Source organism: Chrysemys picta, chromosome 13 (assembly GCF_011386835.1).
Source record: "Chrysemys picta bellii isolate R12L10 chromosome 13, ASM1138683v2, whole genome shotgun sequence".
NCBI lineage: Eukaryota > Metazoa > Chordata > Testudines > Emydidae > Chrysemys > Chrysemys picta.
Window position 1 is genome coordinate 21,396,719 of NC_088803.1, and position 72,089 is coordinate 21,468,807.

General features: G+C 45.2%; 2 protein-coding genes and 2 pseudogenes across 2 annotated transcripts; all 4 read left to right on the forward strand.

The window, feature by feature from the left end:
- The first annotated feature begins 17,020 nt into the window (after positions 1-17,020).
- LOC101945175 (olfactory receptor 5AP2-like) lies at positions 17,021-17,933 on the forward strand (annotated as a pseudogene).
- Positions 17,934-22,345: 4,412 nt separating this feature from the next.
- On the forward strand, positions 22,346-26,234 carry LOC101945447 (olfactory receptor 6B1-like). The gene is made up of 2 exons (XM_065565227.1): positions 22,346-22,453; positions 25,275-26,234. The coding sequence occupies exons 1-2, from the start codon at positions 22,346-22,348 to the stop codon at positions 26,232-26,234; spliced, it is 1,068 nt and encodes a 355-aa protein (XP_065421299.1).
- Positions 26,235-45,194: 18,960 nt separating this feature from the next.
- Positions 45,195-46,148, forward strand: LOC135975084 (olfactory receptor 10A7-like). The gene has a single exon (XM_065565128.1). It carries the CDS (start codon positions 45,198-45,200, stop codon positions 46,146-46,148), a length of 951 nt encoding a protein of 316 aa, XP_065421200.1. The 5' UTR covers positions 45,195-45,197.
- Positions 46,149-53,786: 7,638 nt separating this feature from the next.
- LOC135975176 (olfactory receptor 11A1-like) lies at positions 53,787-56,214 on the forward strand (annotated as a pseudogene).
- Positions 56,215-72,089: the final 15,875 nt, after the last annotated feature.

Below are 72,089 nucleotides of genomic sequence, written 5' to 3' on the forward strand. Positions count from 1 at the left end.
AGGCCCTCTGCCCCAAGAACCCCAACCGATTACAGTTCATTACACCACAATCACACCAAAGATCCCCAGACCCAGATGCCTCTCAAATAACCTCGGAGTGAAGGGAAACCTTGAGAGTGGGCGGAAAGAAAGTTATTGCGTGGAGGGACACTGGGGTACAAGTGTTAACTATCCACCAATCCCTAGTGGACCCCAAACTCATCAACCCAGAGGCTCCGGTAACAATTCAACCCTTCATGTAACACTCTTTAACCTTGCCTACAGCCAAGTTGCCTGTCATGTACAAGGGCTGGTCAGGAATGTGGACTTTTGCAGTCTATGACAATTATCCCATCCCCATGCTACTGGGGGAAGACTTGGCCAACCGTGTGAAGCTAGCCAAGAGGGTGGGAATGGTCACCCGCAGCCAGGCTAAGCAAGCTTTCACACCCATCCCTGTTCCTGAGCCGTCCACAAGGGCCCCGTCTGTGTTACCAGAGACCCAGACAGAGGTGGTGGAACCGGATCCCCTGCCAACGACTGCAACAGCCGTGGTGGATCCAATCCCAGAGACCCAGCCAAAGCCAGTCCCAGAACCAGAACTGGCAACAAACCCAGCACCAGAACCATTGCCAGCACTGAGTCAAGCGCTTGCAAACCCGTCTGCAACTCCAACACCAGAGGGCACCAGCCTGAACTGGCAGAAGCAGCAGATAACCCTACCCAAGAGGCTCAGCCAGAGCCTGAAATACCACATAGTGCACCAGCGGAGACCGGTTCACAGTCAACGGAAACAGCCCCAGCACCTGCATCACTTCCAGAGGGACCAAGACCAAGTCCACAATCCAAGGAGGAACTGATGTCTCCAGCATCAAGGGAACAGTTCCAGGCCGAGCAGGAAACAGATGACAGCCTTCAGAAAGCTTGGGCGGCACGGAGCACACCACCTCCTCTCAGCTCTTCTAACCGATCCTGGTTTGTTGTAGAACAAGGACTTTTATACAAGGAGACTCTTTCTGGTGGGCACCAGGAAGACTGGCATCTTCAAAGACAGTTGATAGTTCTAACTAGGTACCGGGTAAAGCTCTTGAGCTTAGCCCATGATCATCCTGTGACGTTGTGCAGTCTATCTGGTTTTATAAAAACTTGATAATAAGTCAATATAATGTAACTGGGATAGTTTTAGAGAAAATACGGTAATAAGTGAATGTAAGTAACTGGGATATGCTTCATGCAAAAGGTCTCTTGTAAGGTATCATTACAAAGCTTATAATCTACTGAGTATGATCATCTGATTTGTATAAATGTACCACTCTTGTATCTAAAACTAGAAATATAAAATGTAACTCTGAGGGCCTATTGTAATTGTGTAAAGTGTGGACCATTAATGATGGTTTGGAATCTTGATGACTCCCATTGTCTGCAGATGGCTGTAGTTACCTGTGAGTCTTCCTGTATGTGTGTGTGCTGGCAAGTGAGTAATGAAGTCTTGCAGGGACATGTGATCATGTCACCTGAACTGGAATCCATCTTTAACCTGGTGCTTTTCCAGTGAGGGGGGGTGGAAAACCAGAGAGACAAAGAGTTCCCGCCTTATGCAAAAGATATATAAAGGGGGGAAGAGAACAGAGAGAGGGAGAGAAGCCATCATGAAGAATCCCCTAGCTACCACCTGAGCTGCAACAAGAGCTGTACCAGGGGAAAGAATTGTGCCCAGGCCTGGAAGGTGTCCAGTCTGAGAAAAACTTACTGAAACTTCTCTGAGGGTGAGATTATCTGTATTTAGTTTGATTAGACATAGATTTGCGCATTTTATTTTATTTTGCTTGGTGACTTACTTTGTTCTGTCTCTTACTACTTTGAACCACTTAAATCCTACTGTCTGTATTTAATAACATCACTTTTTATTTAGTATTTACTCAGAGTATGTATTAATACCTGGGGGAGCAAACAACTGTGCATATCTCTCTATCAGTGTTATAGAGGGCGAACAATTTCTGAGTTTGCCCTGCATAAGCTTTATGCAGGGTAAAACGGATTTATCTGGGTTTAGACCCCATTGGGAGTTGGGCATCTGAGTGCTAAAGACAAGCACGCTACTGTGAGCTGTTTTCGGGTAAACTTGCAGCTTTGGGACAAGTGATTCAGACCCTGGGTCTGTGTCTGGGGCCAGACGGGAGTGTCTGGCTCAGCAAGACAGGGTGCTGGAGTCCCGAGCTGGCAGGTAAAACAGAAGCAGGGGTAGTCTTTGCACATCGGGTGGCAGCTCCCAAGGGGGTTTCTGTGATTCAACCCGTCACACATCCCAGTGGCCATTTTGCGGTGAACAGAACCAAAGACCTGTTGGGGAAGTCTTTCCACTGGGAGGGAATGGGCAAGGACGTTGCTAATTATGTCCGGTCTTGTGAGGTGTGCCAATGAGTGGGAAAGCCCCAAGACCAGGTCAAAGCCCCGCTCCAGCCACTTGCCATAATTGAGGTCCCATTTCAGCGAGTAGCTGTCGATATTCTGGGTCCTTTCCCAAAGAAGACACCCAGAGGAAAGCTGTACATACTGACTTTCATGCATTTTGCTACCCGATGGCGGGAAGCAGTAGCTCTAAGCAACACCAGGGCTAAAAGTGTGTACCAGGTATTAGCATACATTTTTGCCAGGGTAGGTTGGCCCTCTGACATCCTTACAGATTTGGGAACTAATTTCCTGGCAGGGACCATGAAAACCCTGTTGGAAGCTCATGGGGCGAATCACTTGGTTGCCACTCCTTACCGCCACCAAACCAATGGCCTTGTGGAGAGGTTTAATGGAACTTTGGGGGCCATGATACGTAAATTCGTAAATGAACACTCCAATGATTGGGACCTAGTGTTGCAGCAGTTGCTTTTTGCCTACAGGGCTGTACCACATCCCAGTTTAGGGTTTTCACCATTTGAACTTGTGTATGGCTGTGAGGTTAAGGGGCCATTACAGTTGGTGAAGCAGCAATGGGAGGGGTTTACGCCTTCTCCAGGAACTAACATTCTAGACTTTGTAAGCAACCTACAAAGCACCCACCGACACTCTTTAGCCCTTGCTAAAGAAAACCTAAAGGATGCTCAGGAAGAGCAAAAGGCCTGGTATGATAAACATTCCAGAGAACGGTCCTTCAAAGTAGGAGACCAAGTCATGGTCTTAAAGGCGCTCCAGGCCCATAAAATGGAAGCGTCGTGGGAAGGACCATTCACGGTCCAGGAGCGCCTAGGAGCTGTTAACTATCTCGTAGCATCCCCCACCTCCAACATAAAGCCTAAGGTATACCATGTTAATTCTGTTAAGCACTTTTATTCCAGAGAATTAAACGTTTCCCAGTTTACAGCCCAGGGAACAGATGATGCTGAGTGGCCTGAAGGTGTCTACTATGAAGGAAAAAGTGACGGTGGCGTGCAAGAGGTGAACCTCTCCGCGACCCTTGGACGTCTGCAGCGGCAGCAGATCAAGGAGCTGTGCACTAGCTTTGTGCCAATGTTCTCAGCCACCCCAGGATGGACCGAACGGGCATACCACTCCATTGACACAGGTAATGCTCACCCAATTAGAACCCCACCCTACCGGCAGTCACCTCATGCCCAAACTGCTATAAAATGGGAGATCCAGGACATGCTACAGATGGGTATAATCCACCCCTCTAAGAGTGCATGGGCATCTCCAGTGGTTATAGTTCCCAAACCAGATGAGGAAATACGCTTTTGCGTGGACTTCTGTAAGCTAAATGCTGTAACTCATCCTGACAACTATCCAATGCCACGCACAGATGAGCTATTGGAGAAATTGGAACATGCCCAGTTCATCTCTACCTTAGACTTAACCAAGGGGTACTGGCAAGTACCACTAGATGAACCCGCCAAGGAAAGTTAGCCTTCCTCACCCAGGCAGGGGTGTATGAATTTAATGTGCTCCCTTTTGGGCTGTGAAATGCACCTACCATCTTACAAAGACTTGTAGATGGTCTCCTAGCAGGATTGGGAGAATCTGCAGTTGCCTACCTCGATGATGTGGCCATTATTTCTGATTCATGGGCAGAACACCTGGAGCACCTGGAAAAAGTCTTCGAGCGCATCAGCCAGGCAGGACTAACTGTTAAGGCTAAAAAGTTTCAAATAGGCCTAAACAGAATGACTTACCTTGGACAGCAGGTGGGTCAATGAACTATAAACCCCTTACAGGCCAAAGTGAATGCTATCGAAAAGTGGCCTGTCCCAAAGTCAAAGAAACAGGTTAATCCTTCTTAGGGTTGGCCGGATATTATAGGCGATTTGTACCACACTACAGCCAAATCACCGCCCAGCTGACAGACCTAACCAAAAAGAAACAGCCAAATGCAGTTCAGTGGACTGATGAGTGTCAGAAGGCCTTTAACCAGCTTAAAGCAACACTCATGTCTGACCCTGTGCAAAGGGCCCCAGACTTTGACAAACCGTTCCTAGTAACCACAGATGGGTCTGAGGGTGGGGTGGGAGCAGTTTTAATGCAGGAAGGACCGGATCAAGAATTCCATTCTGTCGTGTTTCTCAGCAAGAAACTGTCTGAGAGGGAAAGCCACTGGTCAATCAGCGAAAAGGAATGCTACGCCATTGTGTACGCGCTGGAAAAGCTACGCACATACGTTTGGGGGTGACGTTTCCCACTACAAACCGACCATGCTGCGCTACAGTGGCTTCATATGTTGTATGTAAGTACCTCTAAGACGGGTCTGTCAGCAGCTGGGGTCTCTGCTGTCACCACCTCATGCAGCATTTCAAGGACCGCCAAGGGGAATAACAAAAAGCTTCTTCGGTTTAGCTCTCCAAGATTTTGATTTTGAAATACAACACATTTCAGGAGCTTCTAACAGTGTGGCCTATGCACTCTCCTGTGAAAGTTTCCCAGAATCAACTGGTTAAAAATTGTTCTTGGAATGTGGGACATATTGTTAGTTTTTATATAATCAGTAGTATGTCTAAAGGTGCATGTGTCTTATTAACTCTGTTTTCTTCTAGAGCTCCAGGAAGAAATCACAGCCAGTGTGGAACCGGCTGTCCAACAATATCTGTGATTTGGGGGGCATTTCATAACTAAAAGGGAAGGGTAACAGCCCTCCTTTGTTCCATACTATAATCCCTCCTGGCCAGACACACCAAAATCCTTTTACCTGTAAAGGGTTAAGAAGCTCAGGTAACCTGGCTGACACCTGACCCAAAGGACTAATAAGGGGACAAGATACTTTCAAATCTTGGTGGGGCGGGGGGGTGGAAGGCTTTTGTTTGTGCTCTTTGTTTTGGGGGTTGTTCACTCTTGGGACTAAGAGGGACCAGACATCAATCCATGCTCTCCAAATCTTTCTGAACAAGTCTCTCATATTTCAAACTTGTAAGTAACAGCCAGGCAAGGCGTGTTAGTTTTATCTTTTTTTTCTCAACTTGAAAATGTACCTTTTGCTAGGGTGTTTACCTCTGTTTGCTGTAACTTTGAACCTAATGCTAGAGATGGTTCCTCTGGGCTCTTTAAGTTTGATTACCCTGTAAAGTTATTTTCCACCTTGATTTTACAGAGATGATTTTTACCTTTCTTTCTTTAATTAAAAGCCTTCTTTTTAAGAACCTGATTGATTCTTCCTTGTTTTAACATCCAAGGGGATTGATCTGGACTCACCAGGAATTGGTCGGGGGAAAGGAAGGGGGGGGATGATTAATTCCTCCTTGTTTTAATATCCAAGGGGTTTTGGATCAGTGTTCACCAGGGAATTGGTGGAGGAATCTCTCAAGGCTACCCAGAGAAGGGAGTTAGCACATTGGGATGGTGGCAGCAAAAGCAGATCTAGGCTGGTAGAGAAGCTTAGAGGTTTTCATGCAGGTCCCTACATCTGTACCCTAAAGTTCAGAGTGGGGAAGGAACCTTGACAGGTATGTTTCTTTTTTGCGGCTTCCTCTAAAATATCAAATCTTGGCCTGTTTGGCCTATGGATCTCCAATCTATAAGGATACTGTTCTGCTTTGACATGTGGGAGTGGGAGGAACGGAAGGTGTTTAAACAGTGTTTTTGATTCTGTTTCTTCCCATTTGTCTGAATTATCCATGACATTCATACTGCATCTCATCAAGTGGGAGGGATAGCTCAGTGGTTTGAGCATTGGCCTGCTAAACCCAGGGTTGTGAGTTCAATCCTTGAGGGGGCCACTTGGGAATCTGGGGCAAAATCAGTACTTGGTCCTGCTAGTGAAGGCAGGGGGCTGGACTCGATGACCTTTCGAGGTCCCTTCCAGTTCTAGGAGATAGGATATCTCTAAAAAAAAAAAAGTCCCAATCATTACAGGAGTGGCTCTGCTTGCACTGACCAGAGAATGTTTGGATTCTGATATCAGCCCAGTTCTGCAACCTGACAGAAATCAGATGTTGTCCCCAGTGTACATAGAATTCATCTTTGCAGCCAAACTAGTCTAACATTGTCAAGGCTGCTTCCCCACTTTGAACTTTAGGGTACAAATGTGGGGGCCTGCATGAAAACTTCTAAGCATAACTACCAGCTTAGATCTGGTCCGCTGCCACCATCCCAAAGCTAATTCCCTTCCCTGGGTAGCCTTGAGAGACATTCACCAATTCCCTGGTGAATACAGATCCAAACCCCTTGGATCTTAAAACAAGGAAAAATCAATCCGGTTCTTAAAAAGAAGGCTTTTAATTAAAGAAAAAGGTAAAAATCATCTCTGTGAAATCAGGATGGAAAATAACTTTACAGGGTAATCAAACTTAAAGAGCTCAGAGGACCCCCCTCTAGTCTTAGGTTCAAAGTACAGCAAACAAAGATAAACACTCTAGTAAAAGGTACATTTACCAGTTAAGAAAACAAAGATAAAAACTAACACGCCTTGCCTGGCTGTTTACTTACAAGTTTGAAATATGAGAGACTTGTTTAGAAAGATGTGGAGAACCTGGATTGATGTCTGGTCCCTCTCAGTCCCAAGAGCGAACAACCCCCCAAACAAAGAGCACAAACAAAAACCTTCCCCTCCCCCCAAGATTTGAAAGTATCTTGTCCCCTTATTGGTCCTTTGGGTCAAGTGTCAGCCAGGTTACCCAAGCTTCTTAACCCTTTACAGGAGCTTCTTAACCCTTTACAAGTAAAAGGATTTTGGAGTCTCTGTCCAGGAGGGGTTTTATAGTACTGTACGCAGGAGAGCTGTTACCCTTCCCTTTATAGTTATGACAAACATGCATTTTGTTAATTGGAACTGGAGCAGCACGACAAAGAAAACAAATTCCTCGTTTTCCAGCTTTGTGGGTGAGAGAATTATAAATGAAGATTATAATGCTGGACACTGATGGCCTTAAACCAGCTGCCTCAGGAATCTGCCAAGAACTTTGCTGAAAATATGTTCCTCATCTTAGCAACAGAGCTCAGACTTATCACACATCTTTCTAGCTTTATTTGAATGAAGCTCCTTCTGATCTGACAGCTCAGCCATTGTCAGTTTCATCCAGAACAATTTACAAACTTGGAGCTTAATCCTGTAAACCCTTAATCATTTGATCAATCTCATTGAGGACAATGGGACTATTTGCATGTCTATGAACCACTTTTCTGATAAGAGTCTGTTCTGTTCCTATAAAAGAAGTTGAATCTCCCGTTGAAATTCAATGTTTGGGTACAATACCATAATACAGTTTAGGATACTGTTCTACTTAAGATTTGTCTTTTAATAAATCATACATATGCTGAAATGGTTCCTCACCCAACTCTCATGTTCCATATAAACGGAATGAAATACTACATATTTGAGGGGAAAGTCATCAGTTAAGCATGTTGATATTTGTATATACAAACACCCATTTCATCAGTGTATTGGAAAATATAGCTGAACTTAATTTTCTATGAAATTTGAAGAAAGTTTAACAGCCCCAATTGTTTTCTGTGTTCATCAGTGTGTACCAGAAAAAATTACATGCCTTCTAAGAGAAAAGAATCAGTCCACACTTATAGAAAAAAAATTCCTTTCACGTAGTGTTCAGAAGAGTGCTACAAGACACATTCATAACCTCATGAGCAGACGGTGTAGAGGATACCCTCCCACATTATGACCAGCAAAATAGCATGACATACAGGAGGGCAATCAAAATCAGCCTGGCAGAATGTGCATGAGAACTGTCTCTGGACAGATAAGCAATTAATCAAATCACATACTCTGATCTCTTGGGGCCAAATCCTGTTCCCATTGAAATCAAAAGGAGTTTTGCTATTGAGTTCATTGGGAACAGGCTTTGACATTTGGAGAGGAAAGAACAAAACCACTCAAGCAAGGGCCATGTTGCTTATACCACAGGTATCAAAGGTTGCTGATTCACATGAGAAAGTCAGCAGACATCTGATCTTTGTCCATTGCAAGGGAGAAATCAGCAATCAATGAGGCTAGAACAGTCTCTGTAGCATATCCAACTCATAAGTCCATCTGCAAAGGATCAAGGAAATATGAATGTAAGCAGGGGAATGGTCCCGCTATTGTGGGGGACTTTCCTGGCTTCTGCACTACCCCGGTGTAATGGGCTAGCGGAAGGATCTGAGTTCTCACTCCCACTTCCTTTACCCAGAGGCCTCCCTGCCCTTGAGGATTCCCCTTCCACTCTCCTGTCTGGCAGAGTCCTCGTAACCCCAACAAGATTTGGCCCAGGATTCCTGGGGGGCTTGACCCCCACCTAGGACAGAGGCTAGGGTGTCCCCACTCCAGGGTGCTCTCTCTGCACTGGACACTTTCCTGACCCACTGATCACTACATACAATTTAAAGCAAATACAAGTTATTTAATCAACAATTAATTTAAAAAAGAATAAGGAAAAATGGGAAAGGCTAAATGAAAACACATCACCCGCTCTGAGGCAGGGAACATCACAAACAGTGTCTCTAGAATGTCAGGGCAGTTTACAGTCTGTTCCTTGTAGTCCCAGACCTCCTTCCCAGGCCCTGGCTGTGCTACAGGGATGCTGAGGATTGGACACTTGCTCCGGTGGTGACCACACACCTCTGGGCTCTGGGTGATGGGACCCTTCTTCCCAGCATCAGCCCCCCCGTTGCGTGGGGGTGTGTTTCTACACTGGGGCCTTTGCCCAGGGTCCCTCCCTTGGCTGGCCCCAGTTGCTCACCACACCCAGCTCCAGACTGCTCCAGCTCCACCCCAGCTTCACTGTTCTAGCTCTGGCTCCACTCTGCTTCAGCACTGATGCTGCTGCTCTGCCTCCAGCCCCTGGGCTGCTTCTCTGGCCCCTTTGGCTCTGTGGCTGCAGCTTTGCTCCCAGCACAGGATCTGCTCTCCCTGGGCTGCGTCTCTGGCTCTGTGGCTGCAGCCCTGCTCCCAGCACAGGGTCTGCTCTGTGGGCTGCCTCCGTGACTCTGCTCCCAGCTCTGACCTGCTTCCTGGGCTGCTTTTCTGGCCCCTCTGGCTGGCATGGCTCTGTTCCCTAGTTCAGCTCGAGCCCCTGCTCTCTCTTTAACTGGGCCCCACTCTGTCTGCCCCAGGCAATTCCAGCTCACACAGAGGATGGGACCCATCTTGGCCTCCTGACTCCCTGATTAGCCTGCCTGCCCTGTCAATCAGGCTGACCTGGAGCATTGGCCTCTCCCCATTCTTTTAGTACTGGGAGCTATCCAATCAAAACACCCCCACTGAATGTTAGTAAAGGGACAACAGTCCCCATACATGAAGGCTTCAGATTTCCTTAAAGTCCTCGGTCCCTTGGTTAGAATGCTCCCATTAGTATATGTTCAAAGTCCAGAGGCCTGAGCAAGAAAGAGGCTGGAGCAGGAAAGAGGCAAAATTGAGATGTTTCTAGCCCAGGGCCTTTTAGCTTCTGCCAAGTGCCAAGTAAAGGGAAATCTGTTCTCACTGTGAAAGATGGTGTTTGGAGTCACATAGACAAGTTACATGTCCATCACCCCCACCCATATTCTAGTTTGAACATTCAGAAGAAATCCATTAAGTGTAGACAGGTCTTTTCCAGGGTCCACTGTGAGCTAAGGTTCCTTAATGGGCCATTCAACTTAACTCGTCCCTTCATGTGTTTGCTAAACACCTTGTGGGCATTACCACAGGAGCAAACATGTAGTAATTATCCCATCTCCTAGAACTGGAAGGGACCTTGAAAGGTCATTGAGTCCAGCCCCCTGCCTTCACTAGCAGGACCAAGTACTGATTTTGCCCCAGATCCCCAAGTGGTCCCCTCAAGAATTGAACTCACAACCCTGGCTTTAGCAGGCCAATGCTCAAACCACTGAGCTATCCCTCCCCACCCAAGCATAGCTATTATTCATAACTTCAGATACCAAGATGATCCATGCATAGAAATAGCATAATCATAAGTACCAGCTATTTTGCGTACATGACTATTCCCAAAAGAGATTCTGAAAAATCACACCACGTATTGGAGACCCTTTGTGCCAGCACCATTTCCCACTGGAGTTTTGTTCTGTTATGTAACAACAGAGATGGAGCCAGTGACATGACTCTGTTTAGCCTAAAAGGGCAAGGTTAATTTTTTAGCTGTGCAGATGTGACTGCACCTTTAGTCAGTGAGGGCATACTGGCACACATTCAGGTTAATGGGCTTTAGTGTTTCTTTGCAGTTAACAGTTTAATGTTCACAAAACCTGGTATGTTCTGAAGTGGTTTAAAGCATAAAACAGGTCTTTAGGTTTGCAAATCTGTGAACCTTTGCCTCTTTGAGATTTTATTATTTATTTATTTATTTATTTTATTTTGCTGGTCATAATGTGGGAGGGTATCCTCTACACCCTCTGCTCATGAGGTTATGAATGTGTCTTTTAGCACTCTTCTGAACACCAGTTGAAAGGAATTATTTTTCAGTTAAGTGTGGACTGATTCTTTTCTCTTAGAAGGCATGTAATTTTTTCAGGTACACACTGATGAACACAGAAAACAATTGGGGCTGTTAAACTTTCTTCAAATTTCATAGAAAATTAAGTTCAGCTATATTTTCCAGTACAGTAACTCCTCACTTAAAGTCGTCTGCTTAACGTTGTTTCTTTGTTATGTTGCTGATCAATTAGGGAACATACTCGTTTAAAGTTGTGTAATGTTCCACTCTTACGTTGTTTGGCTGCCTGCTTTCTCCACAGCTGGCAGCCTCCCTATGCCCCCCCCACAGTGCCTCCTGCTCGCCGGCAGATCCCGCGGATCAGCACCTTCCCCATCCTCCCCCCGCCTCTTCCCGCGTCAATCAGCTGGTTTGCAGTGTTTTCTAGGCAGGAGGGAGGGGGGAGGAGTGAGGACTTGGCGTGCAGGCTCTCCCTCCCTCCCCTACCTCCCGAACGCCGCAAGCCAGCTGATGCCCCAGGCAGGGGGGGGAGGGGAAGGAGCCTGTGCCAAGTCCTCGCTCCTCCCCCCTCCCTCCTAAATGCTGCAAGCCAGCTGATTGTCCCGGGCAGGAGGGAGGGGGAGGAGCGAGGACTTGGCGCGCCTCCCCCCTCCCTTCCCTGCCTCCTGCCGGCAGCAGTCAGCTGGCTTGGGGTGTTTTGGAGGTAGGGGGAGGGGGGAGGAGCAAGGACTCAGCACGCAGGCTCCCCCTCTCTGTCCTGCCTCCCGAATGAGCATGGCAAGCCAGCTGATTGCCCCGGGCAGGAGGGAGGGGGGAGGAGCAAGGACTCGGTGCGCAGGCTACCCCTCACTCCCATGCCTCCAGAATGTGGCAATCAGCTGGTTTGTGGCATTTAGAAGGAAGGAGCCAGGACGCAGCGTGAAGTAAAAGGGGAGGAGGTGGGGGGGAGAAGAGGTGAGTCAAGGGTTGGGCTTGGGGGAAGGGGTGGAGTGGGCAGGCTGAGGGTTGAGCCCCCGGTCCCTGGTGCTTGCAGAGTAGGGGAAGCTGTCCTGGAGTCTAACCCCCCATATTTACATTAATTCATATGGGGAAAGTGGATTCGCTTAACATCGTTTCACTTAAAGTCACATTTTTCAGGAACATAACTTCAATGTTGAGCGAGGAGTTACTGTACAGTGATGAAATGGGTGTTTGTATATACAAATATCAACATGCTTAACTGCTCACTTTCCACACCAAATATGTAGTATTTCAGTCTGTTTATATGGAATATGGGAGTTGGGTGAGGAGCCATTTCAGCATGTGTATGACTTTTAAAAAATAAATTTTAAGTAGAACAGTATCCTAAACTGTATTATGGTATTGTACCCAAACATTGCATTTCAATGGGAGATTCAACTTCCTTTATAGGAACAGAACAGACTCCTGAAACTCTTATCACAAAAGTGGTCCATACACATTCAAATACCCCCATTGTCTTCAATGGGATCGATCAAATGATTAAGGGTTTACAGGATTAGGTTCCAAGTTTGTAAATTGTTCTGGATGAAACTGACAATGCCTGAGCTGTTAGATCAGAAGGAGCATTATTTGAATAAAGGTGGGCAGATGAGTGATAAGTCTTAGGCCCATTGCTAAGATGAGGAACATATTTTCAGCAAACTTCTTGGCAGATTCCTGAGGCAGCTGGTTTAAGGCCGCCAGTGTCTGGCATTATAATCTTCACTTATAGTTCTCTCACCCACAAAGCTGGAAAATGAGGAATTTGTTTTCTTTGTTGTGCTGCTCCAGTTCCAGTAAAAAAAAAAATGCATGTTAGAGTAGTTTGGCTGCAAAGATGAATTCTATGTACAGGCTGCAGAACTGGGCTGAAATCAGAATCCAAACATCCTCTGCTCAGTGCAAGCAGAGGCATTCATCTAATGATCTGGACTTGATGTGATGCAGTATGAATGTCATGGATAATTCAGACAAATGGGGAGAAAAAAAATAAAAAACACTGTTAAAACACCTTCTGTTCCCCCCCCCCCCTTGCGGACTCCTGACCAACTTAACAGCACAATATATATGCAAACAAATTTAAACAATGCCTTTGTTTATGTTTGTTAGCATATGTATTGTGCTGTTAAAGCCATATAAAGAATTAATGCCCTCCCTAGCAGCGTTCTAGCCCCAAGTCTTTCCGGTACCCCATAATCGCTATATATCTCTTGCCGGTACTGCGTACTGAAGGGTACCGCCCTACTTGCACTACTCGTTAAAATAGATATAACATGGGCTTAGGTAGGGCCTGAAGCGAAGCCTGGTTTCGTCCCAGATCGTGTTTTCCTGAGCTTAATTGGGCTTTGTGTCCTGCTCTTACACAGTGTCTCTCAACCTTTCCAGACTACTGTACCCCTTTCAGGAGTCTAATTTGTCTTGCATGCTCCCCAAGTTTCACCTCACTTAAAATTATTTGCTCACAAAATCAGACATAAAAATACAAAAATCTCACAGCACACTACTACTGAAAAATTGATGACTTTCTCATTTTTACATATAATTATGAAATAAATCAATTGGAATATAAATATTGTACTTACATTTCAGTGTATAGTCTATAGAGCAGTATACACAAGTCATTGTCTGTATGAAATTTTAGTTTGTACAAACTTTCCTAGTGCTTTTTCTGTAGGCTGTTGTAAAATTAGGCAAATCTCTGGAAGACCTCTGTGTATCCCTAGGTTACACGTACCCCTATTTGAGAACCACTGCTCCTACAGAGTCATAGAGTCATTGTGGAAAAGTGGAGATGAGGAGACCTTTTAAAACCTGGGACCCCAGTCTTTTTAGGGCCTATATTAGCTTCTACAGGGGGTACCACTGGTCTGGTGGAAGACTTGAACTTGTGGCTGCTTAAACCTCAGAGAATGGCAGTCAATTGTGCTCAGTAAGAGGGTGAAGGTGAAATGGACTCAGCTGGAATGCTGAGCATTCATTCATTGTAGGATGAAATACTTCTAGACACACACATATACACGCACACACACGCACACACATATATGATAACTACGTGAGTAGCAGAGGGTAGGGGTGGGGAAGGGGTAGCTATACTTTATAATGGGCACTAGGGGCAGCAGAGGGCGAGGAGAGGAGGGGGAGTCCATACTCTATAATGGGCACTAGCAGCAGCAGAATGTGGGGGTGGGATGGGGCGGCTATACTGTATAATGGGCACTAAAGGCCCATTTAGTAAAGGGTGGGGGTGGGGAAGTGGCAGCTATACTTTATAATGGCCACTAGTAGGCAGCAGAGGGTGGGGAAGTGGTCACTATACTGTATAAAGGGCACTACATCCATGGGCAGAAGCCGTTCAGCGGTGGCTGGCCTCCCCCACAGCAAGGCACTCCTCCTCCTCCTTCTCTGCCTTCTCACAGACCCGGCTGGGGCTCTCGGCTCTGGCAGCCTTCCCTGCACTTTGTGCCTGCAGGGATGGGTATCATTGGCCCCGCGGCCATGCAGGGAATACTTAGCAGCTTTGCTGTCTCAGCCCCACTCGCTCCCTCCCAGGACAGCTGGGTGCAGAAGGTTCCATGCACGGCCAATGGGCTAGTGACACCATCCCTGCAGGCACAAGGTGCGGGGAAGGCAGCACTAACGTCGACTGTTGCTGATATAGTTTTTTGTTAGTTTCAGAGTGTCACCTGATATCGATGTTTACCAACGTCTATCAATGGAAATCGAATCCTGCCGAGCTGAGCTATAAGTTTCAAAGAAGGCTAAAGGCATTAGCTGTCCAAATCCCATTGGAATCAAAGGGCCCCATCCTTGAAGTCAATTGAAATGTTATCTCAGACAGGCTCAGACAGAACAGAAATATTCCTGGGGTGTAAAAATAACCTTGTGCATAACTCTGTGCAGGATCAGGGCCTTAACCAGCAGTTAATAAGGATTAGTAAATCGGTCTAATAAAAGATATGACCTCACCCCCCTTGTCTCTCTGAGGATCAGCAACGACAAGTGAGACAGTTAGGGCAGTCTAGACAGCCACCAACAGGGAAAGAATTAATATTATTTTAATCAAAGATAAAGAAGAAAATGTAGAGCTGGTAAAAACTTTGGATTGGCATTTTTGATGGAAAATGTGTCAATCAAGATCAAAATGTTCCCTGGGAACATATTAATTTATAGAACATGTTGTTCAGGAAGTTATTGTATAAAGCAGTGGTTCCCAAACTTTTCGGCATCATTCACCCTTTTTAATTTTCGAGAAACCCTCATGCCCCCTGTTGCGGATTGTGGGGGAGTTAGGGCCCTGCACCCCTCTTCCCGAGATTCACTGCGACTCTCAACCAGCCAGTAAAGCAGAAGGTTTATTTAAGGACAGGAACACAGTCTCAAGCAGAGCGTGTAGGTACGACCAGACCCCCTCAATTAGGTCCCTCTGGGAGGTTCAGGGAGCTTAGACCCCAGCTTGGGGTTCCCTGCGTTACACCACCCAGCCCCAACCGAAAAACTAAACTCAAAACTCCTCCCGCTGCTCCTCTCCTTTGTTCAGTCTCCCGGGCAGAAGGTGTTAATTCTCCCCACCCCCGTTCCTGGCTCAGGTTACAGCTCAGGTAGCTTCCTTCAAGGGAAGTCCCACATCTCCACTGCAACCCCCCTGCAACATTCCCAGGTCAAATCTGCCCTGCTCCCTGCTTCGTCACACCCCCCACCTCTCCTTTACCATCATCCAATCCCCCATGATCCTAGTCCCCTGACTGCCCCCTCCTGGGACCACGTACCCCTAACCATCCCCCCAAGGACCCCACCCCCTATCCAATCCCCCCTGCTCCTTGGCCCCTGACCGCCCCCTCCTGGGACCCCACCTCCATCCAACCCCCCCCCCGCTCCCTGTCTCCTGACTGCTCTCCCAGAACCTCTGCCCCATCTAACCGCTCCTTGTCCCCTGACTGCCCCACAGGACCTCCTGCCCCTTATCCAACCTGCCCTCCCCCCGCTCCCCACCCCCTTACCAGGCCGCTCAGAGCAGCAGGACTGCCTTATTGGAAAGCCTGGGAGGTGGGCAGCTGCAAGCTTCGCTGCCCGCATGGCGGCATGGCTGCGGGGGAGAGGGGACAGAAAGGGAGGGGCCAGACGCTAGCCTCCCCGGCCAGGAGCTCAAGGGCAGGGCAGCCTCGCGTCCCCCTTGGAATTTCTTCACACCCCCTCCAGGGGGGCGTGCCCCCCAGTTTGGGAACCAATTGTATAGAACTTTGTGAAACAATATAAAATGAAATGAAATAATATAAAAATAATGTAATAGAAATAAATGTAAATAGCTATAAAATACAATGTAATATAAAATAAAAAATATCCTAGAAATACAATTAAAATAGATAAATATTTTTTTAAAAAGTGAAAATTGGAATAAACACCAACATTTAAAATCACAGAATTGAAGATTAAATGGATTTTCGGGTTCTATATCCCTCTCACAATATGAAAATAGCACATTTCTTACAAATTTCAAACTTCATACAGAATTTCTTTCTTGCAACAGAGAATCAATTTCTAGCTAACATGGTGGTTTCCAGATGGAGATGTTTTGCTTGTTCCTTTTTAATGAAGATCGTATTTCTAAAAGTATATTGTCCTACTGCAGGAAAGTGAAATCTTTGCCCAGGGAAGGAGAGGTATTTGTCTGATGATTAAAAACTTTCAAATGGCTGAGTTAGACGGCCCATTTTCAATGCAATTCACTTGGAGTTGGCTGTCCCCACACTGTGAATCCCTCCCATAGTTCCTCGGTTTGTTTCTTTGTTGACGCTTCCTCTAAAATATCAAATCTTGGCCTGTTTGGCCTAAGGATCTCCAATCTACAAACAACACTGTTCTGCTTTCATACACCAGGTAATGAAACATGTGATTATTTGAAGCAACACTTTTTTGTACTGTTGTACCTATGCCCCATCACGTTAGTGTTAGAGTGCTTGGTGCCATCTGTCAAGTTACTACACATGTTTCCAGAGAGATTAATGTTTTGTTGAACATGCAGCCTGCTCAGATATGAAATCTGCCTCAGGAATCATGAGATGGCATATCCCCTCCCCTGGCCTCCATTCTCCACTCACCCATCATTCCAGTAGCCAGCAGAAGGGGACAATGAAAACAGTGCTGATGTTTTATTGAGTTAATGCTGTTTTTCATTTATGTTTAAGTTAATTTATTTCATGTATACAAACCCCATGGCAAATCCAGAACAGGTAAATCAAATGTCTAACACAGAATTCGTCCTCCTGGGATTCGGGGATCTCCCAGAACTTCAGATCCTTCTATTCCTGCTGTTCCTAGTGAACTACATTGCGACCATGGTCGGGAACATCCTCATCATGGTGCTAGTTGTGGCTGATCAGCGTCTGCACACTCCCATGTACTTCTTCCTGGGGAACTTGTCCTGCTTGGAGACCTGCTACACCTCCCCCATTCTGCCCAGGCTGCTGGCCAGTCTCCTGACTGGGGACAGGACTATTTCATTCAATGGATGTGTCACACAATATTATTTCTTTGGTTCTCTGCTTGCTACAGAATGCCTTCTCTTGTCAGTGATGTCTTATGATCGGTATTTAGCCATATGCAATCCACTGCACTATCCAGCCCGTATGAGTGTCAGGTCTTGCCTACAGCTTGCAGGTGGCTCTTGGATAGGTGGCTTCCTACTTAGTAGCATAACAACGCTGTCGATATCACAGTTAGCGTTCTGTGGCCCCAATGCTATTGACCATTTTTTTGGTGATCTCATCCCCCTTGTAAAACTCTCCTGCAATGACCCTCACCTGATGGAAATGTTGGCTTTCACACTAAGCTTGCTTTTCTCAGTGGTCCCATTCCTACTTACCTTGATGTCCTACATCTGTATCATTGCCACCATCCTGAAAATCCTGTCCACCACCGGGAGGCAAAACGCCTTTTCCACCTGCTCCACCCACCTCATCGTGTTGAGCATTTATTATGGAACTCTGCTGATTGTCTATATGTTCCCAACCACCGACATCCTGAGCGACTTTAAGAAAGTTTTTTCTGTCGTCTACACAGTCCTGACTCCCCTGGTCAATCCCCTCATCTACAGCCTGAGAAACAAAGAGGTCCAGGAGGCCCTAATGAAAGCTTGCAGGAAATTCATGTTTCGACCATTCTAACAGATCAATTTCCTTGTGTTAAGCTAGATATAACATGAGCTGGGGTAGGGCCCGAAGCGAAGTCCCAGGTCGTGTTTCCCTGCTCTTACAGAGTCACAGCTGTGGGCATAAGTGGAGATGGACCTCCTAAAACCTGTAACCCCATTGTTATTAGGACCTGTATCAGAGTCAACATGTGGGTACCCATCAGCTGGTGGGAGACTGGAACTTGTGGCTGCTCAAATTTCAGAGAATGAGGGGAGATTGTGCTGAGTGAGAGGGTTCAGGCGAAGTGGACTCAGCTGGAACACTGGGCATCTATTCCATGTAGGGTGAGACACTTCTAGATATACACACACCCCTGAAAAATCAGAAGCCTGCATTCTAAAAATACAGGGTTGCAATGTCAGCATGGAACTCCAATGTTAGAAAATTGAATAATTAACTTTCTTTTCATACACTGTATTTTATCCCCAGGATCCCTTCAAAGGAGCAGAAAACCCAAAGGAAACCCTCTGACCTGGGCCCCGGAACACAGGACGTTAGCACAGAACTCATTATTTGCCTGTTTTCAGCCATGATTTTGGGTCAGTTGTTTCCAGATACTTGGGATCCCAGTGGGATTTTCAAAAGTATCTGGGCACCTGACCTGCTGGATGGGGCCCTGAAGGAGAGTCAGGCAGGGGATTGCCCACCTTCTCCAGGCTTGTGCGTCGTTCTGGGGCTTCGGCGTCCAGATACCCAGTGTGGGCCTGCAGAGGACATGTTCGGTGGCATCTCTGGCCCTTTTGATGCAAACACTTATGTGCCTACAGGGTTTGCCATCAACCAAGCTTGGTTTTGTGAATCCCGGGGGTCCAGAATCTGGGATTCAGATTTCCAAAGTGGAGGCTTTATGTATACAATCCAAGCTCCAGGTCCCTATCCTCATGTTATAGCTGGGGAAACTAAGGCAGGAAGATGTAAATTTACCTCCCCAGAATCATTCAGCAGTCTAGTGGCAGGGACAGTCATAGAAACCAACTATCCAGAGTCCAAGTCCAGTGGTCTGTCTGCTCCACCATATCCAGTTGTAATTAACAATGGGACCTAAGGGTATTAAGTGTGCAACTCCCATTCACTGTCTATAGGATTTGGATACTTAACATCAGCCTCTTATGGGAAAATCCAGCCTGTACATCTACAGCCAAACCATTGTCCTGAGAATTCCTTCTACTCCCAGGGGATGTTTTCCACCAGTTCCTTCTCTTGTTTTACCTTTTTCTAGCAGACCCTAATAACTGTGGGCCTTGCACCAAAAGCATCGTGCAATAAAATAAATAAACTGAGTCCTCTTTCTGTCATCTCTGTTGTCAGACCTCCCCTTATCTGTCACCTTCGTGTCTGATGTGTGGAATAAATGTGCAATGCTTGTCTACACATAGAAGTTGGACCACTTTACTTATATCTGTCTATCCCTGCCTGTGACAGGGCCGTATGCCCTTGGGCTGGAGAGCCAGGGGCCAAGCCAGCCCTGGTTAGAGAAGGGTCCCCAGCTGACGGGAATCAGGCCATTTCCAATAAAGGGCTGAAGGAGGCCAGAGAAAGATGCAAACTCAGGAGGCTGGAGTGAGACTTCAGGGAGTGAGAGAGGCTCCTGCAGGGTTTAATATTCCTTAAAGTGATGAAGAGTCAGTCAATTTGGAATTAAAAATTTAAGCTGCAGTCTGAGAAGATTCAGCTCTCTCCTGGTATTCTAGCCAATGTGCAGATTACACATGTTTCCCTTGAAGAGTTAAGCAATGGGATTTCATCCCTATCGGCATGGACTGTGCGTGAGCCGCTCCTTGGGGGAGGCTAGCCCCATGCCCCGCCCCCTCTCCTGAGGCCCTGCCTGCCTCTGCCTGAGGCCCTGCCCCCCTCCGCCTCTTACACAACCACTTCCGGACCACCCCCACCTTGCTGGAGTCCTGAGCCCCTCTCTCCCCTTCGCAGGTGCTGGCCCCGCAGCCCCAGCCCTGGGCTGACCTGCCCCAGAGCCACAGCCTCCCCTCCTCGCACGAGCACCAGGCATTGTAACCCCAGCACCCACAGCCCTGTAAGGCCAGGCAGTGTGGCCCCAGTGCCCAGGGGCCCCCAGAGTTGGGCAGCTCCAGGTGTCTCAAGTCCCGGCCACAGGCTCTAGCCCCAGCCCTAGCCCCCTTCCTGGAAGAGGAGCAGCCTGCCAAGGCTGGGGCCAAGAGGAAAGCAGCAACCAGGAGGGGGTCTCGGTGCGGAGCATGGGCGGGGCCATGCTTGGCTGTTTGGGCAGGCTTAGCCTCCCCCAGCCTATGATACATGCCACCCAGGCCTGACAGCAATGTTTTTTTTTGCCAGAGATCAATTAAAAAAACAAAGAAGGAAACAAACCCTTTTTTCCAAAATACAATTATGAGAGGCACAAATGTTCAACATTTGGACATTATGAGCAACAAAGTTTGACACAAAATTTTTCACACTGGGATAAATAGGAATGAGAACTTTCTGCATAGATAGGAGATTACTGGGAATTATAACAGTCTCCTGGTTGGTTTTGCATTCAGAAATAAGTGGCTATTTGTATCCTACTGTAAATGTTGGAAGAAACCTTTCCTTCAGGGCAAGAAGTGACAGTAGGTCAAAAACTTCATGCTGAAAAAGGACAGTGTTGGAATCAAGTTGTAGAATATATTGCAATGCACACACCTGAAATGATTTATTTACTGGCCCATGAATCAGATAGAATCATAGAATCATAGAATATCAGGGTTGGAAGGGACCTCAGGAGGTCATCTAGTGCAACCCCCTGCTCAAAGCAGGACCAATTCCCAAGTAAATCATCCCAGCCAGGGCTTTGTCAAGCCGGGCCTTAAAAACCTCCAAGGAAGGAGACTCCACCACCTCCCTAGGTAACGCATTCCAGTGCTTCACCACCCTCCTAGTGAAATAGTGTTTCCTAATATCCAACCTAGACCTCCCCCACTGCAACTTGAGACCATTGTTCCTTGTTCTGTCATCTGCCACCGTTGAGAACAGCCGAGTTCCATCCTCTTTGGAACCCCCCTTCAGGTAGTTGTAGGCTGCTATCAAATCCCCCCTCATTCTTCTCTTCTGCAGACTAAACAATCCCAGTTCCCTCAGCCTCTCCTCATAAGTCATGTGCTCCAGTCCCCTAATCATTTTTGTTGCCCTCTGCTGGACTCTTTCCAATTTTTCCACATCCTTTTTGTAGTGTGGGGCCCAAAACTGGACACAGTACTCCAGATAGTGTGAATGGAGAACACTGTCCTTTACGGGATGGAATCAGTGCTATTCTTTGGTGCACAATATCTCTAATAGACCAACTAGACACTTACAATTCTGGAACAAGATTACATTTTTGTATAATTGCTGTAGTACTGAAGAAGCATGAGACACTGAAACTTTTCTGGGATGTGGGAAAAAATTCTTTGTATGTTATAATCTCAGGTCTCTTACTTCCATGTTATCTTGGTATGGGCCTTTCCAAGAACCCTAAGGGAGTTAGTTGACAAATTCTCAAAGCAATCTCATGGGAGTTGGGTCTTTATTGCGTACATTACCCCTCTTTGAAGATCCCAACCTAAATGTGTAAAGCACCCTGTTGCACCTGCATTTTATCTGAGCAACAGGCTGCACTTCCTCGTTTCAGAAATGACTGACCAGGAAGCATTGAGCTAAGGGTAACATTTTCAAAAACACTTAAGCAAATTTCAAAAGTGATACAGGAGGCTAAATTCCATTGTCTTTCAATGATATTTTGGTTGCTAAGCCTTAGCAACTGAGAAAGTTTCAAAAATGGGACTTAGGCTTCTAAATCACTTAGACTCTTCTAAAAATGTTACCTGAACTAATTCAGTGAGCTCATTGGATGAGGATTGAGTATATGTGTGCTTGCTACGGAGGGCAACATTGGAGAAAATGTAAGATTAGCTAACTCTGCTGACATTTTCAAACCTTTCTAAAGGAATTCGACAGGAACTCAGAGTCTAAATCACTAAGGCAGCTGTAAAATCTAGAATTAGTATGTTATTTCTCGACAATCACCTTAGCATTCATGCAATAAAGAGAGAGATTTGTTTCAGGATTAGAAGTTTCTTCCCTCTGCAGGACTCTCCCTTTGAGAGTAGAAGTTTGACACTGGTTTAGTTTTAGAAAATGTCAGTAAATACCAACTTCCCCTTGCCTGTTGCATTCCCCACAGCACACATGCCTCCGGAGACCGCCTCTTCCCGCAGAAGGATATATAATGAATCAGAAAAGATGTTCTCCATTTGACAGAGAGTATGAGGCACAGGAACACAATACCATATTTGGAACGGAGCCTCAGTAGCTTTTCTAAGTTGTCATTCCAGTTACTGGGCACCTGGAAGTAGGTGAATGCAGTGGGGAGAGAAAGTGGACTATATAACCTGGATCCTGGCCCTTGAAATGCTGCATGAGGAGGTGACAACAGAGACTCCAGCTGCTCACAGATCCGGCTTAGAGGTAAATCAACCTTTTCCTCTCTGATCCTTGAATCTTGAGGAGTCTGAAGCAGTGTAGGTCTGTTCAGTAACTAATCCCATGGGAATCTAAGTGGAACTGGGCACTGATCTCTCTCAAACTCCCAACCCAAAGCAAAATGACTCAATTTAGGAATAGGAAAGACCTGTCAAATCATGTCTATCCTAGTTCTTTAACTGGCCGCCATCACCCTGATATCGGGGCACCTCACTGCCTTGAATATATCTATCCTCCCACCACCCCTATGTGATGCAATTACCCCTGCTTTACAGATGGGACCTGGCACACCTGGGGTAGATTTTTGGAAGTTTTGGGGCACCTCAAGACTCAGACCTCCAAGTGGGATTGGAAATCGATGGGTGTTAGGTACAGCCCCTCGTGAGGCACCCGTGTGTGTTGTTAGGTACCTACCAGCCTTTGGAAATCTGCCCTGAAAGTCACACAAAGACCTGGTGATAAAGCAGGGAAATTAACCAACAACTGCCGACTCCTCAAACATGGGAGCCAGCACTTCAAACACGGGAGCAGGCTTCATTCCTCTCTAACCTCCTCTCCTGACCCCTACAGGGTTGTGCCCTCACTGGCAGCTTCTCCCTCACAGGGCACTGAGTGAACTGCCGTGGGTAAAGCAGAGCTGCTTTTTGCTGCTGTGCTTGGATCAGACGCTGGCTATAAGTGGACTCGGCACAAATTGGTTTTGTTTCTGCGCTTAGAGGGTTAACATTGGCATTATTTTATCTTTAAGATTCCCCCCCCCCCCCCAGTTTTTAACTATTAAATTTTCCAGTAGCTCAGCAGGGGTTAAGATGCTTGTCAGGGCGAGGGCAGCACTGCCAGTGAGGTGTGGGGGGTTCTCGACCGGCTGAGGGATCCAAGACACCAGGGAGCAAGGGGCAGGAAAGGTGGCTGCTCTGGCCCAGTGGAGCAGAGATCCATGGCCAGGGCTGGGAGCAGGAAGAGGATGGTGGGGAGCCTCCGGCCATGGGAGTGTTCACCTCATTGTTGAACTGCCCCGTCGATAGGCAGTAACCAATCGGCAGCGGGATGGCCTCCCCCACAGCCAGGGACTCACCCACCTCCTCACAGCCCGGGCCTGCCAGGACTGCAGACTTCCCTGCACCTTGTGCCTTCAGGGATGGGGGTCGCCAGCATGCAGCCGTGCAGGGATCCCTGTCCCAGCTATGCTTATTCACTCCCAGGATAGCTGGGTGCAGAGGGCTCCCAGCCAGGCTGTGAGGCCGGTGACACCATCCCTGCAGGTGCAAGGTGCAGGGAGAGACCACACTAATTCCCACTGTTACTGATAGTTTATATTGATTGGTTTGGTTGTATCAGCTGATATAGACCTTTACCAACGTCTGTCGATGGAAATCTAATCCAACCGAGCTGTATGTTTAAAGAAAGCTCAAGGTGTTCGCTGTTCAAACCACATTGGAATCAAAGAGGCCCCATCCTTGAAGTCAGTAGAACTTTTATCTGAGGTGTAAGTGGAGAAGTCTCGGACAGAACAGAATTATTCCCGGGGTTTAAAATTAACATTGTGCATAACTCTGTGCAGTATCAGGGCTTTACTGAGCAGGTAATACAGCTTAGTAAATCCATCCAGGGAAAGATATGACCTCACTCACCCTCTCTCTTTAAGGATCAGTGATGGGTAGAGAGAGAGTAGTGGCAGACTAGAGAGAGAGGATTAGTGTTACCTTTAACCAAAGATAAAGAAGAAAACGTAGAGCTGGTAAAAATTTCTGATTGGCATTTTTGATGAAAATATGTTTTGTTGATAGAGATCAAAATATTCCAGGGGAAAAAATCAATTTCTACGCAATTTCGTTTACGAAAAGGGTTATTGTATAGAGCTTTATGAAATAAAATAACATAAACTGAATAGAAATAAATGCAAATAACTATAAAACACAATGAAATATAAAATAAAAATATACTAGTAATAAAATTAAAAATTGGAAAATACATTTTAAAAGTAAAATGGGAATGAAATCCAACATTTGAAATCATGGAATTGCTGAAGAAATGGAAATTCAGGTTCTACACAACTCTCATAATATGAAAATTGCACATTTTTTACAAATTTCAAATTTTATCCAGATTTTTTTCTGGGAAGAGAGGATCAATTTCCAGCTAACATGGTGGTTTCTAGCAGGAGTTTTTTTGGTTTTGGTTTTTAATGAATATCACTTCTCTATGTGTAGAGTATATGACTGCAGGAAAATGAAGTATTGTCCTAGGGAAGTAGAGGCATTTGTCTGATGATAAAAACTTTCAAATGGCTCTAATACAGCTAGGTGGCCCATCTCCACTGCAATTCACTTGGAGTTGTCTGCCCACACACTGCAAATCCCAGTCTTAGTTGTTTTTTTGTTTGTTTCTCTGTTGTGGCTTCCTCTAAAATATCAAATCCTGGCTCATTTTGCCTATGGATCTCCAATCTATAAAGAACATTGCCCTGCTCTGATACACCAAGTAGAGAAACATGTGACTATTTGAAGCAACACACTTTTGTACTGTTTTACCTAAGCCCCATCACCTTAATATTTGAGTGCTTGGTGCCATCTGTCAAGTTACTACACATGTTTCCAGAGAGATTAATGTTTTGTTGAACCTGAAGTCTGCTTAGATATGAAATCTGCCCCAGGGATCATAAGATGTCATTTCCCCTCCCCTGGCCTCCATTCTCCATTCACCCATCCTTCCAATAACCAGCAGAGGGGGGCAATGAAAACGGTGCTGACATTTTATTGAGTGAGTTTTCTTCATTTATATGGCAGAGTTCATTTCTTTGCCATAGACAAACCCCATAGGAAAACCAGAGCAGGGAAACCAAACGTCCATCACAGAATTCATCCTCCTGGGATTCGGGGACCTCCCTGAACTGCAGATCCCTCTCATTCTGCTGCTCCTAGTGATCTACATCGCAACTGTGGCTGGGAACGTCCTCATCATTGTGCTAGTTGTGGCTGATCGGCACCTTCACAGCCCCATGTACTTCTTCCTGGGGAACTTGTCCTGCTTAGAGACCTGCTACACCTCCTCCATCCTGCCCAGGATGCTGGCCAGTCCCCTCACTGGGGACAGGACTATTTCATTTAGTGGCTGCCTCACACAATATTATTTCTTTGGTTCTCTGGTTGCTACAGAATGCCTTCTCCTGTCGGTGATGTCTTACGATCGGTATTTAGCGATTTGCAATCCACTGCACTATCCAGCCCGTATGAGTAGCAGGGCCTGCCTCCAGCTTGCAGGTGGCTCTTGGATAGGTGGCTTCCTATGTAGTAGCATATCAACATTGTCGATATCTCAGTTAACATTCTGTGGCCCCAACGTTATTGATCATTTCTTTTGCGATTTTATCCCCCTTCTAAAACTCTCCTGCAATGACCCTCACCTGATGGAAATAGTGACTTTCACACTCACCTTGCTTTTCTCACTGGTCCCATTCATGCTAACCTTGATGTCCTACATCTGCATTATCGCCACCATCCTGAGAATCCCGTCCACCACTGGGAGGCAAAAGGCATTTTCCACCTGCTCCTCCCACCTCATTGTGGTGAGCATTTATTATTCAACTCTGCTGATTGTCTATATGTTCCCAACCACTGACATCCTGAGCGACTTCAAGAAAGTTCTGTCTGTCATCTACACAGTCCTGACTCCCCTGGTCAATCCCCTCATCTACAGTCTGAGAAACAAAGAGGTACATGAGGCCTTAAGGAAAGCTTGCAGGAAATTCATGTTTGGACCATGCTAACCGATCAATTTCCTTGGGTTAAAATAGATATAACATGGGCTGCGGTATAGACTGAAACAAAGCCTTCTGTAGTCCCAGGTTGTGTTTCCCTGAGCTTCATTGGGTTTCATGTCCTGTAGTTACAGATTCAAAGCTGTAGGAGAAAGTGGAGAATTTGTTAGTCTCTAAGGTGCCACAAGTACTCCTGTTCTTTTTGCGGATACAGACTAACACGGCTGCTACTCTGAAACCTTTCATCTGTGAATCCAGCCTTTTTAGCACCCATATAAGATGCCCCACGTGCTGATCTGATAGTGCTTCTGGAGGTATTGTTCAGTCCCACATCTGAAAGGAAATAAGCGATCTATTGGTAAATTGTGTCCACACAAGAGGGTGTAGCGGTATAACTATTTCCATAACACATTCGCACCACTAACCAGGATAGTTATCCTGGTGCAAAATCTGGGTGGAGACCTCATGAGAGTTCCTGTGAAAAATAAAAAATAAATAAAATAGTCTGTACGTCACTGGCTTTGAAACAAACTCTGATAATCCAAGGGAAATGTGTTTTACCTTAAAAGAATCATAGAAGAGTAGGACTGGAGGGGGCCTCAGCTGGTCCTGATTGCCAACCTGATTGCCTTCTATGATGAGATAACTGGCTCTGTGGATATGGGGAAAGCAGTGGACATGATATATCTTGATTTTAGCAGAGCTTTTGATATGGTCTCCCCCAGTATTCTTGCCAGCAAGTTTAAAAAAGTATGGATTGGATGAATGGACTATAAGGTGGATAGAAAGATGGCTAGATTGTCGGGCTCAATGGGTAGTGATCAACGGCTTGATGTCTAGCTGGCAGCCGATATTATGCAAAGTGCCCCAAGAGTCGGTCCTGGGGCCGATTTTGTTCAACGTCTTTATTAATTATCTGGATGATGGGATAGATTTCACCCTCAGCAAGTTCTTGAATGACACTAAGCTGGGGGGAGAGGTAGATATGCTGGAGGATAGGGATAGGATCCAGAGTGACCTAGACAAATTGGAGGATTGGGCCAAAAGAAATCTGATGAGGTTCAACAAGGACAAGTGCAGAGTCCTGCACTTAGGAAGGAAGAATCCCATGCCGCGCTACAGGCTGGGGACCAACTGGCTAAGTGGCAGTTCTGCAGAAAAAGACCTGGGGATTACAGTGGATGAGAAGCTGGATATGAGTCAGCAGTGTGCCCTTGTTACCAAAAAGGCTAACAGCATATTGGGCTGCATTAGTAGGAGCATTGCCAGCAGATCGAGGGAAGTGATTATTCCCCTCTATTCCACAATGGTGAGGCCACATCTAGAGTATTGCAACCAGTTTTGCGTCCACTACAGAAAGGTTGTGATCAAATTGGAGACAGTCCAGTGGAGGACAACAAAAATGATTACAGGACTGGGGCACATGACTTATGAGGAGAGGCTGAGGGAACTGGGATTGTTTAGTCTGCAGAAGAGAAGAGTGGGGAGGATATGAAAGCAGCCTTCAATTACCTGAAGAGGGGTTCCAAAGAGGATAGAGCTTGTCTCTTCTCAGTGGTGGCAGATGACAGAACAAGGAGCAATGGTCTCAAGTTGCAGTGGGGGAGGTCTAGGTTGGATATTAAGAAGTACTATTTCACTAGGAGGGTGGTGAAGCAGTGGAATGGGTTACCTAGGGATGTGGTGGAATTTCCATCCTTAGAGGTTTTTAAGGCCCAGCTTGATAAAGCCTTGGCTGGGATTATTTAGTTGGTGTTGATCCTGCTTTGAGCAGGGGGTTGGATCAGATGACCTCCTGAGGTCTCTTCCAACCCTAATCTTCTATGATTCTATGATCTAGTGCAGTCCTCTAAACTCAAGGCAGGACTATGTCATTACCAGACCATTCCTCACAAGCATTTGAGCTGTTTTTAAAAACCTCCAATGATGCAGGTCCCACAATTTCATTCCTAATGTCCAGTCTACAGTGCCTTGCTCCACTTTAATCCCATTGCTTTTTGTCCTATCCTAAGAAGTTAAGGAGAAGAACTTTTCCCCTTGCTTTTGTAACAACCTTTTATGTACTTGAAACTCTTATCATTTCCCCTCTTAGTCTTCACTTCTAGAGACTTAACAAACCTAGTTTTTTCAGTCTTCCCTCATAGGTCATGTTTTCTGGACCATTAATCATTTTTGTTGCTCTTCTCTGGACTTTTTCTAATTTGTCCCCATCTTTCCTGAACAAGACACAGTACTTCAGTTGAGGCCATATCAGCATGGTATTGAGTGAAATAATTGCTTCTCATATCTTGCTTACAACACGCCTGTTAATAGATCCCAGAATGGTGTTCGGGTTTGGTTGCTTGTTTACAATGGTATACTGTTGTACCTACTGTTTTTGTACAGTGCCAGCTGCACATGCAAGTATGTACCTGGGGCAAAGGGGAATTGGGCGTAGCAGGTGGTGAGGAATGGGAAAGGGGCAGCTCTACTTTAGCATGGGCAATAGAGATAGCAGAGGAGGAAGGCTGGGAAGGGGCGGGCTATTCTGTGTATTGGGCGTCAGGAGAAGCAAAGGTTAATGTGGCCAATGTTTTATGTATCCTTCCTAATGATCTCTACATGGTAGTTGATCACAGGGAATGGCAAATAAAATAATTATTTTATCTGAAATCACTGATGAGGAGTCAATTAACTTGGAATTAAAAATTTAAGCTGCAGTGTGAGGAGATTCAGCTCTCTCCTTGTAGTCTAGTCAATATACAGATTAGACGTATTTCCCTTGAAGAGTTAAGCAATGGGATATCATCCCTGTCAGCATGGGCAGTGCGTGAGCCGCTCCTTTGGGGGGCCAAGCCCCCAGCCCTGTCCCTTCTGCCTGAGGCCCCACCCCCTCTGCCCCTTCCTCTGTCCCTTCTGCACCCCTACCCTGTAGGAGCCCCGAGCCCCTCTCTTCTCCACGCAGCTGCTGGCCCCATTGCCCCAGCAGTCGGATGTACCCTCAGCCATCCCAAGCACTGGGCAGCGTGGCCTCACTGCCCGGGGGCCCCCAGCACTAGGCAGCCCCAGCGCCCCCAAGTCCTGGATGCAGGCTCTAAACCTAGCCCCAGCCCCAGCCCCAGCCCTGGCATGCTTCCCGGAAGGAGAAGCCTGACAGAGATGGGCGCGGGGGGTCAAGGGGAAAGCGGCAAGCAGGAGGGGGCTTTGGGGCGAAGCACAGGCAGCAGGGCCATGCTGGGTTGTTTGGGGAGGCTTAGCTTCCCCCAGGCTACAATATGCGCCACCCAGGCCTGAAAGCAATGTTTTTACAAGAGATTAATTAAAAAAAGAAAGAAAGAAACTTATTTTTCAAAAATACAATTATTCAAGCCACAAATGTTCAACATTTGGCATTATGAACAACAAAGCTTTGACACAAAATTATTCACACTGGGGATACATTGGGTTTAGACCTTACTGCATGGTTAGGGGGCAAATTATGGTAGGAGAGAACTGGGAATTATTACTATCTCCTATTTGCTTTTGCATTCAGAAATAAGTGGATATTTGTATCCTTCTGTAAAGGGTGGAAGAAGGTAAGAAGTGACAGTAAGTCAAAAACTTCATGTTGAAAAAGGACAGTGTTGGAATCAAGTTGTAGAATATATTGCAATACACACACCTGAAATGATTATATTGACTGTACCCAAACCTGCCCATGATTGGGCTAGTGTGAATTAGAACACTGTGGATGGAATCAGTGCTGTTCTTTGGCTCTCAAACTCTAACAGACCAGGTACAGACCTACAGTTCTGGACAGGGCAGGATTAATGCAGGGGCTTAAGAGGCTGCAGCCCTGGGCCTCGGGCTAAGGGGGGACACACAAAAATAAATCCATAATTATATACAATTCAGTGTCACCAATTCAGTGTCACCAACAAGTCAGTGTGACCTGGTTGACCCTGGAGCCTCTGCCAGTCGATTGCAATCTCTGGGCCACTAAAAGTCCAGTGGCTCAGCAGGGCTCAGGCAGGCTGCCTGCAAGACATGGCCCCATGCTGCTCCCGGAAGTGGCCAGTTGCTGGCACGTCTCTGCAGCCCCTGGGGGTGGGAAAGCTCTGTGCACTTCCCCCACTCCCAGCACCATCCCCGCAGCTCCGATTGGCCACGAACTGCCCCTGGTCAGAATCCTGTCCATCACCCAAACTCCCTAACATACCCTGCACCCCCTCCTGCACCCCAACCCCAACCTATGACCCAGGTTAGAATCCCTTCCTGCATCAAACTCCCTCCCAGATCCCACACCCTTCACCCTCTCCTACACCCCAACCCTCTGCCCGAGCCTGGAGCACCCTCCTGCATTCACACTCCCTCCCAGAAAGAAACTAATATAACAGCTGTTCCAAGGCAAGAACTAGGCTATTTTGAATTAACTTAACTATATTCTACATGTTTTAAGACAGAAATGTAACCACAGAACAGCTTTATGTTAATCCTGAGTGATTTCAAGAAAGTTCTATCTGTCATCTACACAGTCTTGACTTCCCTGGTCAATCCCCTCATCTACAGCCTGAGAAACAAAGAGGTCCAGGAAGCCCTGAGGAAAGCTTGCAGGAAATTCATGTTTGGACCATTCTAACCCGTCAATTTTCTTGGGTTAAAATAGATATATCATGGACTGGGGTAGGAAACTGAACCAAAGCCTGCTGTAGTCCCAGCTCATGTTTCCCTGAGTTTCATTTGTCTTCGAGTCATGCTTTTACAGGGTCATAGCTGCGGGAAAAAGTGGAGATGGAGAGAACTCTTAAAATCTGTGACCCCAGGCTTTTTAGGACCTATATAAGATGCTACTGGTGGGTACTACTGGGCTGGTGGGAGACTTGAACTTGTGGCTGTTCAAAGTTCAGAGAATGAGGGGAGATTGTGCTCAGTGAGAGGGTGCAGGTGAAATGGACTCAGCTGGAACACTGAGCATCTATTCCGGGTAGGGTGAGAGACTTCTAGATAGACACACACATCCCTGAAAATTCAGATGCCTCCATTCTAAAAATACCGGGTTGCAATGTCAGCATGTAACTCCAATGTTAGAAAATAGAATAATTAACTTTCTTTTCATAGAGTATATTTTATCCCCAGGCTTCATACTAAGGAAGAGAAAAGCCAAAGGAAACCCTCTGACCTGGGCCCCAGAACACAGGACACCAGCACATGCTTCTTATTTGCCCATTTTCAGCAACAATTTATGGCCAGTTGTTTCCAGATACTTAGGATCCGAATGGGATTTTTCAGAGCCTCTGGGCACCTGACCTGCCGGATGGGGCCCTGGGGGAGAATCAGGCAGGAGAACGCATCATCCCCAGGTTTGTGAGTTGTTCTGGGGCCTCGGCATCCAGATACATGGTGTGGGGCTCCACAGGGCACGGCCAGGGGCATCTATGGCCCATTTACTGCAAACACTTGGGTGCCTGCAGGGTTTGCCAACAGCCAAGCTGGGTTTGTGAATCCCAGAGGGCCGGAATAACTCAGTGTGCTCGTAGCAGGAAATCAACTATCGAGAGTCCCAGTCCACTGCCCTGTCTGCTCCACCATGTCCAATTGTATTTGACAATGGGACCAAAGGGTGTGAGGTGCCCAATTCCTAATCACTGTTGTCGGACCGCCCGTTATCTGTCCCTGACACAGGGTCTGCACAGGTCACTGCCCTCTCATCCCTGTGCTCGGTGCGTGGGCTGCTCAAAGAAAGGGTCCCAACGCCTCCTTCAGGTGGTTCTCCCATGTCTTTTTATTTACAGTGCTTATTACAGAGTTCCAATTCCCACAACACCAATCCCCACACTCACCTTTCTCTGGGTCTACCAGCCCTGAGGCTTTCTGCAGCCAGTAGAGACAGAGCTGCAGTTCCTCTGTCTTCCCCACTGGCTAACCTTTCCCCCAGTGAGTTCCCTGGGCTTATACCTCCTCCCAGCCCCCAGCCCAGCTGGCTCCACTCAGCTCAGCTGATTCTTCTGAGCCTGCCCTCGTTAGAGCCTGCAGCTGAGCTCTTTGCTGAGTGTCTGGGCCCCTGCACTTGGCCATTCTGCCGGGAAGCAGGGAGGAGCTACCCCTTTGGCAGGACATCCAAGGGGTTTCTACTTCAGCCCTGCCACAGTCCCCTTCATATCAAGTGTGTGGAATAAATGTGCAAGGCTTGTCTACACGTACAAGTTACACCACTTTAACTATATCTGCCTATCCTTGCCGGTAACAGGGCCGTGTGCCCTTTGGCTGGAAAGCCGGGAGCCAAGCCAGCCCGGGGAAGAGAAGAGTCCCCAACTGAGGAGAATCAGGCCATTTCCAATAAAGGGCAGAAGGGGGATGGGGGAAGAGGCAAACTCAGGAGGCTGAAGTGGAAGTTCAGAGAGTGAATGAGGGAAAACCCTACGACAGGGGGAATTGCTCCAGTTAGGAAGAGCTGGGAGTGGCCTGCTAAGGCGTGCAGAACTCAGACTGGACAGGGGGAGTTTGGGGTGTAGGAACTGGAGGGAAGGTGTCATCTGCATTTTAGTTTTGAATGTTAAGTTAATAAATGAATCCTAAATTGGGGGCTGTTGCTATTGGACTGGAAAAAAACCATGTGGAATTTATTTCGGGAAGGAAGAAGGGAAACTGAGATGAGGGGTCTGCATTCTGGCTGCCCTGAGGCCTCCAGTGGACGCCACGAGGTGGCCACTCATCTAATCTGACTGGATGCAACTACACTGATGTAAAGCTGCTTGTATCAGGATAGTTCATTCCGAAGCAGAAGAAGCTATACCAGTCCAAGGGACCTCAATATTGGTTTGCTGTGTCCGCGCTAGAGGTTGTACTGGTAGAACGATTTCCAAAATAAAGTCACTCCACTAACCCAAATAATGATCCTGGTGCAAAATCTGTGTGGAGACCTCGCATAAGTAAGTCCCAGTGAAACTACGTCAGAATGTTCGTGGCTTTGAAAAGAACTCCAGGAAACCAAGGAACCTGTCTGTCTTCTGCATTAAAATGGTATGCTGAGAATTTACGCTGATTTGCCAAGTCAAAAACAGCCGACTGACAGAAAGGGGCCTGACTGAATGATTCAGTTTACATACGTTGGGTGCATCTACTCTGCAGCCAGGAGTGTGAATGGCATCTCCTGTAGCCGCTCTAGCTGTACTGTAGGTAGTTCACTAAAAATAGAAACCGTGGTACCAGCTTCAGTGCCGGCTGCACAAGCAAGAATGTACCCGGGGCCAAGGGGCATTGGGGGCTGCAGAGATGGGAAAGGGGCAGTCGTACTGTATTATGGAGACTAAGGAGAGCAGAGGGTGAAGTTTGGTAAAGGCGTGGCCATGGTGTACAATGAGCATTAGGAGGAAGCCAATTTTTTCTGTATCCTTCCTATTGATCTCTACACAGCAGCTGATCACAGTGAATGGTAAATAGCCAGTAATAATGATTAAACCCCTGATTTCAGTTAAAAATATTCCTTAATTATGGAGTCAATCAACTTGGAATTTAACATGTAAGCCATGGTCTGAGAAGATTCTGGTCTGTCTCTATATTCTAGCCAGTTTCAGATTAGACATGCATCCTTCGAAGAGTTAAGCAATGGGATTTTATCCCTGTGTGCAATATTTTTTCCAGAGATTAATTAAAAAAAACCTCTTTTTCCAAAATACAGTTGTGTGAGCCATACATTTTTAATATTTGGGTATTATGAGACACAAAGCTTTGGTGACACAAAATTATTCACACTGGTGATAAATTGGATGAGACGATACTGCATGATTAGGAAGCAAATTATGCTAGGAGAGGACTGGGAATAACAATCCTCTAGGTTTTTTTGCATTCAGAAATAAGTGGATATTTGTGTTCTTCTGTAACTGATGGAACACGCGTTCTGGTGGTTATCATTCACTCCAATAGACCAACAAGGGGCCTATAGTTCTGGTACAAGATTCCCTAATATGTGCTAATGAAGATTGATAATTTTCTGATGGAAAGTTTTTGCCATCAGAAAATGCCAAATTGTCAAGATCAAAATGTTCCATGGGAAATTTCGGCAAAATTTTGTGTAGGGGGAGAAATTGTGTAAAATACTAAAAAATGAAATATAATATAAAAAGAAAACAGTAGAATAGAATTGAAAATAGAATAAATGACATAAAAAGAAATAAAACATTAAATAAAATCTCAAAATAAAATTTAAAATTAAAAGTGAGATTTGGAAAGAAAAGAAAAATTTGATTTTGTCGAATTTCCCATGAAATGTAAATTCAGGTCCTGAATAGCTCTAATAATGAGAAAAGCACCACCACATTTCTTACAAATTTCGTACAGAATTTATTCATCCCTAAGAGGGTAAATTTCCAGCGAAAATAATATTAAGGGATAGTTCTGTGATCAGTAATACTGTTTCTACCCCTGGGAGCTAACCACAGGGATTTTCAAACTTTGTTATTTTTGGCATAAGACCCTGGCTGGGTCTCTGTATGTAGTGAGCCCTACTGTGGAATAAGGAAACACGGTTAAAGAGAAGGACAGAAGTCTGTATGTAGTGCCGTGCCCACTCCTCTGTGCATAAGCCATGAGTGTCAGGGGAGGAAACTGGCTAAGAATGATTTTAGGTGTCAGTTCTGCCATACTAACTTGTTTCTCCCTCACACAGTATCTGCCCCAAACCTTCCCATCGAGCTCAGTTCTGGATTGACCTCTGGCACAATTTGGTCCAAAGTGTTGGTGCCAGGGACCTGGACCTGATGGGGTATCCTGCACTTGATCAATGTGAGCAGACTGGATCCTACACAGAACTGAGTGCTCCAGCTCCCAGGCAGCAAAGCATTTAAGAATATGCTTCATTGAAAACACCCACTGAGGTCACTACAGTTCAAGGTGTGTTAGTGGGTTGCTGGACTGGCATCTGGGGCTATCTGTTCATTATCTGTTCATTATCCCTGTTACTGCCAGGATATTGAATCCAGTGGACTAAAACAAGGGATTCATCTTTCTAACACTGATGGAAGAGGGGAGAGATTGGCGCTTTCAGGGTCACTGATGGTGAGTTATGCTGCACTGCACTTTAGTTATGCCAGTTACTTGTGATGGATTTTTAAGTTATCTCAAAAGCACTTACAGACAGATTTTTAAAGGTATTTAGCTGCCTACTGGATTTTTCCAAAGTATCCAGGCTCCTCAAACTCACTGATTTCAAAGGGTGTTCACAACTTCGATGGTTTTAAAAGTCCCACCCAGGACTGGATTCACAAAGGGTCTGTGATAATTGGTCTGCAAACTTACCCTCAGTGGGAACTCAACTGGGAGAAGTGAGGGAAAGTTCATAGAGTGTCATGGTGAACAAGAACAACAAATGGGGATGGAAAAAAATGCAAAGAAGAGACAAAAGACTGAATTAGTCCAAACAATTAGCCCTTTTGCTAGAACTCAAGGACGGTGTTACGGTTATGCCCGGTAAACGAGAACAGCCTGAGAGTGCAAGTCAATGAACCAAAACTGGTGTGTGTGAAATTCAAGCTAGTTGACGGACAAGATAGTGAGGGAATGGGCTATTGCCCCAGCACTCCCTTTGGGGTTCTCAGAGAAAGAGACTTTGGGAGGAAAGTTGGCCATCACCACGGTGGCTGACCAAAAGACAAGAGAAGAGGAAGGTGCGAACTTCACCAGCGTGGGCTCCCACCCCACCATCTCCTGGCACCCTGGACTTTTTTCCTAATGAAGAGGTGTGGGGTAAAGCTTCATTCCAATGCTACCATAACTCTGTGCTCCTTGAGCAATGACCCGACCCACCATAACCCACACACACTCACTCTGCCTTGGCAGCGTGCTCAGGCGCCAGGGCACAGGACAGCTCTAGGGCACAGATGGGACGTGGAGGAGGCGTATGAAATCACTAACTTATTCATTGCAGCAAGGAGACTGGAGCTTGGGTCTCCCAACTCCTACGCGAGTGCCCCAACCAGTGGGCTGGAGTGTAATTCTCAGTCTGTCTCTTTGGCCGAATGAATATCTAAGTATTTCACACACACCTTCAACAGGCCAGAGTGAGAGAGGCCTGGGGCAGAGACCATCTCTTTTTTTCTGTATTTGTACAGCACCAAGCATATTAGGGCCCTGGTCCTTGTCTTGGGCTTCAAATAATAAAGACTTTGTAGTTCTGAAGCTTTTCCTTCTCTGGTCCATTCCTTGACTGTCCGGAAGAAATTTGACTCTATTAACATACTGTCTACCTCAGAAACCTAAACAAAACATGATATTCACTTTTCCTTTCCTGAAATTTAATGTGCCCATTAGCAAAGTCTCAAGGGAAAATTCACCTGTAGTATTTGCAGGGTAAACAATGACTCAGGAGGGACATTTATTTTCTAGTGAGAGATACAAGGCAAAGCAAACCAAGGGTATCAGCACAACTATCCGAAGAAGTGAGGTTTTTACCTACGAAAGCTTATGCCCAAATAAATCTGTTAGTCTTTAAGGTGCCACCAGACTCCTTGTTGTTTTTGTAGATACAGACTAACACGGCTACCCCCTGATACTTAGCACAACTAGGGTGTCCAGCCAGAAACATGCAGATCTCATTACTGCTCTTCACTGCACTGTGTACCCACACAGACCCTACACGCCTCTGCCAGTAGTGTGCAGGGTAGATGTACCTTGAGACAACTAAAATAGGTGAAGGGGACGGCAGAACCAGGATCCTGCTCTCTGAAACGCCCAGTGGAGAGGTCACATTACAATTTCCAACATCTTCTATGTCAACCTTAAGGTAAATAAACCTTTCACACTCATCTTCTTTAAAAATAGATCATTCAGGACAGGGAAGAAAATGTCACTGTATCCATCACCTGCACAAAGACATCCTTTCCTTTTCGATAATGCCAAGTCTTTTCCCTGAGCCATGGACAGAATTAATGTGTTCATGTTGTATAGTGTTTTGTGATGGAAAACAGTCAGTGATAAGAATGAGAACATTACTGAGGACTTTCCATCTTCAGTACTGAGCAATGTTACCGATACTTTATCACACAACCATTCTGGGTTAGTACAGCTATGAGGGCAATGGGTCTTGGTCCATGAGTAGGTCTCCTAGGAGCCATTTCAATATTAATAATCAGTAATAATCTCCATCAAGAATTGAGTCATTATATTATATTATATTATATTATATTATATTATATTATATTATATTATATTATATTATATTGTGAGTGTTACTGTTGTGGACTCCACTGTCTTAAGGTCATGGATCACTGTGGGTCCTGGCTTGTATACAGCTCCAAGGGGGAGGGTAACCACAGCTCTGTCAGGAAATAAAAACTTGGGGGCTTGAGGTGATGAAGGCAAGTTACTGAGACTATGCAATTCCAGAGAAGTTGCACCCTCCTAGGGATGGTTTGTATGTACTGGTTCAGGCTGGCTTTTCCAGAGACTGGTGGCATGTCTACACTGCAAGAGATACCAGGGTACAAGTGCAACTACACCACTGTTGTGTAGACACTTACTCCAGTGACTGAACGGGTTTTCCTATCTCTGTAGTAAATCCTCCTCCCAGAGAAGTAATAGCTTGTGTGATGTTATCTCATTCAAATATGCCCATGTAGATCATTGTTGTTACCACTGTTATACAATTGTAACGAATCTTATACAAAGTGTGTCAAGTGATTTGTCAATAGGAAAGTTATGATTTGCTGAATATGATTGTGTTATTTGTATGCGTGTATCGTTTTTGTATCTGAAGTTATGCGTATTGGCCTCTTTCCTGCTCCAACCTCTGGACTACGATGAACTTGTGTTAATGGGCGCATTCTAACCTAGGAACTGAGGACATTCCAATGATCCAGAAGCTACCAGAGACTTAACAAGCCATCAGTTTATTGCATCACTGCTACAAGCCTGATCCAAAAACTTTGCATTTATTGAATGTATTTGATTCCTTTAACCAATGGTAGCTCTCACCTTTCTTCCTTTCTTTTCATCAATAAACCTTTAGATTGTAAATACTAAAGGATGGGCCACAGCATGCTTATTGGGTAAGATCTGAGTTATATATTGACTTGGGTGTGTGGCTGGTCATTTGGGATCAGAAGAATCCTTTTCTTTAATGAAATTGGTTTAAATAATCATTCATCAGTAAGTCTAGTTTTTTGATGGTGGTACAAGGACTGGAATGCCAAAAGAAACTGCTTTTCTGACTTTTTGTTAGCCAGTGTGGTGAGACAGAAGTTTACTTTTGTTGCTGGTTTGGTATATCCTATGGGGGAATAGCCACCAGTCTTGCGGTGTATCTGCCCTACTTCTCAGCAGTTCGTCCTGAATTTGACATTCTCAATTGTGACCCACTAAGGCACAGTTACGGTGGTGTAGTCAGCAGGATCCACAGAACGAAGTCAATTAAACTTTGGATCAGAACCCCATGCTATTGAAATTTGATATTGAGAGTTTTAAAGGTTAAAGGTCAGTGACCATGAGCCAGAAGGCATCAGCAGAAGCAATCAAACTGCAAGTCCTAAGAGAGAGCCTGTGTCTTGAACATGAACAAAGAATGGCATATATTCAATAGCAGGAACTAGAAGCTAAAGCAAAAGTGGACAGATTTAAGCTCTAACTCCAGAGAATAAAACAGCAAAAACTGTATCATCTTGGAAGTCCAGTTCATAACAATGTTGGTATGTTGTTTTATTATGACATGTTGTTTGATTATGAGATACGTTTACTCAAGGTAATATCATGAATCAGTCACACGAAACAAATGATCCTGAGCCTGTGTCTACTAAGGGCAATGACTTGCCTATGGAGGCTTTCTCCAAATGTTTGTCTGAGGAAAATAGCTGTTTGTCTGTGCAAAAAAGTGCTTTGTATGTGAATGACGTTTCTGAATGTCTGTCTAATATCTCAGAAGTGAATCTGGAATTAGATAAAACCCAGAGAGAACTCTTAATCAGGAACATGTTTCTCTAGAGCAGATTAAAGTTGATGGTCAGGTTAAAGCCCTAACTGAGGAAGAAAAGGGTAGCTATTTTATGGGTAATGGACTGTTGGCAAGTGAAGCTTGTGATAGTGAGCATGAACAAGGAAGAAATGATTTGCTTAAAGCAATTTATCTGTTGGGAGTGACAACTTGCCTGTTAAGAAAGCTGTCGCCCACTTTTCAACTGTATGTCTGAAATCAGCCATGGGTGCTGGGACAAAGGAAAGGATACCTCCAATTGTTTGTCTGTTAAGAATAGCAGTGTGTCTGCTGCAAAAGTGTGTGTGTGTGTGTGTAGCTCTTTGTCTGTGGAGCAGACAGAATGTGCTTCTCGGTTTATGCTACTTGAAAGTTGATCAGTTGTACCAGAGTTGGTTCTGGATTTAAGAAAACCCCTGAAAGGAAATGTTCCTAAGTTTGTGTTTGCTAGGGAGACTGGCATTGTAACTTGGTTGCATCAAGTTACTGTCATAGGAAATTCCCAGGGACCAGGTGATTATGGTGCTTCTATTTTGCCTGTTGCTAGTGTGTTGCTGAGTAAAGGTATGACAATTCTGTTTTACCAGGTTGATAGCATGACCAGGGCACAAGGAGACCATGAAGGTGATTTAACTGTGTTACCCACTGACAGTGTGGAAACTTGTAACAAGGAGGGAATGGTCACTGAGCCTGCGGGTGTTGAGCCTGGTAACCTGCATGTTGCCAGTGAGGAAAGCAGCAAAGGGAAAGAGAGTGCCTCTAACCTTTTAACTATGGAGTCTAGCTGCTTGAATAAAAGGGAATTGTGTGATAATCCTCCCAATGTGCCAGAGGTGATTCTGGAGTTAAGTGAAACCCGAAAAAGTCTGTTGTTGCTCAGGAAAATGGTCCTTCAGAGCAAGCCCTAGGTGAAGAGGGTAAGGGCAGAATTTCTGTGAAAGGTGGATTGTTGCTTAAAGAAGCTCCTAAGGAGAAGAATCCTCATGGTAGTTTTTGCAAGCAGGGGTGTGGAAGTGATTTGATAGTTTCAGTTCCTAACTGCCAGAGTCTTTCAGATGTGTATGGATCCACTGACCCAGCTTTAGAAAGATCCAGTGTGGATAACAAAGAAAGTTTTAGATGGAATGAAAACTGTAAGGGAATTTAAACAGCCCTATAAGCCAGTGGCTATGCTTGACCAGCTTGTTGGGAAGACAATGTTGTTGAGACATGAATGTCTGCATGTTGATTCTTTAAGTGAAGAGTTAGTGTCTCAGGTTCAAAGGGAAGGCTGGATTCCTGTCTATACATAGCAAAGCAGCCCTGTGGATAAACCCATAGATGCTTTGAATATGTCCTGTGATTTCTCAGTAAGCTCTAATGTCTTGTGGATGCCAAAATTGGTAGTTGAAAAGCAGAACTGTAGTTCAGACATGATGAGAGAAAATGGTTGTGTCTCTTTAAGGCGTGCTGTCCATGCAAACTACCTAGCTGTCAATTGAGGAACAAAGTTGCCCATATCTGCTAGCAATAAGAACATAGCCAGACAGACTATAGATTATGGCATATCAGAAATCTCAAATTTCAACCCTCTAAAAAGGGAAAAGAACCCATGAAAGGTCAAATGCCCTCATAGACTTTCCTCACTCATCTCTTAAATACTAAATCCTTAAGGATGTAGTTAAAGTAAAAGCCTATGTTAAGGAAAACCCTGAGATAAAGAAAAAGCTACAAGGGATTGAAAGGGATATTGAAGAAACTGACTAAATATGGTCTATATAAACAAAAAACTTGGCGTGACCAAGTGTTTGTAAATGTACAGTTGTGATTGATTAGATTTTAATATTAATGCTAATGTTAACTCTTGTGACTAGTTACGTTTGTGCTAATACCAAAATCTGTAAAAATGTACAATATCCATGAGCATTTCGAAAAACCCTTGAACATGTTGGGAGTGAGACATAAGAACTCACTATGTGCTATGAGCCTTTATGGTTATACTGTTTCATTTCAAGATAAAACACTTCACGTTAAAAGGCCTTGTATTACTGATGTTACAGTTAGTGCCTGTAACCGGTATGGATACTGTACACTGGAGAATAGACATTACACTCCTAATGTGCTGTATAAAAAAGGGAAACCGAGGCACACTACTATATTACTTTCATGGCTAAATGCCTAAAGTCCTACACTATGAAGAACATTAATATCTACATTGACATGATGTTAATTTTGTTCCAAACATTTGCCTGAGCTTGGATGGATAAAATAGCTATTTTCATTAGCTCATGGCAAGTTTGCATGAGATGTACATGAATTCTGCTGCAACAGCAAATCCAATCCACTATTGGTCTCAGGGCTGGCTCCAGGCACCAGCAAAGGAAGCAGGTGCTTGGGGCGGCCAATGGAAAGGGGCGGCACGTCCAGGTATTCAGCAGCAATTCTGCGGCGGGTCCCTCAGTCCCTCTCAGAGGGAAAGACCTGCTGCCGAATTGCCGCCAAAGAATGAAGCGGTGCGGTAGAGCTTGGGGTGGCAAAAAAGCTGGAGCCAGCCCTGATTGGTCTAACCAAGTTTTACATTGGGTTTATAAAGGGATTAAATAATATTATTACTTCCATAATGAACCTGACAAAGAAAAAGTCTCTTTTTTATCAAACATGATTTTGATAAAACATTTCTGTTATACACTGATACTTCTAATATTGGCTTCAAAGCTGTAGTAATACAGAACTAAGAATGGGAAGTTTCTATGATGCATTCAGCAGTGTCTGGGACACCCCTTCCAGCATCAATTTTGCGTAGTGGTGTGATGTTATCTAATTAAAATATGACTGTCAAGGCTCCTTCCCCAGTCTGAACTTTAGGGTACAGATGTGGGGGCCTGCATGAAAACTTCTAAGCTTAACTGCCAGCTTAGATCTGGTCCGCTGTCACCACTCCCAATGGGCTAACTCCCTTCCCTGGGTAGCCTTGAGAGACTCTTCCACCAACTCCCTGGTGAACACAGATCCAACCCCTTGGATCTTAAAACAAGGAGAAATTAACCATCCCCCCTCCTTTCTCCCACCAACTCCTGGTGGATCCAGATCCAATCCCCTTGGATCTAAAAACAAGGAAAAATCAATCAAGTTATTTAAAAAGGCTTTTAATTAAAGAAAAAGGTCAAAATCATCTCTGTAAAATCAGGATGGAAAATAACTTTACAGGGTAATCAAACTTAAAGAGCCCAGAGGAACCCCCTCTAGCCTGAAGTTCAAAGTTACAGCAAACAGAGGTAAACACCCTAGCAAAAGGTACATTTACAAGTTGAGAAAACAAAGATAAAACTAACACACCTAGCCTGGCTGTACTTACAAGTTTGAAATATGAGAGACTTGTTCAGAAAGATTTGGAGAGCATGGATTGATGTCTGGTCCCTCTTAGTCCCAAGAGCGAACTCCCCCCAAAACAAAGAGCACAAACAAAGGCCTTCCCCCCACCAAGATTTGAAAGTATCTTGTCCCCTTACTGGTCCTTTGGGTCAGGTGTCTGCCAGGTTACCTGAGCTTCTTAACCCTTTACAGGTAAAAGGATTTTGGAGTCTCTGGCCGGGAGGGATTTTATAGTATTGTACACAGGAGGGCTGTTACCCTTCCCTTTATAGTTATGACAATGACCATGTAGATCATTGTTGCTACCATTATTATACAATGTGTGTCATGTAAGGTGTCAATAGGAAAGTTATGATTTGCTGAATATGATTGTGTTGTTTGTGTGCATGTATCATTTTTGTATCTGAAGTTATGAGTATTGGCCTCTTTCCTGCTCCAACCTCTGGACTACGATGAACTTATATTAATGGGAGCATTCTAACCTAGGAACTGAGGACATTCCAATGATTCGGAAGCTACCAGAGACTTAACAAGCCAGCAGATTAGCCCATCAATGCTACAATTCTGATCCAAAAACTTTGCATTTATCGTATGCATTTGATTCCTAAAGAATACTTGATTATTCGGTAAGATCTGAATTACATATTGACCTAGGTGTGTGACTGGCCCTTTGGGATCAGAAGAACCCTTTTGTTTGATGAAAATGGTTTAAATAGCCCCTCCTCATTAAGTCTAGTGTGGTGGTACAAGGCGTAAAATGCCTGAGGAGACTGTTTTTTTGATTTCTTATTAGCCAGTGTGGTGAGAGAGAAGTTTATTTTGTTATAGTTTGGTATATCTTATGGGAGAAGAACCCCCAATTTTGGGGTGTGTCTGCCCTATTTCTCAGCAGTTTGTCTTTCATTTGGTATTCTCAGTTGTGACCCATGGAGGCACGGTGACACTCGGTCAACAGAAGAATTGTATCCTTAACCTAGTGGTATCTACTGTGTGTGGGTGGGAAGTCACATAAGGTGTAAAATTGTCCTCAGACCTAGGCAATGTAGCTAAGTTGATCTAAGCGTTAAGCATAGACCGGCCCCAGCAAACACAGAAATGAACAGGATCTCTGTCCAAGACCGGGGGACAAGGAAGGCTTGGCCCAACTCGGGCCCATAAGGCTGCTGGGTGACTAGAGGTGTGTTTGATGTTAGTTTTAAATCTGTTTGTTGTCTTTTAATGATCTTTTCCTTGATAATCTTTTCACCTTGAAAATAAATGTGCTGTGGGATAACTCGGAAATGTTGGCAATACCTGTTCGTAGCCCTTGGAGGGAAAGCAATGCAGTGGTGCTGGGCGTTAGGTAGATTGGCTTGCTGGGGACCTCCCTGTGCAAGGCCGGTGATCTGTGCAGTCTTAAAAGCCCCTGCCCAGAGACAATTGATGGCTGGAGACCTGACTGGGAACTCCCAGAGTAGACCATCGAGGGGTAAAACAGGTGCCGTTACCCTGAAATCATGACAATAATTCCCCTAATTCTACACATTGTTCCATTGTTTTCCTAACAATGCCTATTTTATTATTGTTGTTTGATTATTAAGAGAGAAATTGATAACGTTCTAGAAGTCCTGGGGAAAATGAGCCACACAGAGGACTGAGCAGCGGTAAAAATAAATCTTATCAAACACATGCCATTATTGTCAGTGGAATTATACAGTGGCTGAAAATATCCGATTGCTTTCGCTACTGGCATTACCTTGTGGCTGGCTGTGTGGCTCAGTTTCCAAAAACAGTGGGATTCAGTAACAGAGAGCAAAGCCATGAGCTGTGGACCGGGGTGTTGGATAAAATAGCATTAAAACAGTACAATCAGAGAGTGGGGGGAAGCCAATTTGGGGAGCTAGCTCATTGGGTTGTTGGTCCTGTGCGAGTTCATATCCCCCTTTACCCAGAACGTGAAGTTAATCGCGTTGGCAGACAACACCAGCGGGGAGCGGAAGCAAGCTCACAGCAGGACTGAGGAACCAGTCAATTGCAGACAGGAACAAAACAAGATTCAATTGGCGAGTGTCCCTGTGGGAAAGGAACCAAAACACCAACGTGGTTGTGATGCTGGCAAAGGAAATTGTAAGGAGAGTGAAGTGTAAATTTGGCATCAGTTTGTGATGCAACAGCTTAGTGATGTGTCTCTCTCCCTCTCTCACTGCAGAGGTCCATGATGAATGTCAAAAAAAGGGGAAAAGAATAAAAGCAGGAAAGGGCTGGACCTTGTCTGATGGAGACTAACATAACCTGCTTTGATATCATGTTGATCACTGTCCCCACTCTTGGCTGAGACACTAGAGCCTGTTAGCTAGCTGTTAGCTGAACCAATATTTTGTTTGCAATGCAAGAAGTCACAGTCCACCCTGGTGAGCCATGGACCACTTGTCGAAGTTACAAAAGACTAATACAAAATGGCTTTGCCAGTTTTCACATCAATATACACAGTGGTGTGTGTGGTTTTCTCCCTGCATCGATCTCTTCACTGACCGGAAGGAGGGATAATGGAATCTCAAAGATCTAAATAGGAAATTTGCCTCCAGAGTCTTGATTCGTCACTGACCCCACAGGATGAGGGGGTCTTATGGAATATTTATGAAAGTAAATTGATGCTAAAGCATGTTAAAAATGTACCCTCTTCAGATTCCATTGTAAATTTTGTTTCTTTCCCTTAGTTGGACTGCATGGCGAACCCAGAGCAAGTGAATCAAACGGTTCTCACAGAATTCATCCTACAAGGATTTGGGAATCTCCCTGAGATACAAACTCTTCTCTTCCTGCTGTTTCTCATCATCTACATCGCAACCGTGGCCGGGAACGTCCTGATCTTTGCGCTAGTTGTGGCTGATCAGCACCTTCACACCCCCATGTATTTCTTCCTGGGGAACTTGTCCTGCCTCGAGACTTGCTGCTCCTCCACCATCCTGCCCAGGATGCTGGCTGGTCTCCTGACAGGGGACAGGACTATTTCATTTACTGGCTGCCTCACACAATATTATTTCTTTTGTTCTATAGTTGGTACAGAATGCCTTCTCCTGTTGGTGATGTCTTACGATCGGTATTTAGCGATATGTAAACCACTGCACTATGCAGCCCGTATGAGTGTCAGGGCCTGCCTCCAGCTTGCAGGTGGCTCTTGGATAGGTGGCATCATAGGTAGTGGCATATCAACATTGTCAATATCTCAGTTAACATTCTGTGGCCCCAGCCTTATTGACCATTTCTTTTGTGATCTCATCCCCCTTCTAAAACTCTCCTGCAATGACCCACACCTGATGGAAACATTGGCTGTTGCACTCATGTTGCTTTTCTCATTCGTCCCGTTCCTACTTATCTTGATGTCCTACATCTGTATCATTGCCACCATCCTGAGAATCCCGTCCACCACTGGGAGGCAAAAGGCCTTTTCCACCTGCTCCTCCCACCTCATTGTGGTGAGCATTTATTATGCAACTCTGCTGACTGTCTATATGTTCCCAACCACCGACATCCTGAGCGACTTCAAGAAAGTTCTGTCTGTCGCCTACACCGTCCTGACTCCCCTGGTCAATCCCCTCATCTACAGCCTGAGAAACAAAGAGGTCCAGGAGGCCCTGAGGAAAGCTTGCAGGAAATTCAAGTTTGGACCATGCTAACCGGACAATTTCCTTGGGTTAAAATAGATATAACTTGGGCTGGGGTAGAGCCTGAAGCAAAGCCTGCTGTAGTCCCCAGTCATGTTTCCCTGAGCTTCCCTGGGCTTCATGTCCTGCTCTTTCACAGTGTCTCTCAACCTTTCCAGACTACTGGACCCCTTTCAGGAGTCTGATTTGTCTTGTGTATCTCCAAGTTTCACCTCATTTTGAAGGTGAAACCATATAATTATGAAATAAATGAATTAGAATATAAAGATTTCAGTGTATAGTCTATACAGCAGAGTACACAAGTCATTGTATGAAATTTTAGTTTAGTCTTTGCTAATGCTTTTTCTGTAGCCTGTTGTAAATCTAGGCAAATCTCTAGATGAGCTGATGTACCCCAGAAAGACCTCTGTGTACCCCCAGGCTACATGTGCCCCTGGTCGAGTACCACTGTTCTTACAGCCCTGAGAGAAAGTGGAAACGGAGACACTCAAAACCTGGGACCCCAATCTTGTTAGGGCCAGTATCCGATTCCACTGATGTGTATCACTCGGCTGGTGGGAAACTTGAACTTGTGGCTGCTCAAAGTTCAGACAATGGGGGCGATTGTGCTCAGTGAGAGGGTGCAGGTGAAATGGACTCAGCAAAAACGCTGAGCATCCGTTCATTGTAGGGTGAGAGACTTCTAGATATACACACGCACACACACACACACACAAATATGCATGTACACATATGCACGTGCATGTATATGAACATGTACACATGCACACACATGCAGGCACACACACACATATACACGCACACATACTCACATGCACACATATGCACACACATGCACATATACATGCATGGATACGTTCATACGTGCATATGCACACGCACACATACGCACCCACACACTTACCCATACATACGCATGCGCACACACACATGCATACACACAGGCAAACATACGAAAATGCAAGCACCCATACAGACACGCACACATATGCACATGTATCCACACATACACACATGTGCACACACACATGCACACACAAGAAAATGTACACCTATGTACATCCACACACATCCTTACATACGCAGACGCATGCACATGCATGCATATTCACATGCATGCATAGGCATACACACCAAGACACACATACACATGCACACACACATACATGCACGCATACAAACATATGCACATATACACGCACACACATGTACACACAGGCACACATACCCACATGCACAAGCACACATACCCACATATACACATACCCATATGCACAAATATCCACACAGATATATGCACACACACACAGATACGCGCACACACACACACACACACAAAATATATGATACCTACATTATAAAAACATAGGCTTGCAACATCTGCCTGGAACTCCAGCGTTTGGCGATTGTACCCTTAATATTTGTTTCCTAGTGTCTATTTCATCTCCTGGCTGCTTTCCAAAGGAGGAGAAAAGCCAAAGGAAACCTCTGGCCTTGGCCACAGGACGCCCGCACAGAACTCGTATTTGCCGACTTTTCAGCAAGGATTTAGGGCCAGTTTTTCCAGATACTTTGGTGCTCAGTGGGATTTTCCAAAGCCTCTGGGCACCTGGCCTGCAGGATGGGGCCCTGGAGGAGTCAGGCAGGGGAACACCCACCTTCCCCAGGATTGTGCGTCGCCCTGGGGCCTCGGCGTCCGGATGCCTGGTGTGGGGCTCCACAGGGCACGTCCAGGGGCACCTACAGCCCGTTTACAGCAAACACTTGGGTGCCTGCAGTGTTTGCCAGCAGCCGAGCTGTGTTTGTGAATCCTGGGGGCTGGACTCTGGGATTCGGGTACCTTAAATGGGAGCTTTGTGATTCTAGCCCTAGCTCCACACCCTTGTCCTTATGCTATAGCTGGGTAAACTCAGGCAGAACGAGGTGACATTACCTGCCCAGAGTCACTCAGCAGGCAAGTATCTCACCAAGAACATCATGCAAAAAAAGAACCAAACTACGTCTTCTCTTTCTGTTATTTCTGTTGTCAGACCTCCCGTTATCCGTCCCCTTCATATCCAGTGTCCACACGAGAGGGTGTAGTGGTATAACTATTTCCATAACACATTAGCACCACTAATGAAAATAGTTATACTGGTGCAAAATATGGCTAGAGACCTTGTGTGAGTCCCTGTGAAAATATGTCCATACATTCCTAGCTTTGAAACAAATTCCTATAATCCAAGGGAAATGTCTTTTACATGAACAGAATCATAGAAAAGTAGGACTGGAAGGGACTTCAGCTGGTCATCTAGTTCTCTGAACTCAAGGCAGGACTACATCATTACGAGATCATCCCTGGCTGGTGTTTGTCTAACCTGCTCTTAAAAGCCTACAATGATGGAGATCCCACAATCTTGTGAAGCAATTTAGTCAAGTGCTTAACCACCCTGACCATTAGGAAGTTTTTCATAAGGACCAACCTATAGCACCCTTGCTGCAATTTAAGACCATTGCTTCTTGTCCTATCCTAAGAGGTTAAAAAGAACAACTTTTCACCCTCCTTCTTTTAACAATCTTTTATGTACTTGAAAACTATCATGTCCCCTCTCAGTCTTCTCTTCTCCAGACTAAACAAACCCCGTTTTTTCAATCTTCCCTTATAGGTCCTGTTTTCTAGAGCATTAATCATTTTTGTTGCTCTTCTCTGGATTTTTTCCAATTTGTCCCCATCTTTCCTGAACAGGACACAATATTCCAGTGGAGGCCTTATCAGCATGGTATCGTGTGAAAGAAGTGTGTCTCATATCTTGCAAACAACACTCCTGCTGATACATCACAGAATTCTCTCCAGGGTTTGTTTGTTTATTTCCAACAGTGTACTGTTATACATCCTGTTTTAGTACAGTGCCAGCTGCACATGCAAGTATGTACCTGGGGCAAAGGGGCATTGGGGCAGCAAAGGATGAGGAATGTCAAAGGGGCAGCTCTTCTGTAGCATGGCGGCACTAGGGATAGAAGAGGAGGAAGGCTGGGAAAGGGGGGGGACTATACTGTGTATTGGGCATTAAGGGAAGCAAAGGTTAATGTGGCCTATGTTCTATGTAACCTTCCTAATAATATCTACACGGCAGCTGATCACAGGGAATGGCAAATAAAATAATTTTTATCTGAAACCACAGGCTTAATATTCCTTAAAGTGATTTCAATCCACTTGAAATTAAAAACTTAAGCCACAGTGTGAGAAGATTCAGCTTTCTCCTGGTATTCTAGCCAAGGTGCAGATTAGACATGTATCCCTCGAAGAGTTAAGCAATGGGATTTCATCCCTGTTGGCATGGGCAGTTTGTGAGCTGCTCCTTGGGGGACACTAGCCCCCAGCCCCGCACCTTCTACCTGAAGCCCTGCCCCCTTCCATTCCTTCCTTTTCCCCTTTTGCCCCCCCCATACCCTATCAGAGCCCCAAACCCCTCTCTCCCCTCCACAATCACTGACCCTGACCCCGCAGCCTGGGCCACCCCACCCCAGCACCCCCCAGCATCGGGAGCTGTAGCCCCAGCACCTCCAGCCCTGGAGTTCTGGGTAGTATGGCCCCAGAACCCAGGGGACCCCAGTGCTGAGCGGCCCCAGCTGCCTCAAGTCCCGGCCACAGGTTCTAGCCCCAGCCCCAGCCCCAACCCCGGCACGATTCCCAGAAGAGGAGCACCCTGCCAGGGCTGGTGGGGCCAAGGGGGAAGCAGCAACCAGGAGGGAGACTCAGGGAGGAGCGTGGGCAGGGCCATGCTGGACTGTTTGGGGAGTCTTAGTATCCCTCAGCCTACGATACACACCACCCACACCTGTCAGCAATGTTTTTGCCAGAGATCAATTTAAAACAAATGAACAAACAAACAAATAAACCAACCCCTTTTACAAAAATACAATGATGCGAGCCACAAATATTCAACATTTGGACATTATGAACAACAAAGCTTTGGCACAAAATTATTCAGAATGGGGATAAATTGGATTGAGACCTTACTGCATGGTTAGGGGGCTAATTATGGTAGGAGAGGACTGGGAATTATAACAATCTCCTAGTTGGTTTTGCATTCAGAAATAAGTGGATATTTGTATCCTTCTGTAAATGCTGGAACAAACCTTCCCTTCAGGGCAAGAAGTGAAAGTAGGTCAAAAACTTCATGCTGAAAAAGGACAGTGTTGAAGTCAAGTTGTAGAATATATTGCAGTACACACACCTGAAATGATTATATTGACTGTACCCAAACTGGGCCATTATTTGGCTAGTGTGAATGTATAACTCTGTCCTTTACTGGATGGAATCAGTGCTAGTCATTTTTTCTCAAACTCTAACAGATCGACTACAGACCTACAGTTCTGGACAGGGCGGGATTAACACAGGGGCTTTAGGAGCTGCAGCCCCAGGCCTCGGGCTAAGGGAGGCCCCACAAAAATAAATCCATAATTATATACAATTCAGTGGTCACCAACCCATCGATTGCAATCAACTGGTCAATCCTGGAGTCTATGCCAGTCAATTGCGATCTCCTGGCTGATGAAAGTCCAGCGGTGCAGCAGGGCTCAGGCAGCCTGCCTGCAAGACATGGCCCCACACCGCTCCTGGAAATGGCCGACTGCTGGCACGTCTCTGCAGCCCCTGGTGGGCAGGGGGAGGAGGCTCCGTATGCTGCCCCAGGCCCCGGCACCATCCCCACAGCTCCCATTGGCTGGGAACCACCCCAGGACAGAATCACCTCCTGCACCCAAACTCCCTCCCAGACCCCGCATGCCCTCCTTCACCCCAACCTCCTGCCCCAGGTCATAATCTTCTCCTGCATCAAACTCCCTCCCAGAAGGAAACTAATATAACAGCTGTTCTAAGGCAAGAACTAGGCGACTTAGAATTAACGTAACTATATTCTACATATTTTCTGACTGAAATGGGCGGCCCATTTCAGTCAGAAATGGGCGGCCCAAGAAAGACTTTATGTTAATTAAAACACAAGATTAATATAGCGTTAATACCCTCAATGCCATAATTGTGATAATTTTGTTTTAAATTAGGAAAAAGACTTGAATACAGAGGCCCCCGGTGGTATGGTGTGGTCACGTGGTGTCCCTTCTGGTATCCACCCAAACTGCAACCAGGGTTATTCCTGTCTGCTACCTCCACCTGCTTTATTCTGATTTGCCCCACCTCTCCGATGATCTGGGACTGCTTGTATTGATCAACATAAGAATCAAGACTTTCTGCTGGGTCCATTTTCTTTTCCAATAAACACTGTTTTACATCATCATTGGTCATAATCAGGAACTGCTCCTTTACAACCAAATCACACATTCCTTCAAAGCTAGTTACAGCCCTTTCTTTGACCCATTTATCTAACAGATCCTTCATCTGGTTTACATAAGCCACATTACTTAGTCCAGCCCCTCTCTAAAGGGCTCTAAATTTTATTCTGTAAGTTTCAGGTGTAATTTGAAATTGTTTCAAAACCAAATCCTTTAATTTATCATAGTCAGAAGCATCCTCAATAGGCATCTTGTTGAATATGTCCAGAGCTCTTCCAGTCAATTTTGCTACCAATGTGGTCATCTTGTGGTCTTCAGGAACTGCATGGAGGGTGCACAGTCTCTCAAAGGTGTTGAAATATTCAGCAATATCACTGGATTCATCATACCGTGCACATAGTCACTCCCATTTGTGGATTTGTGGGGAAGTGGAGCCAGCTGCTGAAGGGTTCCGTATTTTCCACTCCATCACCTCCAGGTCATGCTTCCTCTCTCTTTCCCTCTCCTTCTGATCATGCTGCCTCTCCCTTTCCCTCTCTTCCCTAGCAGCTTTTTCTCTGGCCACTTGTGCACCAATCTGAGCCTGTATTTCTCTATCTTTTAATTCCAGGGCTCTTTTCTGGGCAGCCTCGTCCCTGGCTGTTTCTGCCTCCAACTCCAAGCACTTTAAGGCCATTTGTCTTTCATGTTCTTTTTGTCTCTCTTCAGCTTCCAATCTGTCTAATTCTAGTTTCATTTGGACCTCACTTTCCATCATCCTAGCCACTCTGTGCTTAGCCTAGCATAACCCGAGAGCGAGAAAGAAAAAAAACCAGCTTGTGAATTCCCTTGCAAGAACTTAACTACTCTGCCTCCAGGCAAAGAAATAAAACCTCTAGCTGCTTTCAGCTTAAAAAAAGAGAAGTGTCCATTTAAAAAAAAACTCCCTGATTTTCAATCAGCCAAAAGAAAGAATGTTTTTAAAATCCTGAGGTCTGTGCTTCTGGTTCAAAATGATCCCACCGCACTGCCACCATTTCAGGGTTCCCTCCCCACTCTGAATTCTGGGGTACAGATGTAGGGACCCACATGAAAGACCCCCTAAGCTTATATTCTATCAGTTTAGGTTAAAAACTTCCCCAAGGCACAAATTCTTTTCCTTGTCCTTGGACGGTATTGCTGTCACCACCAAGTGATTTAAACAAACTTTCAGGGAGGGCCCACTTGGATCCCTATCCCTCCAAAATATCCCCCCAAGCCCCTTCACTCCCTTTCCTGGGGGGGGCGGGGCTTGAGAATAATATACCAACCTATAGGTTAGAAAGTGAGCACAGACCAAATTCCTGGGTTTTGGGACACTGAAAATCAGGTTCTTAAAAAAAGAATTTTATAAAAAAAAAAAAAAAGTTAAAGAAGCACCTCTGTAAAATCAGAATGGAAGATAATTTTACAGGGTAGTAAAAAGATTTAAAACACAGAGGAGTCCCCTCTGATTCTGCTTCCCAATTACAAATCAGGAATAAAATTACCTCTTAGCATAGGGAAAATTCACAAGCTAAAACAAAAGACAATCTAACATGTTTCCTTGCTTACTAACAGTTTTTGTAATCTTAGATGCTAATTTCAGGTGTTTTTAGGAGATGTTTTTCCTGCCCCTATCCCTGTCTCTGTCCAAGAGGAAAACAAACAAAGAGAGCACCAACAAAACCTCCCCACCCCAGATTTGTAAGTATCGTTTTTCCTTATTGGTCCTTTTGGTCAGGTGCCAACCAGGTTATTTGAGCTTCTTAACGCCTTAGAGGTAAAAGAGGGATTTTATGCTACCCTTAGCTGCATGTTTATGACAGGGCCGTACCTAACGCCCATCGATTTCCAATCCTACTTTGGGGTCTTGGTATTGAGGTGCCAAATAACCTCCATAAATATGCCCGTCTGTCTGTGTGCCAGGTCCCATCTGTAAAGCAGGGGTAACAGGGTCACATGGGATGGTGGGAGGATAAATACATTGAAGGAAATGAGGTGCCCAGATACCAGGCTGATGGAGGCCAGCTAAGGAGCTAGGATAGACGTGACCTGACAGGTCTTTCCTATTCCATTTTGCTTTCAGTTCAGAGTTTGAGAGAGATCAGTGCCCAGTTCCCCTTGGAATCCCATGGGATTAGTTACCAACCTACACTGCTTCAAACTCCTCAAGATTCAAGAAGCAGGGAGGAAATGGTTGATTAACCTCTAAGGCGGGTCTGTCAGCAGCTGGAGTCTCTGTTGTCACCTCCTCACGCTGCATTTCAAGGACCAGGATCCAGGTTATTCAGTTAATTTTCTCTCTGCACCGCATTCACCTACTTCCACATGCCCAGTAACTAGAACGACAACCTAGAAAAGCTACCGAGGCTGCGTTCCATGTCTGGTACTGTGAACGTGTGCCTCATACCCTCTGTCAAATGGGGAACGTCTTTTCTGATTGATTATATATCCTTCTGTGCGGAAAGGCAGTCTCCCGAGGTATTTCTGCTGTGGGGAACGCAACAGGCAAGGGGAAGTTGGTATTTACTGACATTTTCTAAAAACTAAACCAGAGTCAAACTTCTAATCTCAAAGGGAAAGTCCTGGAGAGGGAAGAAACTTCTAATCTTGAAACAAATCTCTCTCTATTGCGTGAACGCTCTGTTGACCATCAAGAAATAACACACTAATTCTAGATTTTACATCTGCCTCAGTGATTTAGACACTGACTTCCCATCCAATTCCCCTAGAAAGATTTGAAAATGTTAGCAGAGTTAGCTGATCTTAAATTTTCTCCAATCAACCCCTCTGTTGCCCTTTGTAGCAAGTGCATATGTACCCAGTCCCCATCCAATGAGCTCACTCAATTAGTTCAGGTAACATTTTTAAAAGAGTCTAAGTGATTTAGAAGCCTAAGTCGCATTTTCAAAAGCTTCTCATTTGCTAAGGCTTAGCAGGAAAAGAGTTATAGAGCTTTATGAGATAAAATAATATTAACATTTATTTATATTTATTTTTATAACTAAAACACAGTGTAATGTAAAATAAAAATATCCTAGAAATAAAATTAAAAATCGGTAAATAGATTTTAAAAAGTAAAATTGGAATGAAATCCAACATTTGAAATCATGGAATTGCCGATGAAATGGAAATTCGGGTTCTACACCACTCTTACAAATTTCAAATTTTATGCAGAATTTTTTCTTGCAACAGAGGATCAATTTCCAGCTAACGTGGTGGTTTTTTGGTTTTTTGGTTTTTGTTTTTAATGAAGATGGCATCTCTATATGCAGGGTGTCCGACTGCAAGACAATGAAATATTGTCCAGGGAAGGAGAGGCATTTGTCTGATGATAAAAACGTTCAAATGGCTCTAATACAGTTAGGTGGCTCATTTCCGCTGCAAATTACTTGGAGTTGGCTGCCCACACACTGCAAATCCAGACCTCAGTTGTTTGGTTTGTTTTTCTATTGCGGCTTCTCGCCTGTTTGGCCCATAGCTCTCCAATCTATAAAGGACATTCTTCTGCTTTGACACATCAGGTAGTGAAACATGTGACTATTTGAACCAACACTTTTTTGTACTGTTGTACCTAAGCCCCATCACCTTAATATTTGAGTGCTTGGTGCTACCTGTGAAGCTACCACATGAGTTTCCAAAGAGATTAATGTTTTGTTGAACCGGCAGCCTGCTCGGATGTAGAATATGCCCCAGGGATCACGAGATGGCATTTTCCCTCCCCTGGGCTCCATTCTCCACTCACCTATTGTTCCAGTAGCCAGCAGAGGGGGACAATGAAAATAGGGCTGACATTTTATTGAGTGAATGTTCTTCATTTATATGGCAGAGTTAATTTCTTTCCCATAGACAAACCCCATAGGAAACCCAGAGCAGGGAAACCAAACATCCATCACAGAATTCATCCTCCTGTGATTCGGGGATCTCCCAGAACTGCAGATCCTTCCCTTCCTGCTGTTTCTAGTGATCTACAGTGCGATCATGGCAGGGAACATCCTTATAGTTGTGCTAGTTGTGACTGATCAGCAACTTCACACCCCCATGTACTTCTTCCTGGGGAACTTGTCCTGCTTGGAGACCTGCTACACCTCCACCATCCTGCCCAAGGTACTGGTTGGTTTCCTGACTGGGGACAACACCATTTCAAACAATGGGTGTCTCACACAAGTTTATTTCTTTGGCTCTCTGCTTGCTACAGAATGCCTTCTCTTCTCGGTGATGTCTTATAATCGATATTTAGCCATATGCAATTCAATGCACTATGCAGCCCATATAAATGACAGGTCTTACCTGCAGGTCGCAGGTGGCTATTGGATAGGTGGCTTCCTAGGTAGCATAACAACATTGTCAATATCATAGTTAACATTGTGTGACCCCGATGCTATTGACCATTTTTTTTTTGTGATCTCATCCCCCTTGTAAAACTCTCCTACAATGATCCTCACCTGATGGAAATGCTGGCTTTCACACTCAGCTTGCTTTTCTCACTGGTGCCATTCCTGCTTACTTTGATGTCCTACATCTGCATCATCGCCACCATCCTGAGAATCCCGTTCACCACCGGGAGGGAAAAGGCCTTTTCCACCTGCTTCTCCCACCTCACTGTAGTGAGAATTTATTATGCAACTCTGCTGATTGTCTATATGTTCCAATCACCAACATCCTGAGTGAATTGAAGAACGTTCTGTCTGTCGCCTACACGGTCCTCACTCCCCTGATTAATCCCCTCATCTACAGCCTGAGAAACAAAGAGGTCCAGGAGGCCCTGGGGAAAGCTTGCAGGAAACTCATGTTTGGACCATGCTAACTGGTCAGTTTACTTGGATTGAAATAGATGTAACATGGGCTGGGGTAGGTCCTAAACGAAAGCCTGCTGTAGTCTCAGGTTGAATTTCCTTCAGCTTCACTGGTGTTCAAGTCAGGCTCTTACACAGTCACAGCCCTGGGACAAAATGGAGATGGGGAGACCTCTTAAAACCTGTGACCCCATTGTTTTTAGGACCTATATAAGATGGCACAGGTGGGTATCACTGGACTGGTGGTAGACTTGAACTTCTGGCTGCTCAAAGTTCAAAGAATGAGGGGGAGATTGTGCTCAGTGAGAGGGTGCAGGTAAAATGGACTCATCTGGAACACTGGGCATCTATTCCATGTAGTGAGAGACTTTCTAGATATACACACAAACCCCTGGAAAATCAGATGCCTGCAATCAAAAAATACAGAGTTGCAATATCAACATGGAACTCCAACATTAGAAAATTGAATAATTAACTTTCTTTTCATAGAGTGTATTTCATCCCCTAGCTTCATTCTAAGGAAGAAAAAAGCCAAAGGAAACCCTCTGATCTGTGCCAAGGACACTGGACACCTGCACAGGCCTCGTATTTGGCCATTTTTCAGCAATAATTCAGGGCCAGTTGTTTCCAGATACTTAGGGCCCGATTGGGATTTTTCAAAGCCTCTGGGCACCTGGCCTGTGGGATGGGGCCCTGGAGGAGAGTCAGGCAGGGGAACACCCACCTTCCCCAGGATTGCGCGTCGCTCTGGGGCCTCAGCATCCAGATGCCTGTTGTGGGGCTCCTACGGACCATTTATGGGAAACACTTGGGTGCCTGCAGGGTTTGCCACTTGGGTTAAGAAGCTCAGGTAACCTGGCTGGCATCTGACCTAAAGGACCAATAAGGGGACAAGATACTTTCAAATCTTGGGGGGGGAAGGCTGTTGTTTGTGTTCTTTGTTTGGGAGTGTGTTCGTTCTCGGGACTGAGAGGGACCAGACATCAATCCAGGTTCTCCACATCTTTCTAAACAAGTCTCTCATATTTCAAACTTGTAAGTAAACAGCCAGGCAAGGCGTGTTAGTTTTATCTTTTTTTTCTCAACTTGTAAATGTACCTTTTGCTAGGGTGTTTACCTCTGTTTGCTATAACTTTGAACCTAATCCTAGAGATGGTTCCTCTGGGCTCTTTAAGTTTGATTACCCTGTAAAGTTATTTTCCATCCTGATTTTACAGAAATGATTTTTACCCTTTTCTTTAATTAAAAGCCTTCTTTTTAAGAACCTGATTGATTTTTCCTTGTTTTAGATCCAAGGGGGTTGGATCTGTATTCACCAGGAGTTGGTGGGAGTAAGGAGGGGAATGGTTAATTTCTCCTTGTTTTAAGATCCAAGGGGTTTGGATTTGTATTCACCAGGGAATTGGTGAATGTCTCTCAAGGCTACCCAGGGAAGGGAATCAGCTTCGGGATAGTGGCAGCGGACCAGATCTAAGCTGGTAGTTAAGCTTAGAAGTTTTCATGCAGGCCCCCACATTTGTGGGGAAACAGCCTTGACAGCATGTGACTCCAAAACTCCATTTTGTAGCTGCATTCTACACAGGGGTAGGGAGGGGTGTCCACCCACAAGAGAAAGTCTATTTAAACACCTGGGAGACTCCTCCATTTTGTCTTCAGCTGGCTCAAGATATGAGTTTATCCTGTATAAGCTTTATACAGGGTAAAATGGCTTTATTTGGGGTTTGGACCCCATTGGGAGTTGGGCATCTGAGTGTGTCAAAGACAGGAACACTTCTTAAGCTGCTTTCAGTTAAGCCTGCAGTTTGTGGGACATGGTTCAAACCTGGGTCTGTGTTTGTAGCCGGCAAGTGTGTCTGGCACAACCAGGCAAGGTTCTGGAGTCCCAAGCTGGTAGGGAAGGCAGGGGCAGAAGTAGTATTGGCACATCAGTTGGCAGCCCCAAGGGGATTTCTGTGATCCAGCCCATCTCACCGTTGCCTCTCAATGAGATTTATGTTGCTAAACCTCAGAAAGTGTGAAACTTTTGAAATGGGACTTGGGCTTCTAAATCACTTAGACTCTTTTTAAAATGCTACCTGAACTAATTGAGTGAGCTCATTGGATGTGTGCTTTCTATGGAGGGCAACAGGGGGTTGGTTGGAGAAAATGTAAGATCAGCTAACTCTGCTGACATTATCAAATATTTCTAAGGGAACTGGATGGGAAATCAGTGTCTAAATCACTGAGGCAGCATTACAATCTAGAATTAGTGCATTATTTCTTGACAGTCACGATAGCATTCAGGCAATAAAGAGAGACATTTGTTTAGGATTAGAATTTTTTTTCCCTCTCCAGGACTCTCCCTTAGAGATTAGATGTTTGATGCTGGTTTAGTTTTAGAGACTGTCAGTAAATACCAACTTCCCCTTGCCTGTTGCATTCCCCACAGCAGACCTGCCTCGGAAGACTGCCTCTCCCCGCAGAAGTATATATAATGAATCAGAAAAGATGTTCCCTTTTTGACAGAGGGTATGAGGAACAGGGTCACATTACTAGACATGGAAGGGAGCCTCGGTAGCTTTTCTAGGTTGTCCTTCTTGTCGTTACTGGGCACATGGAAGTAGGTGACTGCAGTGGGGAGAGAAAATGAACTGAATAACCTGGATCCTGGTCACTGAAATGCTACATGAGGATGTGAAAACAGATACTCCAGCTGCTGATAGACCCATCTCAGAGGTGATAGGTCTCCTTGCTCCGTGTATCTTGAGGAGTTTGAAGCAATGTAGGTTTTCTAGGTTACTAACCCCACTGGAATCCATGGGGAACTGGGCTTTGATCTCTCTCAAATCCCCAACCCAAAGCAAAATAACTGAATTTTGAAAAAGGAAAGACCTGTCATGTCTATCCTGGCTCCTTACTGTCCCCCGTCACCCTGGGTATCTGGGCACCTTGCTGTCTTGAATGTATCTATCCTCCAGCATCCCTATGCCATTCTATTACCCCTGCATTACAGACAGGACCTGGTGCACAGAGGGGCAGATTTATGGAGGTTTTTTGCCACCTCAATACCCAGACCCCACAGTGGGATTGGAAATTGATGGGTGTTAGGTACAGCCCCTACTCAGGAACCAGGGTGCATTGATAGGTACCTACTGCCCTTTGGAAATCTGCCATGAAAGTCACACAAAGGATGGGTGACAAAGCAGGGAACTGAACCAACATCTGCCGAGTCCAATACCAGTGCTCTAATCATGGGAGCAGCCTTCGTTCCTCTCTAACCTCCCCTCCATACCCCAATGAGGTTGTGCCCTCACTAGCAGCTCCCCCCTCACAGGGCACTGAGTGAAATGCTGTGGGGAAAGCAGAGCTGCTGTTGGCTGCTGCGCTTGGAGTTTGGGGGGCAGAAACTGGCTATAAGTGAACTTCGCACAAATTGGTTTTGTTTCTCCCTATAGAGGGTTAATATTGGATTATTTTATCTTTTATCTTTAAGATTTCCCCCAATTTTTAACTATTAATTTTTACAATTGCAGGAAGCTCATTGGGGGTTAAGGTGGGGGTCAGAGCAAGGGCAGCGCTGCCAGTGTGGATGCAGGGGGCTTCCGAGTGATCCAAGACACCAGGGTGCAAGGGGCAGGGAAGGCAGCTTCTCTGGCCCAATGGAGCAGAGATCCATGGCCAGAGCTGGAGGAAGGAGGATGATGGCGGCAAACCCCTGGCCACAGGAGGGACCACCTCATCATTCAACCTGGCATTGGCCACTGTTGGAAGACAGGATACTGGGCTAGATGAACCTTTGTGTAAGGGGACTGCTATCCCCTTCCTAAAACTCAGTGCGGGTGTTTTGGTCGGCTAGCTCCCAGTAACAAATGAAAGGGGAAGGGTCAATGGGAAATAGGGACCCTGATCCTGACAGTCCCCAGGAACAATATAGAGAGGCCAATGCTCCAGGTCGGCCTGATTGACAGGGCAGCCAGGCTAATCAGGGAGTAGGGAGGCAAAAGGGGTCCCGTCCTCCATGTGAGCTGGAATTGCCTGGGTCAGACAGAGTGAGGCCAAACTAAGGAGAAAGCAGGGGCCCAAGCTGAGCTGGGAGCAGAGCTGCAGCAACCAGAGCCAGAGGGGCCAGAGAAGCAGCCCAGGAGCTGGAGACAGAGCAGTGGAGCTGGAGCTGAAGCAGAGAGGTAGAGCTGGGGCTCGATCAGTCCGGAGCTGGGTGCATGATTAGCTGGGGATGGCAAGGGGGACCCTGGGCAGCGGGACCAGCACAGGTCCAAGCCTCCAGCCAAGAGGCCTTGAAGGCCAGACTTGGAGGGGGATCGTAACCCTGATGGGGCGGGGGCGATGCTGGGAAGAAGAGTCCTGCCACCCAAAGCCTGAGGACATGTGGCCACCACAAGAGTAAGTGTACAACCTGCAGCATCCCTGCAGCACAGCCAAGGCCTGGGCAGGAGGCCTGGGACTTGTGAGGAACAGACTGAACTTCCCTTACATTCCAGAGACACTAGTTGTTATGTCCCTGTCATAACTATAAAGGGAAGGGTAATGGCCCTCCAGTGTACAATACTATAAAATCCCTCCTGGCCAGAGACTCCAAAATCCTTTTCCCTGTAAAGGGTTAAGAAACTCAGGTAACTTGGCTGACACCTGACCCAAAGGACCAATAAGGGGACAAGATACTTTCAAATTGTGGTGGGGGGAAGGCTTTTGTTTGTGCTCTTTGTTTTGGTGAGAGTTCGCTCTTGGGACTAAGAGGGACCAGACATCAATCCAGGCTCTCCAAATCTTTCTGAACAAGTCTCTCATATTTCAAACTTGTAAGTACAGCCAGGCAAGGTGTGTTAGTTTTATCTTTGTTTTCTCAACTTGTAAATGTACCTTTTGCTAGGGTGTTTACCCCTGTTTGCTGTAACTTTGAATTTAAGGCTAGAGGGGGTTCCTCTGGGCTCTTTAAGTTTGATTACCCTGTAAAGTTATTTTCCATCCTGATTTTACAGAGATGATGTTGACCTTTTTCTTTAATTAAAAGCCTTCTTTTTAAGAACCTGATTGATTTTTCCTTGTTTTTAGATCCAAGGGAATTGGGTCTGGATCCACCAGGAGTTGGTTGTAGAAAGGAGGGAGGATGGCTAATTTCCCCTTGTTTTAAGATCCAAGGGGTTGGATCTGTGTTCACCAGGGAGTTGGTGGAAGAGTCTCTCAAGGCTACCCAGGGAAGGGAGTTAGCCCATTGGGATTGGTGGCAGTGGACCAGATCTAAGCTGGTAGTTAAGCTTAGAAGTTTTCATGCAGGCCCCCATATCTGTACCCTAAAGTTCAGAGTGGGGAAGGAGCCTTGACAGTCTCCGTGCCACAGAGCGGGGTTATGCGTTTTCCTTTAACCTTTCCCATTTTTTCTTATTTTTTTAAATCGATTGCAAATAAATTGTATTTGCTTTGAACTGTATGTTTTGATCAGTGGGTCAGGGAAACATCCAGTGCAGAGGGAGCACTCTGAAAAGGGGATACCCTAGCCCCTGCTCTAAGAGTCCATGACAAGGTTGGGGGGTTGGGCCCCCCAGGACTCTTGGGCCCAGCCTTGTTGGGGTTATAAGGAATCTGCCACACAGGAGATTAGAAGGGGAGCCCTCAGGGTCAGGCAGGCCTCTGGGTAAAGGATCTGGGAGCAAAGACTCAGATCCTTTTGCTATCGCATTTCACTGGGATAGGGTAGGAAAGTTCCCCACAATAGCGGGACCATTTCCCTGCTTACATTTGTTCTCACCCAGTATGGCCATTCTTAGATATGTTCTCATGAACTGCTCTGTCGATAGGCAGAACTGATATGGCAGCGGGGTGGCCTCCCCCACTGCCAGGGACTCACCCTCCTCCACACAGCCCACGATCACAAGGATGGCAGCCTTCCCCGCACCTTGCATGTGCAGAGATGGATTTCACCAGTCATGAGACCCTGCAGGGAGCCCTCAGCAGCTCTGCTGTCCCAGCCCTGCTCATTCAATCCCATGACAGCTGGGTGCCGAGGGATCCCTGCCCGGCCGCGGGGCCGGTGACACCATAATAAAATAATAACATAATATATGGAGATATATATACCTATCTCATAGAACTGGAACGCACCCCAAAAGGTCATTGAGTCAAGCCCCCTGCCTTCACTAGCAGGACCAAGTACTGATTTTTGCCCCAGATCCCTGAGTGGCCTCCTTAAGGATTGAACTCACAACCCTGGGTTTAACAAGCCAATGCTCAAACACTATAGCACTAATGCCTGCTCTTCATGATGGTTTCTGTTGTTGATTTGGTTGTATCAGCTGATATTGACCTTTACCAATTTCTGTAGATGGAAATTGAATCCTGCCAATCTGTACATTTAAAGAAAGCTCAAGATATTTGCTGTCCAAATCCCATTGAAATCAAAGGGGCCCATCCTTGAAGTCTTTAGAACTTTTATCTTAGATGTCAGCAGATAAATCTTGGACAGAACAGAATTATTCCTGGGGTGTAAAATTAACCTTGTGCATAACTGTGCAGGATCAGGACCTTACTGAGCAGTCAATATAGTTTTGTAAATCAATCTGGGAAAAGATATGACCCCCCACCCAACTTGTCTATCTAAGGATCAGTAATGGTGAGAAAGACAGTAATGGCAGACTAGACAGCCCCCAACAGCGGGAGAGAGACACACACACAGAGAGAGAGAGAGGATTAATATTACTTTTAACCAAAGATAAAGAAGAAAATGTAGAGCTGATAAAAATTTCTGATTGGCATTTTTGATGAAAAAGTGTTTTGTTGATAGAGGTCAAAATGTTCCAGGGGAACAGAACAATTTCTACACAATTTTGTGTAGGAAAAGTATTGTTGTATAAAGCTTTATATGATATAATATACAAATATATAGAAATAAATGTAAATATCTTTAAAGCACAATGTAATATAAAGTAAAAATATCCTAGAAATAAAATTAAAAATAGATAAATACATTTTTAAAAAGTAAATTTGGAATGAAATCTAACATTTGAAATCACGGAATTACTGATGAAATGGGAATTCGGGTTCTACACCACTCTCATAATACGACAATTGCACATTTCTTACAAATTAAAAAATGTATACCGAATTTTTTCTTGCAAGAGAGAATCTATTTCTAGCTAACATGGTGGTTTCCAACAGGACATTTTTTTGGTTTTTCTTTTTAATGAAGATCACTTCTCTATGTATAGAGTGTCCGACTGCAGGACAATGAAATATTGTTCCAGGGAAGGAGAGGTATTTGTCTGATGATAAAAACTTTCATATGGCTCTGATAGAGTTAGGTGGCCCATTTCCACTGCAATTCACTTCGCGTTTTCATAGATTCATAGACTTAAGGTAAGACGGGACCATTATGGTCATCTAGTCTGACCTCCTGCGCAATGCAGACCACAGAATCTCACCCACCCACTCCTGGAACAAACCCCTAACCTATGTCTGAGTTATTGAAGTCCTCAAATCGTGGTTTAAAGACCTCAAGGTGCAGAGAATCCTCCAGCAAGTGACCCATGCCCCACGCTGCAGAGGAAGGCGAAAAACCTCCAGGGCCTCTGCCAATCTGCCCTGGCGGAAAATTCCTTCCCAACCCCAAATACGGCGATCAGTTAAACCCTGAGCATGTGGGCAAGACTCACCAGCCAGCACCCAGGAAAGAATTCTCTGTAGTAACTCAGATCCTACCCCATCTAACATCCCATCACAAGCCATAGGGCATATTTACCTGCTAATAATCATAGATGAATTAATTTCCAAAATTAGGCTATCTCATCATACTATCCCCTCCATAAACTTATCAAGCTTAGTCTTGAAGCCAGATATGTCTTTTGCTCCCACTACTCCCCTTGGAAGGCTGTTCCAGAACTTCACTCCTCTAATGGTTAGAAACCTTCATCTAATTTCAAGTCTAAACTTCCTAATGTCCAGTTTATATCCATTTGTTCTTGTGTCCATATTGGTACTAAGCTTAAATAATTCCTCTCCCTCCCTGATATTTATCCCTTTGATATATTTATAAAGAGCAATCATATCTCCCCTCAGCCTTCTTTTGGTTAGGCTAAACAAGCCAAGCTCTTTGAGTCTCCTTTCGTAAGACAGGTTTTCCATTCCTTGGATCATCCTAGTAGCCCGTCTCTGTACCTGTTCCAGTTTGAATTCATCCTTCTTAAACATGGGAGACCAGAACTGCACACAGTATTCCAGATGAGGTCTCACCAGTGCCTTGTATAATGGTACTAACACCTCCTTATTGTTACTGGAAATACCTCGCCTGATGCATCCTAAACCCGCATTAGCTTTTTTAACGGCCATATCACATTGGTGGCTCATAGTCATCCTGTGATCAACCAATACTCCAAGGTCCTTCTCCTCCTCTGTTACTTCCAACTGATGTGTTCCCAATTTATAACCAAAATTCTTGTTATTAATCCCTAAATGCATGACCTTGCACTTTTCACTATTAAATTTCATACTATTACTATTACTCCAGTTTACAAGGTCATCCAGATCTTCCTGTATGATATCCCGGTCCTTCTCTGTGTTAGCAATAGCTCCCAGCTTTGTGTCATCCGCAAACTTTATTAGCACATTCCCACTTTTTGTGCCAAGGTCAGTAATAAAAAGATTAAATAAGATTGGTCCCAAAACTGATCCCTGAGGAACTTTACTAGTAACCTCCCTCCAGCCTGACAGTTCACCTTTCAGTATGACCCGTTGTAGTCTCCCCTTTAACCAGTTCCTTATCCACCTTTCAGTTTTCATATTGATCCCCGTCTTTTCCAATTTAGCTAATAATTCCCCATGTGGAACCGTATCAAATGCCCTACTGAAATCGAGGTAAATAACATCCACTGCATTTCCTTTGTCTAAAAAATCTGTCACCTTCTCAAAGAAGGAGATCAGGTTGGTTTGGCATGATCTACCTTTTGTAAAACTATGTTGTATTTTGTCCCAGTTACCATTGACCTCAATGTCCTTAACTACTTTCTCCTTCAAATTTTTTCCCAAGACCTTGCATACTACAGATGTCAAACTAACAGGCCTATAGTTACTCAGATCACTTTTTTCCCCTTTCTTAAAAATAGGAACTATGTTAGCAATTCTCCAGTCATATGGTACAACCCCTGAGTTTACAGATTCATTAAAAATTCTTGCTAATGGGCTTGCAATTTCATGTGCCCGTTCCTTTAATATTCTTGGATGAAGATTATCTGGGCCCTCCGATTTTGTCCCATTAAGCTGTTCGAATTTGACTTCTACCTCGGATGTGGTAATATCTACCTCTATATCCTCATTCCCATTTGTCATCCTACCATTATCCCTAAGCTCCTCATTAGCCTCATTAAAGACTGAGGCAAAGTATTTGTTTAGAAATTGGCCATGCCTAGATTATCCTTAACCTCCACTCCATCCTCAGTGTTTAGCGGTCCCACTTCTTCTTTCTTTGTTTTCTTCTTATGTATATGGTTACAGAACCTTTTACTATTGGGTTTAATTCCCTTTGCAAGGTCCAACTCTACATGGCTTTTGTCCTCTCTCACTTTATCCCTACATGTTCTGACCCGCATAAGGTAGCTTTCTTTGTTAATCCCTCCCTTCTTCCACTCCTTGTAGGCTTTCTGCTTTTTCTTAATCACCTCTCTGAGTTGCTTGCTCATCCAGCTTGGTCTACAACGTCTGCCTATGATTTTTTTTCCCATTCTTGGGAGTTGGCTGCCCACACACTGCAAATCCCAGCCTTACTTGTTTGTTTGTTTCTCTATTGTGGCTTCCTCTAAAATATCAAATCCTGGCCCATTTCGAACATGGATCTCCAATCTATAAAGGTCATTGCTCTGCTCTGATACACCAGGTAGTGAAACGTGATTATTTGAACATACACATTTCTGTACTGTTGTACCTATAAGCCCCAACTCCATAGTATTTGTGTGCTTGGTGCCATCTGTTTCCAGAGAGATTAATGTTTTGCTGAATCTGCAGCCTGGTCATATATATAATATGCCCCAAGGATCAAGAGATGGCATTTCCCCTCCCCTGACCTCCATTCTACTCTCACCCATTGTTCCAGTAGCCAGGAGAGGGAGAAAATTAACACAATGCTAATGTTTTATTGAGTGAATGTTTATTTGGCAGACTTCATTTCTTTCCAATAGACACACCCCATTGCAAACCCAGAAAAGGGAAATGGAACATCTGCAACGGAATTCATACTCCTGGGATTCTGGGATCTCCCCGAGCTGCAGATCCTTCTCTTCCTACTGTTTCTAGTGACCTACATTGCGACCATGGTTGGAAACATCCTCATCATTGTGCCAGTTGTGGCTGATCAGCACCTTCACACTGCCATGTACTTCTTCTTGGGGAACTTTTCCTGCTTGGAAACCTGCTATATATGCACCATCCTGGCCAAGCTGCTGGCCTGTCTCCTGACTGGGGAGAAGACCATTTCATTCAATGAGTGTGTCACACAATTTTATTTCTTTGGTTATCTTGCAGGTACGGAATGCCTTCTCCTGTCGGTGATGTCTTACGGTAGGTATTTAGCAATATGCAGTTCAATTCACTATGCAGTCAATATGAGTGACAGGTCTTGCCTGCAGCTCACAGGTGGCTCTTGGATACATGGATTCTAGGTGATAGCAGAACAACATTGTCCATATCTTAGTTAATGTTCTGTGGCCCAAATAGTATTGACTATTTTTTGTGATTTTATCACCCTGTAAAACTCTCCTGCAAAGATCTGCAGCAGATGGAAATGTTGGCTTTGCACTCAGCTTGATTTTCTCACTGGTCCCGTTTCTTCTTACCTTGATATCCACGTCTGCATCATCACCACAATCCTGAGAATCCCGTCCACCACCTGGAGGGAAAAGGCCTTTTCCACCTGTTCCTCCTTCTACTGCAGGGTTTCTGGCAGCCAAGCTGGGTTTGTGGATCCCAGAGGGCCAGAATCACTCAGTCTGTTCGTTGCAGGAAACCAACTATCCAGAGTCCCAGTCCAGTGCCCTGTCTGCTCCACCATGTCCAATTGTATTAGACAATGAGACTGAAGGTGTGAGTTGCCCAACTCCCATTTACTGCCCATAGGATTTGGGTACCTAACATTGGCCTTTTATGGGAAAACTCAGACTTTACATTCATAGCCAAACCACTATCCTGAGAACTTTCCCAGGGGATGTTTTCCACCAGTTTCTTCTAGTGTTTCTCCATTTTCTCAGTGACCCTAATAACTATGTGTCTGTCACCAAGAGCATCATGCAATAAAGAAATTAAACTGAGTCTTCTCTTTCTGTCACCAGTGTTCTCAGACCTCCCGTTATCTGTCCCCTTCATGTCTGGTGTGAGGAATAAATGTGTCAAGGCTTGTCTATTCATAGAAATTGCACCACTTAAACTATATTGCCCTATCTCTACCTGTCTTCTGGTGTCTGTGCCTTGTGGTGGTGGGACAGCTTGTGTGCTCTAATGATCCCCAGAGTCTGTGTCGATGGGGGCTTTTTGCTCCTGGTAGGTTCAACCATGTCGGATTGCTCTGTGTGGGAGGGGCCAGACAAAATAGAAACCCTGGTCCTCCAGGTTGAGGGTTAGGCACAGGGCTAACAACCCTGTCCCGTAATAAACAAAATATGTTACGGAAACAGCGCTGGTGAAATCAACCATTAATGTGTGTGATGGCCTTCAGGAGTAAATGACCCCTATGACTGCCAGTGGTGAAAGCCAAAAGGAAGCCACTGGCATGAAGACTGAAGTGCTCAACACCAAGACAAAAACCAAATGTGTACAATGTACAAAACAGCTCAGGTAATAGCAGAGATGAGACGCTACAGCTTACACATCCTGGGTGTCAGCGAGAGAAGATAGATGGGATCAGGAAGTTTAACTACAGCCTTGGGAAAAACTTTGCTGTTTTCTGGTTGGGATGATGGACAACACCATGAGGGTGTTGCCATGCTTTTGAAGAAGATAGTGGAGAATTCCCTCTTTGAATGGAAATCCATTAGCAGCAGACTTATGAGAGCCGGACTGAAAGAGAAACATAATAATATCACCCTGATTCAGTGCTATGCTCTGACAAATGACAGTGATGAAGAAGAAAGGACAAATTCTACCTTACACTACAGGCGGAGTTAGAGAGAGTACTACGCCATGACCTAACTATCGTCATGGGAGATCTGAATGCCAAAGTCAGTAAGGACAACACAGAAAAAGACAGAGCAATGGGAAGACATGGGTGTGGCACCATGAACAAAAACGGACAAAAGCTTGTTGATTTCTGTAATATAAATTACCTAGTCATCAGCGGTACCCTATTTGAACACTGTGAAATTCACAAGCTAACATGGTTTTCTCCAAATGGCAGAGATAAAAAACAGATTGACCATATCATGATCAATGGCAAATGGTGATGCTCACTGACAGATGTGAAAGTGAGAAGGGGCGCAGATGTTAGCAATGACCACCACCTTGTGACAGGTTCCATCCAGCTAAAACTGAGAAGTGTAGGTCCACCAAACAAGGGACATGGATGTTATGATATTGACAAGCTAAAGTCCCTTGAAATACAGAAATCCTTCGTTCTGCAGTTAAAAAACTAGTTTCAAGCACTTGCAGACCTTGATGAAGAGTAGGGGAATGCAGAGGAGGAGATCAACAACAAGTGGGGCAAAGTAACAGCAATTTATATAAACAGAGCAGTGAAGCTTGTCTAGACTACAGGCAGAAGAGAAGGAAGGAGTGGATTACACCCAAGACGTGGAATGCCAGAGAAACCAGACAAGCCCTGAAGAAAAAAGTTTTAGACACAAAATCCCAGAAGCTAAAGGACATATGCCACAAGCAGGAGGTCAAAATCATTGTGAGAGTGAACAAAGGGCATTATACTGATAATCTGGCAGCACAAGCAGAGGATGCAGCTGCTCGTGGTGAACAAGGAACCGTCTACAAAATAACGTAGCTTATCAGTGGTAAATGGCAAACACGAACAAACACTCTCATCAGGAACAAACAAGGACACCTACTAACAACCAAAAAGAACAAGAAATGTGCTAGACAGAGCATTTCAAAGGATTACCGAATGGGGAGCCACCTAAAGAGGAAGAAACATCCAGGAGGCAGAAGATCTTGAGGTCAACATAGACACCCCAACTAAGGAAGTGATCATTCAAGCCATCAAATCCTTAAAAAATGGGAAAGCTCCTGGCAAGGATAACTTGAATGCAGAATTGTTCAAGGTAAATCCTAAATTAGCAGTATTTATCCAGGCCCCTCTATTTACATCAGTCTGGGAAAGGAGAAAAGTGTCAGATGAGTGGACCAATGGGGTTATAGTGAAGATACCAAAGAAAGGAACTTTCAGTGATTGCAATAACTGGCATGGTATCACACTTTTATCTCTGCCAAGCACAGTATTGTGTAAGATCATAGTCCAGCGTATATCAGAGGCACTTGATAGCGTTTTCAGAAAAGAGTAAGCTGGTTTTTGGAAAGGGTGTGAATGCACAGACCAGATCTTCACTCTTTGAAACATAATAGAATAGTGCTTAGAATGGCAATGGCAACTCTACATAAATTTAATAGACTTTGAGAAGGCTTTTGATAGCATTCACAGGACCAGCCCATGGTGCATTCTGCGGGCATATGGAATTTCTTTCCATATAATCAACGTCATCAAAAGCTTCTATTTCAACTTTACATGCAATGTTGATCACAGTGAGCTCAGTTTTGAAGTCAAAGCAGGAGTACGTCAGGGGTGTGTCATGTCCCCAATCTTTTTCAACATTACCATTGACTGGGTAAAGCGGCGTACAATAGAAGACATACCAAGAGGCATTAAATGGACACTCTTCTCATCCCTTGAAGACCAGGACTTCGCAGATGATGTCACTCTCCTATCACATACCCAACACCATATACAAGAAAAAACAGCTCTACTCCATGCATTCATCAAGCAAACTGGATGGAAAATCAACCGCAATAAGATGGATATCATGACCTTTACCTCACCACCACCAGTACAGATAGAAGATTATGTTCTCACCAATGTAGAAACATTCACGTACTTGGGCAGCACCATCAGCGAGGCTGGTGGAACAAGCCAGGACATTGGAACAAAATCAATAAAGCTAGAAACACCTTCAGGAGCTTAAATACAGTCTGGAAATTATCAAACTGCAACACCAAAACCAAACTCAAGATTTTTCAGAGCTGCGTACTTTCAACACTACTTTATAGTGCAGAATGCTGCTGGAGACTGAGAAAGTATGACATATCCAAACTGTCTTCATTCCATACAATCTGCCTGAGAAAAATCCTCTTTATCTTTAGGCCCAGAACAATCTCAAACCAAGACCTATTGACACAGTGCAGCCAAAAGGATCTGATCACCATCATTGCAAGGAGGCGTTGGAGATGGATCAGTCATATGCTTCGGATGGAAACTGATTCCATCACCAGAGTAGCAGTAAGATGGACACCTGAAAGAAGGAGAAAACCTCCCAAAAACAACATGGCGAAGAGCTGTGGAAGCCGAGATGAAAAACCTGGGACACAGCTGGGGAACCATTGAAAGACTTGCCAGAAACAGACAGGAGTAGAGGAGCTTCATCACTGCCCTAAATGCCAGAGGCATATTAGGAACATGATGATGATGATCTGCCTGTTACAGGGCCATGTGCCCGTGGGCTGGAGATTTGGAGCCAAAGTAGCCCTGCTTAGAGAAGGGTCCCCACCTGAGGGGAATCAGGCAATATTCAATAAAGGGCAGATGGGGGAAGAGGCAAACTGAAGTTAACTGAAGGAGGCTGAAGTTAAAGTTCAGAGAGTGAATGAGGGAAAACCCTGTGACCGGGGGAATTGCTCCAGCTAGGAAGAGCTGGGAGTGGCCCGCTAAGGAGGGCCAGAGTTAGACCAGACGTGGGGAGTTTGGGGTGTAGACAACTGGAGGGAAGGTGTCATCTGCAATTTAGATTTGAATGTTAAGTTAATAAATGAAACCTAAATGGGGGCTATTGTGATTGGACTGGAAAAAGCCCGTGTGGAGTTTATTTGGAAACTGAAGAAGGGGAACTGAGGTGAGGGGCTGCGTTCTATGCCGCCCATAGGCCTACAGTGAGCGCTGTGAGGGGGCCACTCATCTAATCTCACTGGATGCAACTACACTGATGTAAAGCTGCTTGTATCAGGATAGTTCATTCCGAAGGGAAAGAAGCTATATATATACCGAAGGGGAAGAAACTTTGTCGTGCCTGAGCAGTGGTTCTCAAACTTGGGCTGCTGCTTGTTCAGGGAAAGCCCCTGGCGGGCTGCGCCGGCTAATTTACCTGCCGCGTCCACAGGTTCGGCCGATTGCGGCTCCCACTGGCCGCGGTTCACTGCTCCAGGCCAATGTGGGCTGCAGGAAGTGGCGCGGACCGAGGGACATGCTGGCCACCCTTCCTTTCTATTGATCTCTACATGGCATCTGATCTCAGTAAATGTTAAATAAGCAGTAATAATGATTAAACCCCTGATTTCAGTCAAAAAGTATTCCTTAAGTTATGGAGTCAATCAACTTGGAGTTTAAAATTTAAGCCACAGTTTGGGAAAATTCTGGTTTGTCTCTATATTCTAGCCAGTTTCAGATGCAGCAAGAACAGTACAAACACACACACACGCACACACACACACACACACAGAATGTGCACACACACTAACACCAGTGCACATACCCACACCAACAATAATAGCATGCTGTGCTCATACACACACACACACAGCCACAGGAGTCACACACACACACACTGTCCTTTAGACTGACTCTCTCTCTCTCTCTCTCTCTCACACACACACAAACACATTCTGCCACGGGGAGGTCTTACATACACAACCTTGGGAAATCACACAC

What these genes read in the sequence shown, in the direction of transcription:
- LOC101945447 (XM_065565227.1), top strand. Translation starts at nt 22,346, where the DNA reads ATGCAGTGGGGAGAGAAAGTGGACTATATAACCTGGATCCTGGCCCTT. An exon ending in CTCACAGATCCGGCTTAGAG is followed by an intron (nt 22,454 to 25,274) that starts GTAAATCAACCT and finishes TCTTTGCCATAG; the next exon opens with ACAAACCCCATAGGAAAACC.
- LOC135975084 (XM_065565128.1), top strand. Translation starts at nt 45,198, where the DNA reads ATGGCGAACCCAGAGCAAGTGAATCAAACGGTTCTCACAGAATTCATC.